We start from the raw sequence: 72089 nt of genomic DNA, 5'->3' as shown, positions 1-72089 counted from the left end.
GGCTGTGGTAGTAGAGCTTGACCGAAGCTCTGGCAAGAACCCTGGCCTATTTCGGTGACCGTGAACGCAGGAGGAAGAGTCACCGAAATAGGGGTACCCAGTGACTTGTCGGGTTAATTCAAAGAAAAACATGGCTAGATGGCTAGAAGAAGAAGAAGAAGAAGAGAGGAGTGGCTTGGGTCTTACTCAATCCGGCGAAGATCCGTTGGCGTTTCTGGTAAGGAATCAAAAGGAAAAAATCTCAAGTTCTAGGCGAACTCGAATTGCTCTCGAGGAGTCTCCCAAGCTACCGGGATCGGAGGAGGAAGAAGACTCCCATTGGAATCTACTTGGATCATGCCACTGTGCATGGTTGACTGGGCTTCGCTACTCCGGGCTGGTCCACGAGCCCCCCCAAAAAAATTCGGAATTATTACAAAAAATCAGTGTAGAATGGAAAAAATTATATAATTTAAATAAGCATCTGGTATAAAATTTTTAATCAAGACATATTAGATATAAATAAAAAATCAATCCAGCAGGTGGACCTCAATTACCACAAATCTCTATTACTGCATTGTATATAGATATAAAAGAGTTGCTTCCATTGTTCTGGCAGATGAGGCTGTAGCAGGCTTCCTCAATCCCTCTAAATCACCACAATCAAAACAAAGGAAGGGTTTTGTCCTATGTCTGTACTATACTTTGTCAGTACAGTATCCGGCACTTTCACAGTATTTGGAAGAAGAAGACAATAACTGCATCCCAGAAGTTGCGTGAGTATCTTAAAAGATTGAGGAAGCATTTCTTTTTCACTTGTCCTTTAGTTCTAAGCACCTCAGTGTTACTTTCTGGTACTTCACCATAGCACCAAAAATCATTCTCCAACACTTCACAAATTTTATTCTAATAGTTCATGAGTTTAAGTGGTTTCGAAAGTTGAATTTAGTTGCGACATATGTGACCTTCACCTTGGAAAAATTAACAAGTTAAATGCATGTAATATGTATAGTGCAACAGCCACGATTGATGTAACAAATGATCAACTAATTTGTAATCATCACATCCTTTAGATCAAAAGGTACATTAAAACCATTATAGTATTAAAAGGTACTTATTTTTACATAGGATTTCCAATACGATAGATATATAGAATGTAGAATTTCTATATTTTCTCGAAAGAATTTAGTCTCTTAATTAATTTTTTTTTTTTTGGCTGAAATAGAAGTATTATACATAACGTGCATGTACGGCTACAATTTACCCAAAGAATCTTAAATAATTAATGATCCAACAAATGTATTACTCCCAACAATTGAATCATTCTTTGCTGCTTATTTCCTTGCCCACCACCCCAAACAAAGATCAATGACATGCAAGATTCATTGACCAAAGTCCTTTCTGATGTTGAGCACTTACAGTTTTCCATCTTATGACAAGGAAAGAAGTGTTGGCTTGTTAAAGAGTCTAGTGCATGGAACTTTGTCTCTTTCCCTCAAGAACCGCGTAATCCGAAGATCTAAAGGGCCTTCTTGGCCCCCCACACACACGAATGCCAGTTCAACTTGAAGGAGCCATGCTGACAATTTCCACAAAGTACACAACATCAAACACTACAGTGTTTTTGGCTGGCAAAATCTCACCTCCAGTATTCTCCCACCTATCAGAGCGTGATGACCAGCCTTATCCTGCGTTGCAACTTGCAAAGTGGCAAAAAGTTTCTGATATATGTTTTTCACAAGGGTTGCCATGATAGCTGTACCCAATAAACCTTAGGAGGACTTGGGATCACACCTTGGAACGAGTCATGGATGATGTCGGTAGTCCTCATCGACGCGTATCCATTGACGACCGTGTCTTCCCTTCTCCCAAGTTCTACTCCCATCTTTTGAGACTCTTCTCTTGTAAAGAAATTGAGTGGGATCCAAATCGGATAAGAGAGAGATGGAGAGCGAGGGGAGACACGCGGTTCCTTTTGGAGAGCTACTGGAGCTAATTGTAGATGACGTTCAACAGTGAGTCCTGTCCGTCTTCCGTTAAGCAAGACTGAACGCAAGCTGGATGTGGTAGTCTGACCCAGTCTAATTGAGTTGAGTGGAGTTTAGCCTAAAAGCAGGTCTGATGTCAGTGATTATAAATGCCTGAGATTCGAGGTTACCTTCAAAAGAGATGTTAATTATGTATTCTTTGAATGGGTCCAAAGGTTGTTGCCGATGATTTTAATTAGTTGATGGTTGGTGATGTTTTGGAATATTGCTACACAGGAGGGGTTGATGGGCCCTCAGATTGGGGTTCGGGTTGTATCTATCGCTGTGGAAAAGAATTATTCTCATTCTTTTGTGACGTCAATTGTTGGATTGTGTAATAACCACTTTAAGGTCTATACAGACGTATGGTGAAAAAAGAATTTAGAGGCCACCAAGGTAGTAGCCTGGTGGTAAGGGGGCGATAATTCCGCCCAAGTTGCCCGGGTTCGAAACGCGCGGGCGTCGATTAAATTAGGGGACCGGATGCCCCACGCCCGGCTGGCTTGTTGGCGGTTATGCTTTCCTTCCACTTGTACCAAGGTGGCGCTGGGGTGACGTACCCACACGTGAGGCGGTGAACCCAGTGGGGTGAGCCCACGGGTTGGGGAAGGCACGCGAAACCTGCGACCTGTATCGAACATTCCCTAGTGGAAGGGGGGCCCAGTAATGGGGCTGCTACGCGGGTGGGCTGGTCCCTCCCCCTCCCCTCCTATTCTTCACCAAAAAAAAAAAAGAATTTAGAGTTCTTTGAGATCTATGCAAGATGCGATTCAATGGTCGATGTTGCGAAAGAAGATCAATTATTCTTTCGTACGAAAGATACATCCCGAACCTCTTAGATTGTGTCCATAAGGCTATACTAATGTGGGCACAGAGGATAAAGTTTAGGATTCGTTTGCTTGTTGCCATCATGTACATATAGGTCAATATCCATGGGTATAGCAAAGCTCAATGCCGTTTGCCTTCTGGGTACTCTGCATAAGTAGTTATCCTATCTTCAGGCTTAAAGAAACAGTTATTTTTGTTTTCTTTTACAGAATTGGACTATTTTTAAATCATTCTTACCGATTTGGTCCTGAATCGATATATTGTGATGCACAAATTCCAGAGGATTTATGAACATATTATGCAGTGCACACATGTAAACTAACTAGTGCATCTATTTAAACTTCAAATGTTCAGGGAGTTCTTCATATACCAATAAGAAATACATACAAATACAATCATCCAATACTAGATTTGCCATGGTATCAAGGTGTCAGAATCCTTCGAAACTCTGGTATTTCTATTCATCTTCTGTCTTCTCTAGAATGATCCGCTAATTTCCATTAAATTTACCTTCTTGGGACATCTAGCAATAATCATTACATCAAGCTCCATCTTATAGATGACATTGTATAGGACAAGTAATGGTTACTCATCCATATTTATTTTTAGGACACCATATTAGAGCTTTGGGTTGAGGTAGTAGGTTATCAAGATAATTGATTTAATTAGCAAACAAAGATTGCATGATTGTATTTTACAAGAATAAACAATCGTTGAGGATTGCACTTGGATTACCTACTAGATGCAACTCTTTGCCCATCTGGTAATCCCACCTCTCCTCAATTATATCAATATAGTCATTAGCATGTTTTAAATCTATATTTCCTAGCCTTGGTAATCATTATCATATGAAAGAAGAAGCTCATCTAAGAATATGTTTCACCATCCACAACTCTAAATATTCGAGATAAGGGTGCAATTGCCTTATATACTTTCTTAGTTTATTCTATAATTGTTGGTTTGTAACTAACCTTTCCACATGATTCCCTTTTGTGCTATCATGGATATATTTACTCTCTTGCCACTCTGTACTCACGAACATCCGGCGCAAGCTTACAGTGTTCTCAATAGGTCTATGGAGCATAATATTGTGCATGGCAAAATGGGTGATTACTAGCCTCAATATCTCACCTCTGGTGTACTTCCTCAACAAAGCCAATACCTATGTGGTTATATATGAATATACTGATAGCCTAAGAAGTCTCTTCCACCTACTTCACCTAGATCCGATCAATGTCCATCAGCATTAGATCTATACAATGGATAGCATATGAAGTCCAAAAAATGTGTGGCATCTTTATAATCTATATCAGTAACTTGCACAATATGATACTACCTTATCTGATCAATCCTTGCTCTATCAAACTCAGGATGTATAAGGCATCATGCATCTTGTCACAAACATCAATTAACTTATGAGAGAATATCTTCTTATCATAATATGCCAAAAAATTGATGATACTTCACCTGCTAGACCCTGACCAACCATCACACACCAATATCACACTATAAGTGTCCCACTTACTCTTATAGGAGCTATCCATCTCTTTAGCTCTTTCTCGTTATTATTATGTAGCTTATCATAAACATCCTTCAACCAAGAAGTATCGACATCTTGACTAGCTTTTTGGATAGAGCTGATAGCAGAATGATAGTAGGTATTGTTTGCAATATTTAGAGATTTATGGTTGTAGTAGAATCAAAAAATAGTAACTCTTCATATGTCCTTTCTCTTATTCTTGATGAGTACATGATCAATTATGTGTTGCTTTGAGTCTCTATTGAAGAAGAAATGTAAACATAAGTTATGAATGGGGGCCCTCGTTGGTATATCTCTGGATTTTTTTTTTCTTCTTGCATGTAAAGGCCCCAAATATAGATGTTATCTAGCTACTATCCTCAATAATAATGATGCCGCACAAATGCGGAAAAAGAGGAGAAGAAGGAAGAACAAGAGAGGAAGAAGGAAGAAGAGGTTCTAGAGACACAGGAAGAAGAGAAGGGGAGGAGGAGGAAGAATAAGATCTGGGAGGAAAAGAAATTTTTAATCATTCATTAAACCCTAATCATGAAAATAGTTCCCTATATATAGGGCCCAAATACACAACTTGCATAAACCCCCCTTACACAGAAATAAATCCTAATGAACCCACAAATAACACAAATAAGCCCTAAAATGCAAATAAGCCCAGAAATAAAATAAACCACAAATAAACCCTAGAATGCAAATAAGCCCAAAAATAAAATAATAAAATAAATATGCAAATAAACGAGTCTGGCTCAATCCGGGGGCTCAGGATCATCTGGATGAAGGGCTCTGATGTCCCCATCAACTCCTCCCGGGTGAGAAAAACTCGACCCCGTCGAGTACAGGTTTGGCCGGCTGTCGTACTGCTCCAGAAGATCGGGGTCAATGCGCTGCAACTGTGCTTTGGAAATCCACGTCACATCAGACTTTGGTCGACCTTTCCACCGAACAAGGTAACGTTGGTAACCACCGTTCCTGCTTGAAATAACCTGCTCATCCAATATATGTTCTATTTGTTCTCTGCGTGCATGAAATTTGGGAGGTGGTGGCTCAACAGCAGGTAATAGGGCAGGGTGTCCAACATGGGCAGGTATATCAATAAAGGGGTCAGAAGGCAGGAATATTATCTTTTTGTATGGGACTAAATCTTCAATATTAAATGTCGCACTAATCCCATAGTCATCAGGAAGATCCACAACATATGCATTCGAACTGGTTTTCTTTAAGATTTTGAACTGTTCTACACTACAAATTTGCAATTTCTTAAACGTTTCCGAAGAAAGTCGTTCAAACCTAATTCTTATCATGACGTAATCTCTTTCACTTAACTCATTATAACGTCTGGTTAAATCAGCAAGGGATTTATATTTTAAGTTATTAAAGTGACTGCAATTGCTGATTTCTTGATGCAATGAATGTGGATGTGATGCAATTGATTGTGCAGACTCAAAGACTCTATACTGATGAGACATGAAAAACAAGTCTATGGGTTGCCTAGGTTTGTAATCATGCACCACTTCGAATGGATTTATACCTATGGACTTATGAATCGAACTATGATATGTAAACTCAACTGTCGATAATATTAAATCCCAGGTCCTAGCGTATGCATTTGGGTTGAGCCTATGATGTGGAAGGTTGGGTAGAAATACTCCGGGAACTAGATCAATTGCATGTTGGATATCACGCATCGGAGAGAGTGCATCCGGAAGATCATCAGGGACTATAACATTAAACTCCTCTATAAGGGAAACTACTATAGAGGAATGTTCAAGATTGGATTCCACATGGGTATCTTTAGCTACAAGTGCCAATTCTGGTGACTGGCTCTCAATATCTGTCACTACCTCTTCCACAGTAGTGATGTGAAGTGGCTTGGTTGTACTTAGATTAATAATCTCCCTTTGGGAATCATTTTGAACAAAATCTAATTCTATAGGTTCATCTTCAAAGTCTTCTTCATAGTTTTCTATATTTGGTTCATAGACTTCTTCAACATATTCGACCTCTTGGCTCCTAACTTCTGGTTCAGTAATCAGGTAGGTCCTAATGGAACATTGGGATGCTATGTGGTCGAATTGTTGACACATTGAGCATTGGGTTTGGTGCCCAAGAGAATGGGGAAGGATTACAGGTGGTGCAACCAAACCGATTTTAGGTTGGGCTGCAACAGGGGTTGGCTGTGTAGGAGTCCTAGAATTTTGCCTGAGCTCACGGATCTCTTGTGTGAATTCCTTGTATCCAGCCCGTATGGCAACGATCTGTTCCTTGATAGACCTCAAAATGTCGGAATTCATGGTAGCTACAGGGGTTTTAGGTTGACTGAGATAGTACTCCATATCACTACAGGTTGGCATGCAATGATGACACTAGGTGATGATGTGAAATGCAGTGTCACTAATGAAACCTTAATAACTATAATGTAGGACCAAATTTGATGCAGGACAACCTACTAATGCAATCTATTATGATTTCAGAAATCAGCAAGTCTTCACAATAATAACTTAAAATTTAAATGTTGCTGATTTTTACTTCGGTTATTCAGAATTAAGGATTAAGATTATTCAATTTAAGAAGTTAGATTGCAATCAAGTAGTACAGTTGTTCTGATCCTAAATCAATATGATCGAAGAATGTTGAGAAGCATCCAGTTGTTAGGGTGTGCTAATTTAATATTTAGATTTTAACAAGGCAAATAGGATGGGTTTGAAAGTAGGGGTTCTATGTTCTGAATTTTGATAACAATATAAATTTTCAAGTATATGGCTATCATGCAAGAGAACTAGAACATAATTAAATGAACAAATCCAAGAAAAATGGAAACCTATCACCTGTGGCGGATGCAGACAACCAGAATGGTGCGTTCGAGGTCTGGGGCGACTATCAGAAGCGAAGTGCAGCTGATGGGCTTGAAAAGGGAGGAGGGAGGGGGTGGTGTGTCCCCCCTGGAGAAGAAAAGGCCCGTTGAAAGGGGCTCTGCAGTGGCTCGGCCTGCTGACTTGGGCTCGTGAGAGAGAGTCGGGGCAGGCTCCTGCTGCGTGGGCCTAGGGTCGGCCTGTGTTGACTTTAGAAGGAGGGTGGGAGGCGCGTGGGATCGGCCAGATAGGAAGGGGTTTGAGGGGAAGAGGGGCGGCGGAAGGTGACAGGGGTTCGAGATGGGGACGGCCGGCGGCGGAGCAGAGGAGGCGGCAGGCAGGTGGCGGCGGTCTGGTGCAGCGGCAAACGGAGGGCAAGCCGGAGGCGGCGAGGGGCTTTGGTGGAGGGGACGGCGATGGGAGTTCGGAAGGTGGCGGCGAGGCGGAGGCAGCAGTGGGCGGCGTGCGATTGGAGAAGAAGCGGTGGGGGTGGCGAAGGCGGCCAGGCGGAGCGGCGTGGTGGAAAAAAAACTCGGACCGGCGGTTGCGAGGGCGGCAAGACGAAGGCGGCGCTGCGGTGGAACGGCGACGGCGGTCGCGGCAAGGACGGGCGGCGCTGTGGACGGCCGCGGTGACGAAGGCGGACGAACGCGGTGGCAAGGCGGCGAGGCGGGCGGCGACGGCGGACGAAGGCGGTGGCGAGGGTGCTCACGGTGAGGAAGATGAACAGGTACCTTTTCTTTTTTTTTTCTTTTTTTTTCCTTTTTCCTTTTCTTTTTTTTTCTTTTTTTTTTTGCACGCACGTGCGGTCACGTGCGGAGCTGTTTTGGGGACCCGGGTTACCGGATTCGGGTTAACGGGTTTTGTGACTTACCCGTTAATCCTTTCTTCAACTTTCCGATGGTTTCGGGAGAGGGCTCCGATCTTCACGGCGATGGCGGTGGCCGGGGCTCTAGGATCTACGGCGATGGGCGGTGGCCGATCACGGGATCCGGCCGGTGGCGCCTTTTTGTGGCGCGATGCAGCAGCGGTGAAGCGTGGGAGTGGTGGCCGCAGGCTTGGCGGCTGGCGGGATGGGGTGGAGGTCGCGGCTGCGGCGGCGGAGCTTGCGGCGGCAAGAGGCGGCTGACCACGGCAGCCACGGGCGGCGTCAACAGGCACGGGAACCCGGGCGGCGACGTTTCTGTGGGGAAATGGCTCCTCCGACGGCGGGCTCGGGCCTTCACTGGGCAGCGGCGGCGGCGAGAACGTCCGACGGTGGCTCGGCGCTGCTGGCGGCGACTGGTGGCGGCGGTGGGCGTGGGTGTGACGACGGGTGGGGTGGACCTGGCGACGGGATCTTCCCCTGTTCCTTGTGTGAGAACCGAGAGAGGGAAGAAAGGATTTCTTTTTCTCTTTTTTTTTTTTGGCTCTCGGTTCGGAAGAAGTAGCCGGGAGAGAGAAGCTAGACCTCAGGGCTTTGGCAGATAACCTAGGTCGTGGCTTTGGCAGCAGGGGCAAAGCCGACGGCTCTGATACCAAGTTGATGCCGCACAAATGCGGAAAAAGAGGAGAAGAAGGAAGAACAAGAGAGGAAGAAGGAAGAAGAGGTTCTAGAGACACAGGAAGAAGAGAAGGGGAGGAGGAGGAGGAAGAATAAGATCTGGGAGGAAAAGAAATTCTTAATCATTCATTAAACCCTAATCATGAAAATAGTTCCCTATATATAGGGCCCAAATACACAACTTGCATAAACCCCCCTTACACAGAAATAAATCCTAATGAACCCACAAATAACACAAATAAGCCCAGAAATAAAATAAACCACAAATAAACCCTAGAATGCAAATAAGCCCAAAAATAAAATAATAAAATAAATATGCAAATAAACGAGTCTGGCTCAATCCGGGGGCTCAGGATCATCTGGATGAAGGGCTCTGATGTCCCCATCAAATAACCTCTTGTAGCCTAGATCTACATTAGCAAACTCGAAATAGAACCTTCTCATATTATGAGCAACTTTGCCATATGCCTCACAACCTCCTCCCTCTACTATGATCATTCATATTGTCCTATATAGTAGGCTGAATCTAGGCGTCCTTCATATCATCTAAATCTGATGCTTTATGGTTTTGTAGATCTATGGAGTGATATGATGGTGACTCATCTATTCAATAATGAATCTTTGCTTGCTTCTTAGAACCTTTTTCTTGTCCTCTCTAAAGTCATGAAAGTGCTTCATCATCAACTATTGGAACTCTTATAGATATTTCTTGTATGCAATTATATCGAGAGAACCACTACTTAGATGCTGACTCAATCTTGTCATCCATGGCCCCTCCCCCAATTTGTGTCGCACCACTCACACCTCTGATGGGGCTAATATGAAATCATTACATGCTCCCAATCTAAGTTGACATTCTTATTTTTTCTTCCTTTTTGAATCTATTTCCGCAAGTTTCATGAACAAATGTCATAAACTACCTCATTCATCACCATAATTATATAAAGTGGATCTACATTTTCAAAACATGATCAAAATTTTATATATCTTTGACAAATTAGTGATTTTTATTTAATTCACTTAATACATGTGATAATTCATAAAATTCTGTAAAACCTATGCATAGTTTACTACAAAATGTATCCCAATTACCAATACACATTGCCAAATTTTCATGAGTTTTGGTTGAATTAATAATTAATTAAGTTATTGAATACGTAAAAAATATATAATTTATATTTAATGCAAAAAATATCTACATTATTTTAAAGTATTTCTACATTTTCTGTACTGAATACAATTTTAATTTATAATTTTTCAAATATCTTTAAATGATTTTGAACAAAAAATAATATTTAATTATAAATATCAAAAATTAATTTTACCCCTAGTTTTAGAATTTATTTGAATCTAGCTTAGGTTCGGTTAGCCATAACTATGCTAAATTTAAATAAACTACTATAAGATAGCAAGTAACATGCATGCATCCAAATATGATATATTTTGAATTTTTAATATAATTTTATTTAATATTATTCTAACTAAAAATAATTATTTTGTTTTTAAATTCATACAATCAATAAAAAATCATGATTTTTTCTTCAATGCATAGATTACTCTTAGATCTATAATTTTCTTCAATATAATTTTCCATGGTTTTACTGTTTTTTTAGCCTATTTAGATATTGGGAAATGAAGAGAGGGAGAGAGGGAGAAAGAAATGAAGAGGTTGGAAGGAGATTGTACCTGATTTAGGTTGAATTTGGGCTCAAAATCATCAATTCTTTTCCTCAAGATTTGACTTGGATGGGTAATTTGGAAAAATTAAATCAGGTTAGTAAATCAAGCTACATTGGATGAACTTAGGTTAGCTTCTTTAAATTATTTGATGGGATTAGTAGAAATTTGGCTTAATCGAGGTTATAATTGATCAACTAAAGATGAAATTAGGTAGAGGGGAGAGAGAGAGAGAGAGAGAGAGAGAGAGAGAGAGAGAGAGAGAGAGAGAGAGAGAGAGAGAGAGAGTTGGGTAAAGAATGTCTTAGAAGAGGAGAAATTGAATCAAAATTGATAAATTAGGGGTTAAATTTGGGAAAATTGGTCAACTGATGCAACAGGGTGTGATTGAGATCAATTGAGGGTAAAAATTGCTCAATTGGAGATAGGATAAGGTGGATGTTGATCAATTTTAGTCTAAGGGAAAGAAGGTTAGTGAGATGAAGATTAACATAAACTAGGAATTTGATTTAAACTTAGGAGCATGATCCTCACCAATTTTAGGCCTAGAAGCTCAAGAATGGATGCCCAGAGGTATCTACAGAATCATGAGGGTGTGGTAAGACCTAAAGAAAAATTTAAAACATTATCAAGAAGCAAGTCTACACTATCAGATATAGAATGATAGCTCGATTGGTTGACAGTATTTTAAACAGATATATGATCAATCTGTCTAGAACTGTGCCACTGAGTTTCATAAGCAAGATATTTCTCTAGGGATCTCCATTGATGATTATGTAGAATTCATAAAGTATTTCAGAGATCTTCATGAGAGCATCCAAAAGGAACTGATGCTTTTCAAAGTTGAAAGCATTGATTAAGCCAACCTATATAAAGACCATGAGAATGGAAGAGAAAAATAGAGCAAGGAAAGGTAGGAAGGTAACAAGTCAAAGAACCTAGGTAGGCGTGCTACAAATTTGGATAGAAAAGAGAAGGGTATGAAGCAAGCCAAGAAGGTGTTAGCCTAGATGCACAAATATAATTAAATATTTCTAATATTCAAAAACAATAAATAAGAAGAATAAACTAGCAAATAACTAACTTGACAATATAATAATAAAATGAAGAAAGAGAGAGAAGATGGCCTGTGGATCGAAGCACGCTGATGCGCTGTCCCAGAAAAGTTTATGCCCCCCACGCACGGGTCTGCTGGCACAGATCTCCTAGAGATACGACGACCCAATACAGAACCACGTCTTCCCCGTCAGTGCGCCTCCAGGGAAGAAAGAAGAGCACGTTCACACTTGCAGATAGCTCAAAAGAAACTTAGAAAAATTATGAGGAGAAGAAAAATTTTCTTTATTTCTTTTCTCCCCAATGATCCCTAGAGCCTTTTTTATCTAGACTCTTGGAATAGGGAGAAGAGAAAATTTTGATTGTACTTTGAAATGATCCCTAGAGCCCTTTATATAGGCTCAGGCACGTCAAAAGAAGAAGATTTCCCTTCCGCGGATTGATGACGTGTCTTCTTGTGCTCCTTTGATTCTTCGGCTTATTGCATCTTAGCCGTTCATGCTTCCTTCCTTCTTCGAGGGGCCTTTCCATGTTTGCTCCTGCGCTGGATACATGACACTTGTCATGGTTTGCTTTCATTAGAAATTCTTCCATGTTTGCTTCCTTGCTTGTGCACGGATGCTTGCCACTTGGCCGTTAACCAATTTTGGTTTTCAAATTTTAAATTATTTGATTTAATTCAACAATCCCCCACATAAATTAAATATTTAAAAAATTTAAAATCAAAATAAACTTTTTTTTAAAAAAAATCAAAATAAAATGCTGAGTATCTTATATTATGTAATAGGTGTAGTTACCTTTCGGTTTGAACCTTCACTTAGTGACAATTGATTACCTCTGTGGAGCCAAGGTGGACTATGCCTTGAACCTTGGTCCATGGCTCAGATTTCATCAACAGCACACATAATATAGCGTGAACATGCTCAAAGCGGGTTTGCGCTTTACGGCCATGCGCAGGTATCTCTTCATGTGTGTTATGAGGGAACAGCCCACTTCCCACAGTCGCGGCCTCACGACTACACGCATATAGGTGAATCCTGAAAAAGGGTACGAGCAAGTAGGTACCCTGCCTCATGGGTCTCGGATTCATTAAGAGTAAAAACTCAACCTAACCCTTGCTTTTTATGAGCACTGTTGCCCTAGGGATGGGAAAAACAAATAGTGCTCCTCATTAGTCACCTATCTAGCTTGTTTCTACTCATTGAACCTTTTCAGGTTGAGTTACCACCGTGGTGACTTTACTTATGGGCTTAGCCCCATCTCCCTCGACAACTCTAGAACCACTGTTCTAGACAATCCTTTGGTAAGCTGATCAGCTAGATTCCTTTCGGATCTTACAAAATTTAGTGCAATCAAGTTATTCTTTAATTTGTATCTCAATGATTTATGGCGCACTTTCAAGTGCCTATTCATTTTCACATTTGCATTTTCTTGATTGCATTTATCTATAGCAGATCTGCAGTCACAATGAATAGATATAGAAGGTAATGGTGAAGTCTCAATAGGCAAATCTATCAGTAGATCTCTAAGCCACTCGGCTTCAATGCTAGTGGTATCTAGGGCAATCATTTCAGATTCCATGGTGCTCCTAGCCACTACAGTTTGTTTGGTAGACTTCCATGATACAGCTGCACCTCCTAAAAGAAAGACAAAACCAGTGGTGGATTTGGTGTCAACTGTATCACTGATCCAGTTGGCATCACTATAGCCTTCCAGAACAGCAGGATAACCACAATAGTGTAATCCTAGAAATATGGTACCCTTAAGGTACCTGAGAATTCTTTCTAGAGCAGTCTAATGATCATTATTAGGATTGTGAGTATATCTACTTAGTCGGTTCACAGAGTATGCAATATCAGGTCTGGTATAATTTGCAAGAAATCCTAAAGAACCAATGATCTGAGCATACAAGCTTTGATTGACTGGATCACCTAAGTTCTTCTTTAGATGAAGAGATGGATTATAGGGAGTAGATACAGGATGACAATCAGAGTAGTGAAACTTTTTAAGAATTTTCTCCACATAGTGGCTTTGGGACAAAGTTATTCCATTTTCATTCCTTATGATTTTAGTATTAAGAATTAGGTCTGCTTGTCCTAAATCTTTCATGTCAAATTTTAGAGATAAAAATTGTTTTACTTCATTAATAATTTCTAAGTCTGATCCAAAAATTAGGATATCATCTACATATAAACATAAAATTATAATTTTGTTATTCTTCTTTTTATAATATACACATTCATCTGTGTTATTAATTTTAAATCCATTAGTTAGAATTATTTCATCAAATTTAAGGTGCCATTGTTTGGGGGCTTGTTTTAGACCATAAAGAGATCTAATCAACCTACATACCTTTTTCTCTTGACCTGGGACAATGAAACCTTCGGGTTGGTTCATGTAGATCTCTTCATCTAGGTCCCCATTCAAGAAAGCAGTTTTAACATCCATTTGATGTATAACTAGCTTATGAATGGAAGCCAAGGCAACAAGAATCCTAATAGTAGTGATTCTAGCTACAGGGGCATAAACATCAAAGAAGTCAATCCCAGATTTTTGAGTAAAACCTTTGGCTACTAACCTAGCCTTATATTTGTCTACAGTTCCATCTGGCCTAAGTTTCTTCTTAAAGATCCATTTACACCCTATGGGTTTACTTCCTGGGGGTAGGTCTGCCAAATCCTAAGTATGGTTTTGGATTATAGATTGCATTTCATTATCTATTGCTTCTTTCCAGAAGGGGGCATCTAGAGATTTCAAGGCATCCTCTAAAGAAGTAGGAGAGTCTTCTATTAGGAATGTGTAATAGTCTTCTCCAAAGTTCTTTTCAACTCTAGTTCTTTTACTTCTTCTAGGTTCAGTTTCTTCTTCTTCTTCTCTAAATCTGGTTCTGCTAGAACTAGTCCCTAAGTTATTATTGGTATTTATTTGATCATTTATCCTTGTTTTAAAAGGAAATATACTTTCAAAGTAGATTGCATCTCTTGCTTCCATTATAGTGTTGTTATTAATTTCATTTATTTGAGAGTTAAACACTAAAAATCTATTAGCATTACTCTCAATTGCATATCCTATAAATATTGCATCTATTGTTTTGGGTCCAATTTTCTTTCTTTTATTTTCTGAAATTTTTACTTTAGCTAAGCACCCCCACACTTTTAAATATTTTAAGTTAGGTTTTCTATGTTTCCAGATTTCATATGGAGTTTTATCATTATGTTTGAATGGAATTCTATTCAAGATATAAGATGCAGTTACTAGTGCTTCCCCCCAAAGATTTTCTGGTGCACCTGAACTAATTAACATAGAGTTAACCATATCCATTAAGGTTCTATTCTTTCTCTCAGCTACTCCATTAGATTGGGGTGAATAAGGAGCTGTCACTTTATGAATTATCCCATGTTCTTCACAGAACTGGGTCAGCTCAAAAGAGGTATATTCACCTCCTCTATCAGACCTTAAGATTTTAATCTTTTTATCTAGTTGGTTTTCAGCCTCTGCTTTATAGACTTTGAATTTATTTAAGACCTCATTTTTAGCTTTGATAAGATAGAGATGACAGTATCTAGAAAGGTCATCTATGAAAGTTACAAAATATTTGTTTCCACCCATTGAGGTTCTCCCTGAATCACATACATCACTATGTATGAGTTCAAGGAGATCAGAATCTCTACTTACAGAGTGAAAGGGTTTTTTTAGGTAATTTGGCCTCTACACATATTTCACATTTATCATTATTCTTAATTTCTGATTTTGGGATTAAATTCAAGTGCATTAATCTTTTAATTGAACTATAGTTTACATGTCCCAGCCTACTATGCCAGACAACAGGAGAGTCAATATGAAGAATAATAGAATTTTCATTCATAGATGGAATAATTACATTGAGTTTAAACAATCCATCACAAAGAAAACCTTTTCCGATGAAAGAGACACCATGGGTTACAACAACTTTATTTGATTCAAAAACAATTCGGTATCCTTGCTGGACAAGCAAGGATCCACTAACTAGATTTCTACGGATGTATGGAACGTGGTGCACGCCTTGCAGAGTAAGGATCTTCCCAGAGGTAAGTGTCAGATCCACTCGTCCCGCTCCAAGCACGCGCGCCACAGCATATTACCCATGGTCACAGTTCCTCTACATGAGATCTGATAAGATGAAAACCAGAAGCGATCAGAACAAACATGTATACTAGCTCCGGTATCAATCCACCAGTCAAGTGCTAATTGTGTCATGTTAACTTCAGGTATGAAGGAAACAGACCTGATAGCAGTCTCAAAGGAGTTAGCCCTAAAGGAGTTCCTATGGTTGAATGATTTCTTCTTGAAGGACTTGTTGTGGTTGGGACGGAAAAAACAATTCTGATTTTTGGATTTGGGCTTGGATTCAACATTGTTGACTTTGGGCAAAGGATTGGAGGAGTGAGATTTTTCTCTAAGGCGATGCTGTTCTTCAATACTAATAGAATTTAGGACTTGGGTTAGAGACAGATCACCTTGGGTGTGGCTCAAAGTCTTGGCAAAGTCTGACCAGGTAGAGGGAAGTTTGTCTATAATACAGGCAACTTGGAAAGACTCATCTAAGTGGGTTCCATTTGCCTGGAGTTGAAGAATCAATGTTTCATATTCATGGATTTGATCATTCATAGATTTGGAATCAACAAATTTAAACTTGCCAAAGTCAGAAGCTTTGAATCTCTTTACCCCGGCATCATCAAGTCCATATTTATTTTCTAAGGTATCCCAGAGATCTTTGGCACTCTTAGCTATATAATAAATATCATAAAGCCTATCAGAAAGGGCTCCTAGAATTCTATGAAGACAGTGGTAGTTGGTTTCTTCTGGAGTCCTAGTGGAGGATGCATCATCAGAAGGAGCAAGGTTTGGGTTGTTGCGAGTAGAAGGTCGTGAAGCAGATGGGTTAGACCCACCAATGGCGGAGATCAAGCCTAAGGTGGTGAGCCAGAACCGCATTTGATTCTGCCACCTTCTAAAGTTTTGACCATCAAATTTTTCAGGTTTAGCACTAAGATTTTCAGATGCGTGGGAAGCCATTAGTTTGTAGCTTAACACAATTTTGACACCTGTGAAAATGAGAAGATTTATGTCAAATTATTGCACTGATATTTAAATTGAACTTTAGATGTCTAATTGAAAAATCCAAAGAATAACAGCCAGATCAGCTCCAGATCGGTGGTGGAGCACTTGGCTCACTTAAGTACCAGCCTTTCTTAGGCACGTATGCCTTTTTGACAAGCTTTTCTTAGACACCGTTATTCAATAGATAATTTCACTAGATATCGTTCAATTTTATCCTAAGTGCAATATTAAGCTAGCTCCTATGAATTAACCAATTTCCGAATTTCCATTTGAATGGAATCTGGAAATTACTCCGTAAGGAGTCCAAATGGAGGTATTAATAAACCTCTTGGAGGTTAAGCAATCTAATATTTTGCTTGAAAAATTAAGTATTAAAGTAAAGCTAGCATAAATGTGTAACAGCTAAAATAGAATAATTTATAATTATGCAGCAAAATATTTAATAAATATTGCAATCTAAAATCTAGTGCTAACCGTACATAAACTTTCCTGGATTGTTAGCCTAGATGCACAAATATAATTAAATATTTCTAATATTCAAAAACAATAAATAAGAAGAATAAACTAGCAAATAACTAACTTGACAATATAATAATAAAATGAAGAAAGAGAGAGAAGATGGCCTGTGGATCGAAGCACGCTGATGCGCTGTCCCAGGAAAGTTTATGCCCCCCACGCACGGGTCTGCTGGCACAGATCTCCTAGAGATACGACGACCCAATACAGAACCACGTCTTCCCCGTCAGTGCGTCTCCAGGGAAGAAAGAAGAGCATGTTCACGCTTGCAGATAGCTCAAAAGAAACTTAGAAAAATTATGAGGAGAAGAAAAATTTTCTTTATTTCTTTTCTCCCCAATGATCCCTAGAGCCTTTTTTATCTAGACTCTTGGAATAGGGAGAAGAGAAAATTTTGATTGTACTTTGAAATAATCCCTAGAGCCCTTTATATAGGCTCAGGCACGTCAAAAGAAGAAGATTCCCCTCCCACGGATTGATGACGTGTCTTCTTGTGCTTCTTTGATTCTTCGGCTTATTGCATCTTGGCCGTTCATGCTTCCTTCCTTCTTCGAGGGGCCTTTCCATGTTTGCTCCTGCGCTGGATACATGACACTTGTCATGGTTTGCTTTCATTAGAAATTCTTCCATGTTTGCTCCCTTGCTTGTGCACGGATGCTTGCCACTTGGCTGTTAACCAATTTTGGTTTTCAAATTTTAAATTATTTGATATAATTCAACAGAAGGTACATAAAAATTTCTAGGATCATTCTGAGATCAGTCGTCAAATAAAAGAAAAATATTGAAAGCTTCTTTCGGAGTTGAACTAGAAAGGGAAAAAAAATTAGGAGGATGCCAGCAAGCAAGGAAAGGTAATGATCAACATCTCTGAAGTTGAAATGTTGCTTGAGCTCGAGCAAGCAAATTCCAAACTAAGCTAGGAGAGTAATCTTAATACAGCCACTGGAGAAAATATAAAGGCACAAGAAGCACTCTTTTACGTGAAGATCCAAGAAGACCAGGATATCATCTAAGCTATTATAGATGTTAGAAGCCAAAAAAACCTCATCTCTAGAAGTATGATTCAGAAACTATAGCTAGTGACTACTTTTCATCCACGTCTCTAGAAGGATTTTGAGTGGAGCATGAAGTGCTTTACCTTTAATTTTGCCATAATAAACATACACATCAATAAGGTAACATATAATTAGTTCATCTAGGTGTATGCCAAGTCATCCTTGGGATCCACTACTTATGGGACCAAGATGCACCGTCTTCTGCTCGTGATAATGGAAGTACTATTTAGTGAAGGACTAGAAAGAAATTTTGATCAATTTTGGCAAAACACAAGGAAATGTTAACCCTGTGACTGTAATGTAAGTAAAAAGGCTAGTCAATGTCTGCAAATAATCTAATTTATTAATGTTAAAGAAAGTAGATACTTTACAATAAATCGATAAATGAGAGGTTCAAGAAGCTCAGCCATAAGAAGGAGAAGCAGACACTTCCTAACTCCAATTTTAATTTTCTCTCTCTCAAAAAGAAAAATCCAATTTTAATTTAGCATGGACCACTCCAAACAAGGGGAGATCTAATCTAGGAGGATCTAGATCCATAGTAGCAAAACCTTTCGGCAGTTTTTGGTCATGGAATAAAATTTGGAGGGGTAAGAGAGAGTTTTCTGAATAAATTTGGAGGATAAGACATTTTGTGAAATAGGAAATTTGAGTGTTTGGATATATGGGTAAGTGGGGAGGTTCTTCTGCCATGATGATGTTCATGGATAAGTTAGGAAAATGATTTTTTGATATTGCTGTTACTGTTATTTGGACAGAATTGCCATTACATCAACTGCTAAAAATTGGCTGAAGTATGGAAGGCTAGGGTTGTTGAAATACCAATAAACTCGCTACCTCCCTATCTTCCCCAATCCCCATTCCAGGTCCACATGCTTTGAGTAAAGTTTTACTCGAGTTAATCATGTTTAGGGATTTTGAGATGGAATCCAACCCCCAACACAGGATGAATATAGTTTGGACATAATATATTGTTAAAAAAAGAAAATTTAATTTCCATAAAAAATTTTACAGGCATATAATTGACATGATTGCAAATATAACATATGAATAATTGATTGCATATATATAACAACAGCTCAAGACACTGAACATTAAGAATAATGTGCAATTAATATGTTATAACACATCAACACAAATTATGACCCATACATACACCAACGTGGCTCACGACACTGAGATATCTCTTTCATGTGACCGGAAATTAGCCTAAAAAAGAATGAGCTAGGTTTATGTACTTAGAACTAACACATCAAACAACTCAATTCACATTTAGCAACAGAATCCCCGAACCATTGATTCAAGACTTGAGCCATGGAAAAGAATTCTCTTTGTATTTCACACCACTCATACCTATCGAGAAAGGGAATCGCTCAGCAGACTGGATGGCTGCAGCCGCAATAGAAGGAAATATCCAGCTTTCAGTGAACAGTAGGCTTCCTGTTGAGTTTTCAAAGCTTTTATTTGATGACTTTAATGGTGTAATAAAATACAGACCTTAGTTTTGGCATGGCGCTTATGCATTGTCCCTCCAAAAGAAAAAAAAAAAAAAAACAAACTCAATTTAGAAAACTTTTGGAAGCATTATCTTGATAAACTCCAACTCATCCTCCCCTGCCCACTGGGCTAGTCATGATGCATGACTAAAATAACATTCATGCTTGATGGTTGATGACTAAACTGACCTCCATGCTGAAGAAAATGTGATTATATACATCAATATCTAGTCATGTAGGAGGCTGCATGTGCATATTGCGCTGCATACCCTCATGCAGAGCATTTGATGTCAATATCTGCTCAATGCTGCATATGCATGCAGCTCGCAGTGGTTGTGACAGCATAAGTTGAGGGAAGGTGTTCTCATAGCATAAATAGATAAATAAATAAATAAATAATGTTAAAGAAGCGGCTGCGAGATAAGTTTTTGAGAAGATTGCAAAGCAGACATGCCACCCTAAATGGAAAATTTCAGCCACCAAGCATAAAGCATTAGGACCAAGAATCTAAATATAGATATTATGAACCCACGGGTAGTTTGCAGTTAAACCTCAAAGAAGTGCAGGAGTATGAACTGCACTTCTTTTGGGAATGCCAATTAGCTCAAAGATTGATTTTGCCACGTCGAGTTCATTAGAATTTTGATACATGAAATGGCTTCATGATCCTTGCCAAGAAAATGCTATATCAAGAACAAAAATTTTGACCCAAAAAAAAATCTCCAAATAGAGATTCAGTAATTTATTGTGCTTGACATTCAAGGACGAGCAAAAGAGGCTGAATGTGTCAACCCCGGTAAGAGGCTAAGAATAATGGTGTATCAATGATGAATGAGCAAAGTTACCAGAACACTGCTCCAGGCTCACATCTGTCACAAGGTTTTCTTGCAAAGATTCTTCATGAAATATTATAGTGTTTATACTACTGGACTTCTGTGATGTATGAAAGTATTTAAAAACATAAGCTAAAAAGTACCATGAAGTTTCGCATATCTCAAAACATATGATCCACTCAATGCCCACTTTGTGGCATGTAGAAGAAGAATAAGGATATTCAATGTTTAATCTCCTTGTTTATGTATATTCTACAGCCAGATCCTTAGGGTAGATTCAATGCTTCAGCTTAGTGGCACTCAGTATTCAAGAGGATTGGTGGCGTGGTTCAGTAACATTTCTGGTATTTAGAATTTTTAACTACACCTAATGTTATCACATTAAAGCTCAACATGTAGTTAAGACGACACTATGAAAACACCCAGCAATATGTGTAGCATTCTTACTTTCAAACAAAGTGCTAATAAACAACATGAATGGCTCCAATTTTGTTCTGATGCAGGAAAATGACTTGCATACAAGAACCATGATTGATCCAATTGATTTATGAGGCATGTGTAGGGCATTGTAATTGGTGGTGTAATTGGATGTTATTTGAAGCAAACAGGCAGTAGATATCAGTCCTAGCTTCAAATTAGTGAGATAATATCAACTTTACAACAGAATACTGGATACTGAATAGCACAAAATAGGAACAAAAACACCAAGCACGATGCTCAAGGTGAAGAAAGCTTAAGGAGACAACACTTGTAATAGTACCTGAGAAGTCGGGTCCCTCTAACTCTTTTGACCCACAATCATATGATCTGAACAAGTTACTGTACAACAATTTATTTGTCAATGAAAAGAATTGGTGTCTTCCTGCACATGACTTCCAAGGTAGGAAGCTAACATAGTTATCAATTAACAATGCTCCAAAAGAAGACATAAAACCAAAGGGTTTTTACCTTGTCCCACATCAAGAAATGAAGGAGCACCAGCATGAGTATTGTGATCCAGATGTTATGCATGTCTGGCATGATCTTACAAGGCACAATCATGTTCAGGATTCCACAACAAGAATGGCCTAAAACACAATTTGGTGTGATACAGCACAACCAGTTTGTACCAATACCAGCCCTAACTAATATTTTGACAAAGTCAACTTCTATAACATGGGTTTATGGTTTTGAACCTTCGACAGGTAAAATACTATCTAGCTCTAGTTGGTCATACTAATCTGCCTCCCAATCAGTAATGCACCTTTGCAACCTTATTGGACTTCTGACAAATACGAAAAATTGAATCAGTATTATATACATATATATATATACAAAATAAACCTCAAGTAAGGTTCTACACTTTTCTGCATTATTTTATCTTTTCTTGGAGAATCCTCGTACTTTACTATCTTTTACTATATTCAATTTGATAGGTATCTTTGAATCTAGTTAATGGCATCCCTAGCCTCAAGAGAGGGCAACTTCATCAAAGCATTAAAACAATATACCTTAGGCATGCCATAAAAGATGCATGCTTTCATGATTTTTATGTGTTGCATATGAATGCCTGACTGCAGATGTGTTATGCGCATGCACTCTTCACTGTGATGATTATGCATACATTTGTGAGACTGTTTATGAGTGTAGTTCAAGTTATCTAGGTGTTTTTATGTGTCTTTATGCATGTTTGGCTTGATTGTGCAATTTTATTAACAAATATATTAACATGATGAATTCATTATATGTATATGCATGGGCGCGTGCATGTGTATTTCACCTTATTTCACCAGGACATGCAATTTGCTTTGCACTTCACAACTAGTCTTGGGGAGATCTAGGCACCTCAACACACCTTGAGCATTCAATAACTTTGTCTAGAATGAGCAGTTCAACTCTTGACAACATTCATCAAATGCAATCTTGATGATAGTGAAAAGGGGAGAGTGGAACGGCTCAAATCCTGGTTGGAGGTTAGACGAGATAATCAAGGAAGTGATAAATTAATATTTAGTAACCCTTTGCACACTGTAGAACCTGACCTCGAACAAAAAATGGCACTACATGATCCATAAATCCAACATTTATACTTGATGGGATGAGGATAGTTTGTTGAGTTTCAGTTTAGAAGAAGCAATAAAGATCTCAAATAGAGTCATAACAAGTATCTAAGAATCACCATATTCATGAATCACTGAAAATAATTACTTTAGGTTTTCTTTCCAAATATATTTAGAACAGAAATGCCAAGAATCTCAGATTAATAAAACCTATGATTTCTACTCTTCTTAATTTTCACATAAACAGAAGTTCAGTGATCCAATTTTCCTAGCTTCTAATTGTCTATTGGTTGAAGATACATCAACATTAGATGTTAGATACAACAAGGCACCTTGCTAATTATTCCCTTCGGTTTGCTCTTCATCTTGCAATAAAAAGTAGTAGTTAAACCGCCAACTAATCACACTACATCTTGGATCAAAATATTAGATTTTTAATTTCAAGAAACCATATCAGAAAGGGTGAACAGACCATATCACTGCATTCTAGAACCAGAAAAGGATTCCTAGTTTCCTACCGACTGAGAGAGGCTAGAGTATGTTAAGGTTTCCAAAATGAAAAATTCTACCATTAAGGGGTAACTTATCTTCTATTTTCATGATTAAGTGTAAACTCTTATTACTTAATATCAAGGAGCTAAGTTGGTCCTCTAACCTCTAACCTGCATCTATGATACGCAGACTTGGTATGTGTGTGGTACTCAAGTGGCTGTCCAATTATGCACACGTTTTAGCATCTAAGAATACTTCATAAAGATTTATTGCCAAATGTCAAATCAATAATGACGTCTAAGTGCTGCGTGCAAATACTTAAGTCTAAATTATAGAGTTCAGGCAACATAGCATACAGTAATGTTATTCAACTCTTTTACACTTTACTGATGTTCTTTATAAATCATATTCGCTTTGGATAAGGACTACATATCATGGAGTGGGGACGAATTCAAAATTATATAGCTAAGAAGCTAGCCTTCATGTCATATAAAGAACCTATGTAGAAGGAACCAAAACTTTGTCTTAGAACTAAGCCACTTCATGCATGAAGTCATGCTAGTGGTAAACTGAGTTTAAAAAACAAAAAGGAAAGTAAGAAATGAATGAAATAAAATTGGTCTCTAAGCCCTATCCAGATCACATCACTCTCTTGAATTATTTTCAAATGTTATTACAGGTCAGAACTTGCACAAATGGAGCATTTAAATTACCAACTCATGGAGACACTTTTGTTCATCCACCTCAACCATGGTCTGATTTCATAAAACTTGGAAGTTTGGAAACAGTTCAACAAGCTTTACTTGCAAAATGAGAACTAAAGATTCAAATCTACTACAATCTGATTTGCAGAATAGTTGTTGTTGGTCCTAATCATAATTTCCAAAGTTTCCCAGCAAACAAACAAAAAGTCTATTAAAAAAAAATCAAATGATGCCAAAAAACACCTAATCAAAACAAATATCAATACGAAGCAAACAAAATGCGGACAGAAAGTGAAGGACAATCACACATTTACTTCCATTCAAAAACCAAGCATTATCTTTTCTCATTTCCTTTCAAAAATATACATCTCATCCACAATCAAAGGATCCAAAATTTCATAGATAACCAAGTTCTAGGTATCAATCAAGAAAACCTGTTTTCATAAAGCATTGCAGACTTGGCACAGATGAAATTTCTGATGCTAATATACCAGAGAATTTAAAGCTAAATTATCCACCCATATTACTTGACATATCTCAAGGATCTAATTTGGTCCAGTAATATGCTTTTGTGTTACATGGACTCTGGTACGTATCTGATGAACATAGATGACTACATGCCGTTTCCTTCCGATATCTATTATTTCTTCGCATAACATAAATCCTTCTCCAGGTGCCAAATCAGTAACCATATCTAAGCGCTGGGTGCAAATATTCAAGGTTTGATTAAGAGGTTCAGAAAACATCGAAAAAAAAGTTAGTTCTTTGACTATCTTTTGCAGATTTCCAAGTATTCTGTGGATCACATCCACTTTGAATAAGCAGTACAGATTAAAAGTTGGAAGTGATACAAGATTCTGTAGCTATGAGAGTAGCTTACACACTTATATAAGAGTCTAGCGGAAAGAATCAAACCAAGAACTGGTCTATAAACTGAGTCTGTTCATGAATTTAGTCATACAAGTGGTAAACTCAGCTTAAAACAATAATATAAAGTAACAAAAACAAGTATGAAATATGATTGGTTTTTAACCCCAATCCAAATCAAATCCATTCACCTAAATTTGTATCACCAAACTCTATGAGACAGGTGTTGCATAAATGAATCACTCTAGTTATCAATCTGCAGAAACATTTCGTTCACTTACCTCAACCATAGCATTTTTCACAAAAGAAGCAGGAATTCGAAAAGAACTGTACAAGCTTCTTACTCGCAAAACAACTTGAGATTTAAATCTACCACCATCTAATCTACAGAATTGTTTTTGTTGGTCTACTAAAACTCCAAAATTTTTCGTCAAACAACCCATATTTTTTTCCAAAAAAAGCTTAATTATAATACGGAGTTAGAGAATAAAATGCTAACTAAGAAAGGCAACACCCATTTATTTCCATTGAACAACCAAAAAATTCTCCTCTATTCTTTTTTCTTTCCAAAATCATAAATCCCATCCAAATCCAGAAGACCCAAAATATCATCAACACAAGAAAACAGTTCCAAGTATCAATCAAGAAAACCAGTTTTCCTCCACACAGCATTGCGAACCTGGCGCAGATCCCTCCCCTTGAGCGTCCTCCCGGCCCCTTCAAGCACCGAGAAGGTCGTCGTCGGCGAACCCCTCCTGGCTACGATCTCGTGAGGCGGAAGCAACTCATCGTCGTCCCCGTCCTCGTTGCCTCCGCCTCCCTCGAGCTCGTCGACGGCCTTCCTCAGCCTTCGGGGGACCACCGGGACATTGACCGGCGCCGACTGGTGGCGGATCTTCCCGGCCGGAACGGAGAGAGAGTACTCAGTCTTGGGCTTGGGGATCGCCGGGATCATCCGGGCGGCGGACGAAGAGGAGGCGGAGGAGGAGGAGGAGAGCGACGGTGTCCGCTGGAGGAACGGCGGGCCCCCGGTCGCCAGGGACGGATTCTTGTCCTCCTCCGGCAGGGCAGCAAGGATGCCGAAGCTCCGGTCCAGCGGGCGGCGGAGGGCGGCTCTAGAGGAGGAGGAGGAGAGGAGGCCGTGGCTAGGATTAGGGTTAGGGTTCGCGGCGCGGGGGGTGCGGGCCGGGTCGGGGTGGTCGGAGGCGGTCCAGAAGACCTCGTCCTCATGGAGCTCGACGCCAGCGGAGCCGTTGGAGTCGGGCGGGGTGAAGAGGCCGAGAAACCGCTCGGAGCCGGGGGACCGCTGGTGGCGGAAGCTCTCCATCGGGACCGGTTGGCGTCTCCGGCGAGAGTGAGGGAGGAGTGACCGAGTGAAGTATTAAATTGGGGTTAAGCAGGGGAACGAGAGTATTCAGGGAAGAGTCCTCATAAAAACATATGCGGAATATCTAGATCTGCCGTTCGTTTCTTTAATAAAAGATCTCGACCACTGGTTTCTGCCAGCCCGACCTCAATTAGGCAGTGGGCTGGATGACGTGGCTCAGAGGGGGAAGCACTCCACCGAATCCATCCAACCGATAATAAGTTAATAACACGCGCATAATTTAGCGTGAATTCGGTGACGTGCAGTCTTGCCATATGGGCTTGATGTGATAGCTGATTGTGAGGTTACCCTCTTTAATTCGCATTTGAAGAGAGCTCGTGAATCGGTGCGAGATCTTCTCCATCAAAGCACACCATCGTGTCAATCGTAAACCACTAATGATTGAAAAATAAATCTTCTCCAATCCAAGTCACAACGGGGGAGAATCCCCAATTTTCAAACAAAATACTCAAGTGAAACATATGACTCAAAATGGCACTCTCCCTAGGTAATGTTAGAGTGACATGCAAAAATAACATAGAAAAATAACACATCTACGTGTGTCCCTGATCCGGCAGCCAAGATGTATCAATTTTCTCTGATGGAGAGACAAAAAGAAAAATCATAGCTTTTCGCACCTCATATTAACCTCCAACGACCATCAGCAATTTTATAGGAGAATCAAATAGAAACGTAGAGCTTTATGCTAAGATGTATGCATCCGTCCAGATAAGCGATAGAAGAAAAAGACCGAAGCGACCAATTAGCCTCCAAGATATCTCTAATTGCTGGAGATTATATTATATGCCGAATAAATAGAGATGACCAATGCAAACATCTTGGATATGCCAAGATTGATAAAATGTAATTATTAGTTTGACAATTGGTGCAGAACAATTATGCTGACAAACATGGATTAATGAAAGGATAAATGGCGTTGGTTATCAGAATTGTCAGAAATGGATGCCAGATGTAGATAATAACAATCAGAGTATGCAGTTATTATTATATATTATAAATAAGTGAAATTATATATTGTCAGAACTTTTTGATAATTTAGGTCAATGCATATTTATCTTATCTTAGTTTACCATTAGCTTTCTTAAATCTCTACTATTATAGCCTAGGCTACACACCTCTATCCTTATCCATCTCTTTTAAATAATGGTATGATGGTGGTGAAAGTCCTTTAATGTCATGGCATCTGGATCTATGCTACTATATATTCTTCATTCGATCACCATCTTTTTAGCAACTCGAACGTCGATGACGCGGCCGTGTAGATAGCTATTCTTTGTCATCTAACTTGTGCCAATAAATTTTCTGGTATGCTCGGCACCTTAGATGGTGCACAAAAGCAACTCCATGGCAAAAAAGTTTTGTGGCACATCTAATAGAACACAGTGTAGCTACTATGATACGGTTGAGGAAATGATGAATGCTAATTGAAGAATGTTGACTCATTTATGAGTAGATCTTCTTGAGAAAGTGGTTATGCAATTTCTGTATTATCTGGAGAAATGTAGGCACAACCTGCATGAGATGTTTTCATGCCGAGCGACAACTGCAGTGAAGTCATTGGCAGCACGTAGTAGGGTAACTCTGAAGATAATAACAAAACAAGGGAAAAAGCTTGATTTCATTGTAAAAGATTTGAGCCCCCAAACCACAGGATGCTATTACACAGATTGTGGTCATCCCAACTGATTAGAAAATCAAAGAAGGTGAATCAACCTATCAGTCTTTGGAGCTAAATGTTGTGATCATTATACCTGATGACTTAATTTAGCTAGTCAAGGAAATGCGGCTGAAAACTATATGATGTTCTCAGTGATCTTTAGCCAAAACAAGAAAATCATATATAAAATGTGACGTCGGACCATGGTACACTCTTCAATAAGAATATCAGCCATCTCTTTATAGGTGGGTGGCAATGTGGTGGCCTTGTGGTCAAAAGGACTAGAGGGCAACCACGTCAAAGGGTGAAGCTACTCCTTGCACGGATATCGTGCAAATTAAAGTTTTATATCATGGGGCATTATTATTTTAGTTACGCATAGAGATCCTACAAGATTTGGAGTCTGGTCATTCGAATGATCAAAGATCCTATGTAGATTATGGGTGGCATAGATCTAAGGCTGCAAATGGGCAGGATTGACCCATGACCCAACCTGATCCGCCCTGCTTAGACCCGACCCGATCCATTTTGGAGGACCCATAAGGCCGGGTTGGGTTCTAAAATTGGACTCGTTATATTTTTTGGGTTGGGTCTGAGTTTACTAAATTCAAACCTGACCCAATGCATTTGAAGTTTGGTTGTTAATAACTTATTGCTGTATGTTAACAATCTCAATGTGATATCATTCCGCCGCCACTTGCACCAAAGAGTCGTGAGGTATGAGCAATGAATAGATGTGCGCAACTATATCATTTTGCTTTTGTCCCTGCCCGAATTTTATCAAGAATAGAACCCATTAATACATTGCAGATTAATAGTTTAAAAAATGTACAATAAATAGGTTCAAATGTAGCTAGTTTTGGAATAGTTGCATACAATAATTGGATACGGCAGGAATGGGTTTATCTTTAAGGAACATCTTCACTTTGTTGGATAATATTGGCTTTCCAAAGAGAAAACTAGGAGAGGTGTTCTAACTCTGCCATAATAGAGTTTGATCCCTCTAAGACTACATTTATGGTGGTCCGTGGCCTGAAATTTGAGAGGAGGGCAACTAGTTGAGTTTGTTCTATTAAGCTTGGAATATCGCTAGTCTCCCGAGTTTGAACTACCAACTTTCCATGCCAACATTGTATAGTCAACGCTTGAAGAACTAGGACATACAGAACATCAGAGCTATAGGTTCTAAAAAAAAAATGATTTGGACTGTGATGATTTGTTTATTCTATTTTATTTTGTTTATTTTTCTATTTTATAATTTTTGCAGTGGCTTCCAATGTTTTGATCCAAACTGGATCTGAACCGGACCCAACCCAAATCCAAATTTTTTGGGTTGGGACTGAATTATATGTAGACCCGACCCGACCCGAATGGCCCGTTAGATCAGAAATTTTAGCAATGGATCCAACCCGACCCAAATTTTAGCAATGGATCCAACCCGACCCAACCCGATCCTCTATTGGATTGGGCCTGGTTCCAATATTAGGATCTAAACAAGAACCGTATTAGGTCAAGGTTACTTGTGACCCGGTCTGACCCGACCCATTTGCACTCCTATATGAATCTTAGTGCAACACAAAAAGCTACTGGAAGATTGAAGAAGTAATAATTCAGTCTAAAAGTAGAAAGAATAAGTATATTATATATATTATATTATAAAAGGACATTCCACTAAGTTTCGGGCAAGAGACCAATAAAAATAATAATACTCTATTTTGATCTAAAGATCTCTTATAATTTTTATAAGTCTCTCCCACTTCTTCTAGAGAGCCTAGGACATTATCTCAGAGGCAACCATCTTGTCAAAGAGATCTGAAAGTTGAGATTTGCAGGCTTTTAGTTGTTCTCGGATTGCATCCAAAACTAAATGTTTTCTTGTTGTTGTGCTCTAACACTACCTGTTCTTCTTTCAGGAGTTGTATCTCTAATTTTTAGTTGTTCTCGGATTGCATCCAAGACCAATATTTTTTTTGTTCCTGTGCTCTAACTCTGCTGATTCTTCTTTCAGGAGTGGTATCTCTATGCAAACATTGGTCAATTGTGCCCTAAGAGATACAAGTTGATCCTTCCATGTGCGTAGTTTATCTTGGACCGATGCATATGCATCTAGGGCAGGCTTAATTTCTTCTTCAAAGAAAGAAATATTGATTTCTAGCCATCAATGTGGGCGGTTATGGCATCTACTTTCTCAGTCAAGTTGGCAAATAAATAATGAATATCAAAAAGGTTAGCCAACCTATGACAAAGATCATCAGCTTGAGTTACCAAGAGGAAGGTCGAATGCTGAAGGGTTGAGATTGCATTTGCATCTGAAAGTTCAGTCATACTCTCTGGAGAAACTAGTTTATTGATCGATGTGGTGAGAATGTGTTGTAGCAACTTCTAAGCCATCCTCACTGCTGCAACATGTCAACTGATGAGTGATTGATTCTAGCATTAGTTGCTTGGGCTAATAACCTAGCTCTAGCACTAGCCATAGATTGGAAAATAGAAAGACTATTGAGACCCTGGGAGAAAGATTAAGGTCAGTAACTAAAGGAAATTAAGTAATACCTCATTGCTGGTAGTCGAAGAGCTAGATCATGGTGCTCTCGAACATATGGATAGAGATGGGGTAATAAGAGGTTCAGATTCATCAAGCTAAGGAGTGCTAGCTACATTAGTTATGAGGACCAAAGGTTGTTTCAGTACTTGAGGCTGGATGGGATGTGGAGACTAAGAAAAAGGAGTTAACTTGGTCGAGGTAGCTAGATCTCCTGAAGGTTCGACCTCTAGTAAGTCCATCGGATTAGCAACAAATTGAATAATTCTTCTTCTAAGTCTTCGACAATGTCTAACATCATAGTGGACTTAGAAAGTGTAGCCCTACTTGCCATTGTGGGGGGCGTTTGGTATGGGGTGATCGGCCCAGAATCAAGGGTGATAGGGGTGGAGATGATGAGATCACCACGTTTGGTTGCACCACGGTGATCCTACATGGCGGTGATCCTAAATCACCTCCACTCCTCAAATCACCCCCCAACCCGGTGATGGGATACCCATCCTTGAGGTCGGAAATCCAAGATCACCCCATGACAGTGATCCTAAGTTAAAAATATAGACCAAAATACCCCTCAACCATTTTTTATCTTGAGTCGTTACCTCTTCCTATCTTTGCTCCGATCTCTCTGCTCTCCTTTCCAACGAGCACAAAAGGAGTCTGAAGGCATTCGACGGCCACTTTCGATGGAGATCCGAGAAGCCTCAAAGATTCAGGCATGTACTCTCTGCTCTCCATCGCGTTCTTGTTTTTTTTTTTTGACTGAATTGATCTGTAAAAAAGAAAGAAAGCTCCCCCTTGATGGAAGAGAGATGGAGAGTTTTCTGGCCTGCAGAGGAGAAAGAGGAGGAGAGGGAGGCTCCTTGCCTGACCAAAAGGAAGCAAAGGCCCCATATAAAACGGGAACAGGAGCTGGCTACGAGTCTTCCCCCTTGATGGAAGGGAGGTGGAGAGTTTCCTGGCCTGCAGAGGGGAGGGGAGGAGGAGAGGGAATAACCTTGCCTGACCAAAAGGAAGCAAAGGCCCCCTATAAAACGGGAACAGTAGCTGGCTACAAGTCTTCCCCCTTGATGGAAAGGAGGTGCAGAGTTTCCTAGCCTGTAGAGGAGAGGGGGAGGGGGGCGGAGGAGAGGGAATAACCTTGCATGACCAAAAGGAAGCAAAGGCCCTATATAAAACGGGAATAGGAGCTGGCTACGAGTCTTCCCCCTTGATGGAAGGGAGGTGGAGAGTTTCCTGGCCTGCAGAGGGGAGGGGGGGCTCCTTGCCTGAATGTAGAGGAAGCAAAGGCCCCATATAAAACGAGAATAGGAGCTGGCTACAAGTCTTCCCCCTTGATGGAAGGGAGGTGGAGAGCTTCATGGCCTGCAGAGGGGTTGAATGTGGCTGTGCTGTGATGTTGCAGTTGCTGCTTGGGTACTCGAAGGAGGTTTAGTGGGATGAGATTTTTATTAGTTAGATGGAGTGAATTTCTCATAATGCCCTTGCCAGTAAATTTGTCCCTTTCTAGATGAATTCTTTCCTTCACCTTGACCATGAAGTGCCATGGGAAAACCTATTCCTATTCTGGTCTTGCTTGACATGGTAAAGATAAGTTCATAGATAAATTTCTTATGTGATTTTTTTTTGAGGCTTGGGCTTGTGAACCACTATCTTTATACTCTTCGAGTAAGGACCTCCATCTTTGATACTGGCCGAACTAGAGGAGTTGGAGCTATAAGAATAAGGATCGGTCAAAAATAATTATAGATGTATCACTAAATAGAGTAATTTAATTTGGTTGGAAGGGTACACATACCTTTGTCCTTAATCGAAGCTGGAATCTCACCTGCAGGTGCTTGGGACTTGCCATCAATCAATTATGAACTAAAGTACATATCAGGTTTTGAATCAAGAGAGCCTATATCCATGTGCCTCAGAATGGTGGTGGCATGCTCTTTCGAATGTTGGCTATATGAGCATCCCACAAACCTAAAAATTCTCTCATTATGCTAGGTCGAAGATCAAAGGAGATAAAGTGATAGTCTAGATACAACTTTTCATAAGGGAAGTATGATAATCCAATTTGATATGGCTCAGTAATGAGAAGCCAATCAACAAGTGAGGTGTTCAGAGAATATAGGGGCAGATAGGGGATGCTCTGGACTAGATTGAACTAGGGATTAATGCTCAGCAGAGCATTTATTGTTGACTCACGTATCAATAATTGAGCAGAACCCTGATAAAAGAATCGAAAATATTTTGAGAATAAAAGGACTGGGTCTCCAAGTGAACATATTGATGACCAAAAGGAATAGTATTTGTCTCATCAGGTATGGATGGATACAATTTTAGGAAATAGGCATATAGCCAAATTTGGAGCATCCAAAGAGGACCTCTATATCCCTAATGCTCGAGGGTAATTTTTGTAAGGTTTTGGAAAAAAATAGGTTAGCACTAAAGAACCCAAGATAATGGGATGGTCTTTAGCAAGGTTGCAGCCAACTGAATGTGTGCTTTGACCATTTAGACCGATTGAGAAAAAAAGAAGGTATATGTAGATCCAAACTAGGAAAAAAGCAACATACTCTTGGTGTGAGATTGACCCAATGTGATGGCAATAATCCTGCAATAATATTTTTTTAGAGGTAGGCCGAAATCGTCATTGGAAATATTGATAGGAGTACTATCATTAAAGGGCCCACCAATTGATCTAAGGTTGAAAAGAATACCTAAATTCGAAAGACTCAGGCTGGTCATGCCATGGTTGAAATGAAAAATGTTGGCTGAACCAAACCAAAAACATAAAACAATAAGAAGCAATGGTTGGTTGGCTCCAAAAGGAGAATGAGAAAAGGCCAAGATGTTAAAGATACCATTTTTTTCTCAAATAGATGCTTTCTGCTGGGAGACACAATCAAACCATTGATTCCAAAAGTCACACCAGAGAGGCTATGGCTGATGATGATTGGGGTTTTTCCAGATTGAGGTTTCATAAAAAAATGTTTCCTTTCGATGATGCGAAAAAATAGAAGAAATAGATGGAGGAATTCGAAATCAAAAAATAGGACCTAAAAGATAAAGGCCAGAGGGTTTTTGGATTAATACTTGAGGAGCTACTGATTGCAACATTCTGGAGTGTTCTAGTTTTTCTCACTTCTCATGGGCAAGAGTATGAAAGGAGGAAGGATCTTAGCTCATCTTGTTGCAGAGAAGAAAACTTGAGGAAGACAAAGGGAACAGGAGCTGATGGAAGTGGCAATGGAAAATGTACCCCTTAGACTCTTTGAAAAGGTTCCAGCGCCATACGACATCATGCTCTAAAAAGATTTTAATTGATTACGATGCTTTGGGAAATGGTCTACTTTAGGCGTGAGCTATCTCATTAAGCCATGTAGATAATCCTTAAAAGAGAAAGGGCACCATATCGATAGGAGTTATAATAAAAGCATAGGAATCTCAAAAAGCATGAGGTATTTCAGATTCCTAAAAGTCATAGTTATGGTAGCAGATGCAGTGTCTGATTCATCCTATTATCTATCTGATCGATGGCTAATAGGATATGGGAGGCATTATCTACACCATATTTTAACATCTAAGGACCACCGTATATATGGCAATTTTGAATAACAGTCAAATAGGGATCCTAGAGCTTTATACCAAGATGTATGCATTCACTCAGAAGGCCGATAGAAAAAATAGACCAAAGTGAATGAATTAGTCTCCAAGATATCCTTAAGTACCGAAGATTGTCGTATAGACCAAAAAGAGAGAGACGACCAATACAAGCATGTTGGATAAGCCAAGATCTATAAGATATGATTATCAGTCTGACAATTGATGCAAAGAGATAGTGATGATGAACATGAAGTAGTGGAAGGATAACTAATATTAATTATGAAAACCATCAAAAGTGGATGCCAGAAGTAGGTAGTAACCATCAAAATGGGTAATTATTATTATATAGTATAAATAAGTAGAATTGTACTCAATGAGGATCTTTTAATAATCCAAATTAATGCATCTTTATCTTATCTTAGTTTACCATTAGCTTTTCTAGGAGTACTGTTAACTTAGATCTTTACTATCGTAGCCCAGGCTATACCCCTATCCCTATCCATCTTCTTCGAATGATGGTGGGACAGTGGCAAAAATTCTTCGAAGTCAAGACATCCGGACCCATGCTACTCTCATATCCTTTTTTTTATCATCATCTTTCTGAGTGTTCAGATGGTGGTAGCATGCTCACACACACATTTACCCTTTGCGATCTGTCTTGTGCCAATAAGTTCTCTAGCATGTCCGTCATCTTAGACAGTATGCAAGACCAACTCTACAACAAACAATACCTCCATCTTAGCCTAGGCTTTTTTCGACAAACCCATACCTCCATCTTTCACTACTCCTTGCTCAGCCATCGTAACTCCCAATTTAGCCACCACCATTGATCCTTGCCTACTTTTGTCCATCTCACAATTGTTGATAGACTCCTCATACTCCTATTACTTGTACCACCTCAACCTCTGCTTAAAGAAGCAGTCGACTAGACCTTCAAGTTGGCCTATGATGATGATGCCACTTGGGTCATTGTCTAGTATGCCTCCCCAACTTTTCGCATCAATGTTTGGGTCACCAATTACAAAACCTCCATCACCTTTGCTACATTAGCCCTCTATAGCCTTCTTATTCACCTTGACAATAGACTCAAGATCACCAACGACTGTAGACTCTATCCATTGGCTTTTCAAAAAACTCGCCCTATCTCTGTCGTCCACGTCATTGATTCTAGTAGCTTCTTACTTTCCTGCACAACGATGCCTCCTAGAGCTTCTGTTAAAATAGGGATACCTTAAAAGCCATTTGCATGCAAATGTAAAAATTATTTCATGGAATTTTTTTTCTCCTTATGATCACTTTCATCCATCATCATTAAAGATAGAAAAGAATCCATGAGCACTTAGCAAAATTATCTAAGTGCTTGAGATATTTACCATAGGAAGGATTAGATATAAGTGCTCAAAAAATGTTCATAACTAATGATGAGGTTAGGCATCATACTTGTAAAGCTGCTAAGTGTATGGTGACTACAAGGAGTTTCTCCTCCCCCAAGGTGGTGACCTAGTATGATGACCTAGCACTGATACTCAAGGTTGCTATCACATTGATGTCAATAGACGTAATCCACTTCAAAAATTATCATTAAAGGTTCTGGTGTGAATCGAGATATATAGCTTGCAATTGGTCCATTGACTCAAAGGACAAGACACTATGTTTTATTCTAAACAGTAAATTTGAAGAACAAGACATACTAATACCATCAGGCATAACAAATAGCTCAAAGGCTCTCAACAATAACTAAATGAATCGAGGACCTAAAAGGGATGAAGACAAAAAGAGAATTTGTTTAGATCAAGAAGAGATCACAACAAAGGAGGTGGGGTAGTGAAGGTGGTGGTGGTGGTGGTGTTGATGGTGAAGGTGCTAGTAGTGACAATGATGATTATTATGGATATGTGGGTTGCCGAAGGAGGAGATAGGAAAATCAAAGTCTCCAGAGAGGAATACAAGGGTAAGAGTTAGTTGGAGACGTTGGAGGGGGTTAGGTCGGAATACGAGATTTAGATTCTTTTTCTTTTTTTCCTCTTCAATTAAGCATGGATAAGGATACAATGGAAATTTCAAAATATTTTAAGACTCGCATTTTGGCCACTTGAGTTTCACATTCTGGTCACATAAGTCTTCTACTGGATGGATAAAAGGGCCACTTTGATATTAGAATATGATTTAGAGGTTCACTTCAAAAATTTTTAAAGATGGGAGGGTCATTGTATCACAAGGGTAACCTTCGAGGGATAAAGATAGGAATATAATTTGTTGTAGTTGATAATGTTTGTATAAAATTATATTACTATTTGACATGTGTAATGCATTTAATTAGTTTATCAAAATAGAAAATATATAGATGAACATTATTTCAGCAATCAAGATTGTTGGAAGTGAACATGCTAACTAAGAGTGAAAAAAATTGCCATGCTAAGAGTAGTTTAGCTTGCACATTGCGAAACAAACAATTTCATTACCTACAAGATCGAAATATGAAGACTTCTCTGTTGCTGCTAGAGTCCGAGGTAAAGGTTGAGGTTGGTAGGAAACCGAGGTAAAGATAAGGTCGGTTTTGCTTCGAGCTAAAATAATTTGGGTTGAAGAATGGAATGTTGGATGCTGGCAAGAGGGATGTTGGTGATGTAGCTGACCAATCTCCCAAGATGCTAAACTAACCTGAAAATAAAATCCTCTTATTGGAGTTTTTCCAGCGAAGGACCCTCCGATGCTCAAGTTAGTCGAACTCTAAAAAAATAGTGAGTTGGAGAGAGCAAGAGAGAATTTCTAGAGGTAGTAAATTAAAAAGAATAACTTACTTGAAGGTCCTCTGATCCCCCTATATAAAGATGGGGTTGGTATCTATTACCAAGATTAACGGAACATGCAAAAAATATACGATAACGGTTCACTACGGTTCACTACGACGCTCAATAACTACACGGTAACAACTTTTCACATCACGCATGATAACTGTTTTAGTCGTACAATTATGACCATCATTGAGATTGTGGCGACATTCTTGATGGGCATTAACTATCCTTAAATGATCTTCAAGGAGATACTAGGTACTTCTCTATTGCTTGACCAAACTAAAATGACACTTTGGTTAACATTAAGGGGAGAGGAATATCATTCCCAGCAGCAAGGGGAGAGGAATCCTCCTTTAAAGTTCCATCAATCAGGACCATCGGATATTGAGCTCTCTAATCAGACGTTGGATGATGGACTTCCCAACTCCTATCAAGAGCGACGTGGCAAAATCTCACGACTTTCCCGGTCCTAGAGATCCAGTGGACTAATTCGTCACGCACGGCCCAAAGCTGCTGCTTATTTTTTCGTTTTCGCGAAGTCCACCTCCCCTCCCCTCCTCCACCACCTCGCCGCTGGGAAAAGAGGAAAAAGGCCATGATCTCGCCGGTAATAACAAGAAATACCCCCTACTTCGCTCTTGCCGGCGTCTAGGATTCGAGGTCTTAACTGGAATTCGGTTTTTTTAATTATTATTTTTTTTTTCTGGCAGCAGGGGAGTCCGCCGGGTTCTTCGTCCCAGAGCCCTAGATCTCCGTCGGCCCCGCTGTTCCTCTCCGTCACCGTCACCGACCCCGTCAAATTGGGCAATGGCGTCCAGGCCTACATCTCCTACCGGGTCATCACCAAGGTAATTCCCCAAGATTTCGATCTCTCTTGGTCGTCGTCCTCGTAGATTCGTGATCCGGGATAGGGGTTTTACGAATTTACATGAATGATTTAATAAGTTTAGGTTGAATATTTTCCTTCCATTGGAAATTCCTATTTTTTTCCTCGTGATGTTTTTGGTTATCTTTTCCGTTGAATGGTCTTTAAATCAAATCAAAAATTCAGTTTTCATCTTTTTGCTTAATTTTTGATAATCTCATTTGAGTGATAGAAATTTATTTTTCGATGAATTAGAACCTTAGGGTCATGTAGATTATAAATTTGGCATACGATGCAAAGACTAACCATGCAATTGTTTTAGAGCTGGTAATATTTTTGGTATACAAATGGCTAATATTGGTATCCGAAGCTGATTAGATGTATTTGATATCTCGATGCTCATGGTTACTGGCTCTTTTTGATGTATTGAAAACTTCAAGCCTTAAAGGCCAAATGGTTATTTGTATGGTTTGTTATTCACTTTCTTGCTTTGCAGCATGCGGAGCATTGTCTTATACCATTTAGATTGGCTTTACATTGAGTAAATTACTCACTCGATTCATTTTTCCTGTCATCGTCCCCTGCTCTTTCATCTGCATCTCGTTCAATATCTGTGAGTATAGATGTCTTCAATTTGTCTCATTAGGTCACTAGTAGGTGCTTCCAGGAGTTGAATGTACCTACAACCAGAACTGAATTGTTGTCGCGTAGAAAATTTTCATCATCTAATAAACAGTTATACCAGGCAAATTGGGAAAGCTGCAGCAGATAGGTATCCTCAGGTCTAATGTGTTCTCCTGGTTGTGAGGCTAGATTGTCACGCTTCTGAGAGCATTGTTGTTTCCTTGTTTGTATTGAGTTACAGATTACCAGTGCTTGTACTGAGTTACAGATTACCAGTCATTTTGTCTTTTCTGTGCCAACTATAGTTTTTTCTTCATTGTTATTAAGTATAACTTATTTTAGGAGATTTCTTTGGAAACATGAGTATGACTCTGTGAGTGTGTTTGGCATGATCGTTTATTTAATTTAGAAAAGGGTTTATTAATGGAGAAAGGTGGTTTTACAGCCAGCAATTCTCAGAATAATGAATATTGACTAGCAAAAGTTGTCTCAAGCTGATGTTTATTGAGAAGGAATATGATGCTTAATCTAGTCTTTTATGCTGTGACAGCTGACTTCTCAGGCTTAGTGATGTCTCAAGATTGTGGAGTGACTTTTAGAGGGGTGGTTTTCTTTTGTGGAAAATGCTTTAGGGCGCTTGGTTCGTGCATATACAAAGTTCTCTAGTCCCACGAAAGCTGGTGTGGCAAATCAGCATGCAACTAAATGTACTACTTATGCCCTTGCTACAAGTAGGAAGAAAAGTTATTTGGATCATGTCTTCGAAATGAACCTTTATCCTATTGAATGCTTAATTTTTTATGGATTCTTTTGATTCAGCTAAGTGGTTGCATATTGGATACTAGAAATGATGTCGAGATGATACAATGATAGGCATGAGAGGAGGGGGGAACAACAGAGAGTTGTAACCAAGTCCATAAATAACAATAGGATCAATATCTTGATGCTAACTAAAAAAGGTTTGATCAGTGAGATTGTGACGCTTGTTTAATGGTAATGACCATCAAATTAGTTTATCAGTGCATGAAAGTTTACTTGGAAATTGGAGTCCAAAGGAAAACCCAATATTACCATACACTTGCAAGATATAAAATTAGACGGAAATCCAATGTATGGGTTCCTATCTCACTTATAGGATGTTTGGCAACATCATGTTAGGTTTGGCAAGATCGATGGGGAAGAAAACACAAGAGAGGAGAGTGGGAGGGAGTTGGAGTGGGAGAAGGAGAGGGCAGGTGGTGTGGGCCTGATCCATGCTATATTAAAAAAAAGGGATCTTCGGACGTCTATCTTCAATCCTGTCAGGATCAAGCCATGAACCCTTGTGATCTTCCCTTCCTTTCTCCTGCTCCCTCACTCTCTCTCCGCCTATCCCGCTGAATCCAACAAGATGTTGCCAAACATGCCCTTATAAGGAAATTTATCATTTATGAGACTTGGGTTGAAACCATTCTTAGTGGCTTAGAGCAACATTGCCGGGACTAGGGTTGGATTGGATTAGACTATCAATCGGCTGGTCTTTGATGTATATTGGCGGATAATAAAATGCCGTATATATTAGGAGTATAGTTTCCACCATTATAAGCCTATAGAGAATTTCTGATGAAAACAAACACCATCTCCAGTTATTCAAAGTATTCATATACTACCTATTGTTTCAATTATTCTTGTAGGTACACAAGGATAAGGTTTTAACATATTACTGTACAAATATGGAAATAAGCGCCATATAATGGGCTTGCTAATTTTACTGCTCAGGACTTGTTAATGGCAAGTAATATTAAAAGCCATATGGTCAAATAAATGTACAGAATAAAATTCAACAAGATCTAATATGCTCGATGTTATGATCCAAAGGACTGTATAATTCATAATACAGATCCAAGTCTTATGGTCCTAATTGGTTTTGATTCAAAACTGAGATCCCAATTGTTTTAGGCCATTTTGACCTGGACCATAAAATTTGGATGTGTTGAATCATCACATTTTAATATAAATGGCTCAAGATTGACCTATCAACCCTCAAAAGCGAGAAGGATTTCTTTGTTTATCACTCTTTATTGGTTGATGCTGATCTGGCGACCATACAAATCTGGAGACCTTGGATGATATTGAATTTTGTGAAGTGATTTGGAGATATTTCAAAGGAAAGTTTGCTTTCCCTGAGATGCTTTTCTCCCATTGACTTGTATATTGATTTGAAGCAATTTCTTAAGTTTTAGCTGAGGGAATCAACTATTTTAGCTCATGTAAATTACCTTGAAGCTTCACTAGGAATCTTTTTCATCATGCCTTTTTCTTTCCTGCAATCTATATTCTTTAATTTGGCTGTTCAGATAGCATGACGAAACACCACTTACCCTATTTTGATCACTGGCCCTCTAAGAGATGTCAGATCTTTTAAAATATGAAATCAAGTAAACAAGTTTCTTAATTTCTTGTGTATATGTTTTTTCTTTAATTTCTTTTCTTGTTGTTCTTCAATTTGTTTTGGTGTTCTTCTAGTCAGTCGTTGTTTCATTGTGAAAAAAAAAATTACATAATGCTAAGGATCATCCTTGTACCTTTTGGATTTTGTGGTCTTGGGCTTTGATATTGTTCACTGTCTTGTGGTGCTTTAAAATGAGCTAAACTTGTGCATGCAAAAAAAAAAGGAAAAAAAACTACTTGTCATATCCATCAATTGCTTTATTTCTGAGATGAGATGACTTCACTAACTATTCTCAAAAGAGAGCTTTTATTTATTCTTGATTAGGTATATCACCAATTAGTTAGTTCCATTCCTCACCTATGTGCAATTACATATTTTGGAAAAACTAAAAGAAGTTTCTTTGTGTGCCTATATTCCCTCCAGATTATGATTTTATTGCTTTTATATTGTCACTAAACATATAATTTAGTTTATACCTCTGCAAATTGCTTTTCTTGTAGTTATACCCTATTGACAATGTCTGTTCAGCAATGTCGGGCTAACTACTGTTTGACTGGACTGAAACAAAATCCAGCCTGCAATAGTGCCGCTGCATTTCTCTGAGTTCGGCAATTGTGAAGTTTGCAAGGGCATTTGTGCTATTTTAGAAGGCTATTTTTAGGCCTTTTGCATCTAAGCAATCGCTTATCTAACATTTATAAACAACAACTAAGGAGTAGGGGCAAAGCTGCAAAAGCAATTTACAAAGATATACAAACAAGTCATAATTTTATGAGGTTATACATGCAAAAACATATTTCAGAGGGTATATATAATCAAATTTTCAAAATTCCAACAATAATATTCTGTTCTTGTTATATACTCTTGCCATAAAATTGTTGCCAAGATTCCCCCCCCCCCCCCAAAAAAAAAAAAATATTAGTTGATTTATGATTTGTTTTTGAGTTTTTTTACTCAAACAAAATCACGGTCCCTAAGTTTTACATCTTAGATCCAAGAATGATTTCTGGACCCATGGTTTTGTTATTGTTTAATCAGAGTATCTCTTCTGGAGTTACATGAACATGAACAACAGTCTCAGATGGTGGCATGGCTTATTGCAAAACATTTTAATATTTCCCATAACTTCTGCTGTTCTAGAAACATAGGGGAAACTGGATCGTGCCTATAAGGACAGTAATTTGTATGCACTGTGCAATATAATCTACATTATGGGGCAATGATCATGAGCAGTCTCTGAGTTTTGTCTGAAACTAAGGGTTGTTGAAGTTATCTTCTTATATATTTTTTAGATATCTATTTATTATTTTGTGGCAATAGATAGCTGCCATACCTCAATTTTGACCTGAAATAAGTAGGTTCCGTATATTGGCACCTTTCTTGACTTGCACTACAGATTCTTACCTCTCTTCGCTTGCCTTTTGGTTGCAAGTTGGAAAAAAAATGGATGTAGCAGTAAGAGGCAAATAACATAAAATTCTCAGTTGCAACACTTCAAACTGCAAGATTGTGTTCTTCACTATTTTCACCTGGAAAACTGTTGATTTAACAGTTTCCTTTTATCAATGTATCAGTCTCATAAAGAGTTCTACTGCTTGCATATATGTAATAGCATTATTCAGAGGTTTTCCCTCTTTCCAATATTACCAGTCACATCTTGCACCTAAGCATAGAGCAGAACCCTTTATGCTCATTTGCCATTCTAATCTTTTCACTTGTTTATAATCAGACAAATTTACCTGAATATCAAGGGCCAGAGAAAATTGTCATTCGCCGTTACAGTGACTTTGTGTGGTTGCATGATAGGCTTGCTGAGAAGTACAAAGGGATTTTTATTCCTCCTCTTCCAGAGAAGAGTGCTGTAGGTAATACATAAAGGCCTTTTTTAAGTTATTGCTTCTCACAGGACATGATATATATGATGGACAATGCACATATATGGCTTCATTATCTATAAGCTGGGTCCTTCTGTGTGGTTTTGACTTTATGGATCATTTTATTTGCTTGTGCAGAATAAACAATTGGTTTATTTACTTATATTGTTAAAACTTCATCTTAATTACTGATTTGAAGCATTTTTTTCTACGAAATACTCAGAGAAATTCCGCTTCAGTGCCGAGTTTATTGAGATGAGACGTCAGGCATTGGACATATTCATAAATCGAATAGCTTCTCACCCTCAACTTAAGCAAAGTGAGGATTTGAGGACCTTTTTACAGGAGGACGAAGAGGTAGTATCTTTATGTGGACCCATCAATTATCTATATATTTGCATTTCTGAAGATAGGTGTTAATTAATTTATTTATTTATAAGAACATCTGACAGTCCATATTCCATTTTCATAAACATTGTGTGTTGCCTGGTGAGATCTTATCCAAGGCCATCTATAATATTAGTATGATCATATCCGATCCATTTTTTGCACTTCTGTAAATAGCTTGGATCTTCTTTTCTAGCACTCAAACCTGCTCCGTAGAGGGACATTACAAATTCACAATTACGAATTATATGTTTCCCTGTCAATATTTGCTATTTGTGACTTACTTTGAGGCTTACTTTGAAAAACACTATTTTCAAAGAGTGGATGAGGTATTGGTCTATCATTACTAACAATGCGTGGCACTGCCTGATAATACCCCCATTCAAGTGGCATGCCCCAACCTCCTGTACTTTTAAAACTCATGCATGTATCAGGTGTTGAGTCTCTCACTGCAGATTTTTGGCTGTGGGATCTGAGCGTCTGATTCATTCACCTTATATAATGCTGACTCTTTGTATATTTATCTTTTGACTCAGATCACATATGCTGCTAACATACATCTCCAGAGGGTTCTTACTCCTCTTGGTCCTTTCTGATCTAATTATATTTAGATGATCACTGTTGTTAGAAAAACATATTAAATAAATATTATATATTTTAGAATTTTCTTTGACATACATCATGTTTAATGTAACCAGATATGCCTACTTCTGCTTGCTGAAAATGCATAAGCATCATTGCTTCTTCTGATTAGTCAGGATCCCATAATTTTTGAAGAATTAACTTACCGATTTTGATTTGAGATTATCATGATACTGCTGCAGACAATGGAGAGAGCAAGGTCTCAAGAGACTGGTATTTTCAAGAAGAAGCCTACGGATTTGATGCAAATATTTAAGGTATCTTTGCTCAAGACTTACATAAGTTGAAAAGATAGTCACTTGTGTACCTGAGGTGGTTTTTGAGATAAATGTGAAAAGGCACTTCTGTTTCCACATGTAGCCTCCTTGTCAGTGTAGTCAAAAACAGTCTCATTGATGCTTTATTCCAGAAATTTATTGTAAAAGCCCTGGCCATGCAATTAAAGTTAATATGCACCATTAATTCAAAATAATGTAAGCACTGATACGACCTAAAGTATTGTTGGTATATTGTTCACTGACAATTTTCTTTGTCTCAACTGTTTCATGAAGTTGTTTTTCATACATTTTTTTCTTTAAAGAGATAATTTTAGCTATTTCTCTTGACTATGAGAGGCACATAATGACATAAATATTTGCTTACTGTAGGATGTACAGTCAATGGTTAGTGATGTTGTTCTTGGAAAGGAGAAGCCTGTGGAAGAGTCTAATCCTGAATATGAGAAACTGAAACATTATATATTTGAGCTTGAGGACCACCTAGCAGAGGCACAGAAGCAGGCTTATCGTCTAGTGAAAAGACACAGAGGTAGTAGATGTAACATTATATTTGTTATACACTATATTTTGTTTCTTTTCCCATCAATTTCTCGTTGAGTTTTGCTTCCTTTTTAAAAGAAGCTGTCCATTCAATCCTGTCCAATGGTAAATATACATCTTTTATAGTAGTTACTAGTAAAATCCCATCATGAAGTCACCCCTGGTACTGGTAAGTGTATGCTGTAATTATCATTGAAAGAATGGGTACAAGATATCGAGCACAAGGGTCAAATCACAGTGATATCGCAACATAGATAACTTGGGTGGGTTTGTTCTTTCTTCTCTCGCATATCCAGGTCATGCATGCACTATTTCAACAGCCATTCCAACCCTATTTTTCTTATTCAGCCTCTCTCTCTCTCTCTCTCTCCAGGTCATGTGCGCTTCTGGACTAAACTCATCCAGCAGCCATCTTTACTCTTTAGGCTGGCGCATCCCTCTCCCTCTCACTTATGCGCACACATACTCACACACACACACATACATGCTGAGTTTTTGTCTTATCGCTCCAGCAAACACCTTGTCTTAGTCTATACCAGATTTCTGGATTTGGGGTGAAGGAGGGAAGAGAGGTGGGGGCACATGGTGGTTGGTCATGACCAAGGATGGGGTGAGGCATCAAGGACTCCATGCACAATGGATAGTGGAGATTTTACGGGTAGTGTTCTTCTCTCTCTGTTTTTTCGATTTGCGGTGGGGGAAGGGGGGGGGGGGGGGGGAGTGGGTTTGTGGAGGTTGGCCGATGCTCCATAGGGCAGATTAGAGCTAATAATGGAAGGTAATCAATGCTGAGCTGCTGGTTCCCCTTCTATTTTGGTTGCAATGAGTAGCAAACTCTAATATGGAAGAAGCCCTTGTGAAGTGCAACTAGTTGGACTGGGTCACAAGTAAATCAGTGGTCAGTTTAAACATATTAATTAATGCCAAAAATTTAGGGAAGACAGAAATGCTTTCTTTATTTGATTCTTTGTCAGGCTGAGCTAAACTGATTGTGATTTTGGGCATCATTTTATTAGAGCTGGGACAGTCATTGGCAGACTTTGGAAAGGCAATCAAGCTTTTGGGTGCTTGTGAAGGAGATTCTCTTGGGAAGGTGTTCTCTGATCTTGGATCGAAATCAGAGCTGTTATCAATCAAGCTACAGAAGGAGGTTGTTTTCCATAAGTTGTCTTACAGGTACCATGAGTGTCTTTTCTTGATATGTTTTATATAATGATAGAAACTGGCTTGTGATGCAGGCTCACAATCTTTTAATGAATTTTGAAGAACCTTTGAAGGACTATGTTCGTGCAGTGCAGTCTATCAAGGTTGGTTTGATTCAGTTTCTGCTAACTGGACATCTTGAAATATGATTCCTATTTGGGCATTTAAATCCTGTATTAGAACGATAACTAAAACATGTAACTTTCTGCAAAATGTTGCAAAATCTGGGGGGAAAATCCATCACTCCTGGCCTTCCGTCATTGAATGGAGGCTTTAATTGTCCTCTCTAGATCAGCATGCTTGCTAATCCTTTTGCTCATGTTTGTAAACAGGCCACTATGACAGATAGAGCCAATGCTTTCAGACAGCAATGCGAGTTGGCTGAGACAACAAAGTTAAAGGAAATTAATCTGTATGATTCAAGATTTTATTACCCATTCTTCTGCATTCTGTTTTCTACCTTAATGTCCTTAATATGGTTCATTGGGTATGCACTTGCATGACGGAACTTCCTCTTGTAAACATAAATGTCATTCCCCAAACAATGAGAGTTCATATCTCTGCCCCATAAAGAGAATACAACACACACACACACACACACACACACACACAAAGACACACACAGAGCCACAATTAATAGGCCTGTGTTGTCACAGATATGTTAATTTCCGCTTCAAACTTCTATACTTGGAAATGAATTCGATGTTTTTTCTTAAAATAAAAAGATTGTTCATCACTGTCGTTTGGTTATTGCAGTGATAAACTGATGCTTATGCGATCTGAGAAGGCTGTGGAAGCAGAAATTGAATACAAAGAGGTTAGCACATTTTTCATGCTGTTGCCCCATTATGATTGAAACATGCATCCCCTTTTGGCTGATTGTTCTTATGGGTACAATGCAGTTGAAGGCAGAGAGTGAGGAGGCAACTAGAAGATTCGAGACAATTGTCAAGTTGATGAGTGAAGAAATGATGCGGTTCCAGGAACAAAAGACTGCAGATCTGGGGCTTGCCTTCCATGAATTTGCTAGGGGGCAGGCGAAACTTGCTAATGAGATTGCAGATGCATGGCGCAGCCTTGTACCTAAGCTTGATGCTTGTTCTCCTTCCATGTGTAGTTAAATTACTCAAAACATTGTGCGTCAGGGTGGTTTTGTTTAATTGCTAGATAGGAGAGGCTTTCATTAAATTGTGAAAACTGTGGTTCGATTTTCTTGACTACTATCTGATTTATACATGGAGTCGGTTGCTTTGTAACAAATAGCAGAAATATGAGGGCTAACCATGAAGAGAAATGCCTCAGAGAGATGTTTTTTTTTATCCATCTTTTATTAATATGGATCTAAACACATTGATGCAATTACCTTTTGTGGTGGGTGGAAAGCTGAAGAGTTGAGGCCCCAAGAAGTGGAGTCTCACAATATGTGTCACGCCCCGGACCCGGATCCGTGACACGGCCGTGCTATTGCCGACTATCGCCCATAGTAGCACGCAGCCTCATACAGGGGTAACAGGTAGCCAAAAGCATTCAAACTTATATATATATATATTAAAAGTTTTGCAGTACAACCTTCAAGTTTGAAACCAAAAATACAGAACTTCTATGCTATTCAAATGTACAAAAGTATATAAGCTTCTCCAAAAATACGAAGCTCTGTAACAAAATAAAAACATATCTGGTGGCGATCACTGATGAGGATCTGAAAGAAAACGAAGCATAAACAGATGTGAGCTACACAGCTCAGTAAGTAATCCTGCATAATCCTACTGGATCAACCAGTAGGCTAAACATGTAAATCAGGGTTTGAGAAGCTGACATGCATGTTTATCTAATAATCATCATGGCATAATATGTATGCAATTTAAACAAGGTAGTAGTGCAAATCACAAAATTTTCATAATATATGCATATGAAACCGTGCCCCCGGCATGCCGTTGGTCCATTCTCTCGGATGCTACTGCGAAGTCAGACTCGACCACTGGCGGGGCCAGCTCAGTTACTATTCAGCCACTGGCGGGGCAGGCTCAGTTACTATTCAACCACTGGCGGGGCAAGCTCAGTTACTATTCAGCCACTGGCGGGGCAGGCCCAATTACTATTCAGCCACTGGCGGGGCAGGCTCAGTTACTATTCAGCCACTGGCGGGGCAAGCTCAGTTACTATTCAGCCACTGGCGGCTCAATCATTCTCAGTAGCATCTTTGAGCCCATTATAGTGCCTCTGGGCTAGCTAAGACTTTATAAACTTACATGCATGATTAAAATATCAGTATCATCATGTCGCATACATAGCCATAGCTTCTGGGATCATGCAAGTTACTTATGCATTGTAACATATCATGCATGAAATATATATTCTTAAAATAAATGCTTAGGAAACATTAATAACATGACATGATCCCTAACAGGATTAGGACAGGTTACTTACATTCTTCACTAATCATGCATACAATTCAATTTGTATAAAAAAACACTGGTTCATCTTATAAAACGTAATACAAGATCTACGATAGGATTAAGACAGATTACTTACCATAAGTTGTTGTCAATTCTTGAGTCCAGACGGCGGGTCTTTAATTCCTAGAACCATATAAGACCTGCATTATCCTCTATTTATCCTAAATTTTAGCTCAATTTAAGTAAATTTGAGTCTACCAGGCCTGATTGGGCCTCTAAGGGAAAGGTTGGGCCTGATTTGTGGTTAAGTCCACTTTTTCCTAGCCAATTTGGCCTTCTGCCAATTTAATTGGGCCTGGTCTGGGCCTGTTTTAGGGCTAATTGGGCCTGCTGGGGTCAACCTGTTATGAACATGGTTCGGACTCAGCTGAATTGAGTTTAATTGGGTTCACATTTAGCCCAATTGCTTACTTTGGGTTCATTCAGGCTTGGTCGGGTTCAGACCCAACATCAATCAGGCTTAGTCGACCCGTTTAATTCGATTGGGCTTGGATCATTGGGCTCACCCAAACCTATTTGCATTTATTTGGGCCTAACGGGTTTCGGATCCGAACTTGGATCCGACCCGCTAGGCAGCCAGCGGGGGAGACGAAGAGACAGGAGGAAGGGGAAGATGGAGAGACACGGGCGAAGAAGGGGGCCTCCTCCGCCTCCGGTTCCCTCCTGTTCCGGCCGAAGCCCCTTCCCGGCCGCCTTCCCTCCTTCGCAGTCGACCGGGGAGATGCTGCGCCCCCCGATCCATCGGCCGAAAGGGTTCTCCTCCCTCGGGCAACAACGGCGGGAGGCCGACCCCTTCTTCCCTTCTCCGAAGTGATGCCGGAGAAGAGGGGGAGGGCCGGGAGGCGAGGTCGAGGCCGGACCTCCTCCGGGGGTCTTCACCGGCTCCGACCACGACGAGGTAAGGCCGTGGTCCGAGGTAAGTTCTCTCTTTTTTTCTTTCTTTTTTTTTTTTTCTCCCGTGCCGGTCTCCTCTTCTCTGTGCCAGTCTCCTCCCCTCTGTTTCATCAGTGAAACAGAGGGGAGAATACCCCACAGAGGGGTACCTCCACTCTGTCCTTGCCTAGAGACCTACTTACAGAGCCTCACCTTGATTCGGTTGACTGGAGTTGGGCAGTATCTCCTTCTCGGCAACTCCCTCCTTCCTCTCCTAGGGCTGCAGGGTCCCTTCCGCCTCCAGCTCCAAGGCTTGGCTCTCTGGTGCAGTAGATCCAGAGGGTTAGAGGTTTAGGGAGGGTACATTCAATTCGGGGTTAGCAAATCTTAGGGGTTTTAAATACAGAGCTTATGACTTGACCCCAAAGGAGAGGTGGCGTTCTCTCCTTCCTCACTGCTCCGGGAGCCACCAGCTGCCCCTCCTCCTCAGGCCAGCTCACAGCTCATTTGCCGAGGGGGAGGAGGTGGCGGGCTCCTGTTTTGCATGCCGGTGGGGGTTTCTCCGTTGGCCATCTGGTGGTCTTGTCTTTTCAGCCCTCAGGCGGGAGATTATGGCCTATTCTTTCTGGGCCTGCTAACCCTGCATCCTGGCCCAATACCCTCAAACTGGGCCCTACAGTATTGGGCCTAGTCTGTATTGGGCCCGGACATTACAATATGTTAGGAAGCATGCATTAGCAAATTAGTTAGCGACGATTTTCGACCCAACCTAAACTGATAATTTCTTGGACCATTTCATCTAATATCAGAGATATATTCTGATATTCATTTTGGTTATCTTGGCAATCCTGATATTTTCTGAGTTTTTTCTGTAGATATTAAAACCAGGGAAATGTTGGGCAAGTATACTAATATTTTACTATTATGAGCAATGTCCGCCGCACCGGTACCGGTCGGCGTACCGGTGGCATCCCGGATCGGTCCCGTACCGGTCCCGTACCGGTTCCGTACCGCTTCTTCAACAATAAATTACTGATACCGGATTTCACGCTGATCCGGTATCGGTCTCAGGCCGGACCGGTATGTACCGGTTCTAGGCCAGACCGAATCGGTACGGCAGACCATGATTAGGAGGATAAAAATCTAATTGAACCCAACATATTATTTTAGTCATTTCGCCTTATTACCATGATATTTTGATGATGAATGGTGTGCATATTATATTTTGTGTGTGTATATTTGTTCCATTTCAGTAAAATGTATATTTGTTTTGGGAATTTCTCATGTAAAATCCCCAGGTGCGAATTGTTACCATGTAACAATTAGCTGAAGCTCACAACCCAAGTCATTCCCACCTTATCCATTCCCACCTTATATGTGAGGCTAAAGCATGCACGTAGCAAAAGCCTATCCAAGCCATATATCACTGAAATCACAACGGTTACTCTTCTCCACAATACGCACCATGGCAGCTGCACGGCAGCTCCTACACCTCCACTCTGCATGCTGCTGCCACAGATCACAACAACAATCCTCCATTTTTTCGCGAAGTCGGAGCTCCACCGGTGCTTTTTCTCTCAGTAAGACTGGACCAACGAGACTGGTTTGGCGAGCTTCCTTGCGCACTGCCCCTCCGAAGGCCTTGCCGGTGACGGATGGCACGGGCCAGGCCGCCGATGATGATGATGATGGAGTTTCTTTGGGGACCATGAAGCTGCCTCCAAACACCGATATTGCCCGGTTTGAGACCCTACTCTTTCAGGTACTGCATTCAGTTTTCGTTCAGCTAATGAGAGGTTCATATGCAGAGAATTAAGCTAAGCCTTTTGTGATGATGTATTTTTTGTGACAGTGGGCTAATAGTCTGTGCCAAGGAGCCAATCTACCACTTCCAGTCCCTCTCAAGGTTAGCCTTCATTTCATTATAAACCAAAAATTCTCCTTTCCACCTTCTCGTTGGAAATTTTGGCAAGGCCAATTGTAGGTTTCCTACCTGAACTAGCATCAGGTTAACAGATATTAAAAATTATGGACCTGCTTGGTATTGTTTTTGTTTTCAAAAATCCATATAGAAAATTAAACTAGAGTTTATAATATCTTTATAAAGCCCTTTGATTTTTAAAAATTATTGGTAAAACTTTTAGAGCTTTGGCGGAAAAGATTTATTGCATTAAGAAAGAAAAAATAGAAGCAAGAAAAGAGGGAAGTTCTATGCAAATGCTATCTCCGACATCAATCCCCACAGTGGTATCTCCGACAACGATACCAAAGAAAACTTAAAAATCTTTGCTTGTTTTATTAAAACTATTGTGATTTTGTATATTCGGTTGTTGCGACTTTTGATTGGGGTTTTACGACCCGATGGTCCTACCCTTCTACTTTGCAACTAGAGGTTCTAGGTTTACTCTACAATAAATTAAAACTGTTTCTTGCATTATTTTGACTTGTCATCCATATTACATTTGATGACTAAAGGAAAAAACAATGATCCAGTTAATCCTTTTATGTTTCACAAATAGATACTGGATTATTTTTCAAGCAAAAAAAAAAAAAAGAAACTGAATTAGGATTGCATTACCTATGATATTGTTTATTTATTGATTGATATATGATACTGATCCATTAAATCCCTTTAGGCACAAGGGTAATCACACATTAATAATAATAAAAAGCTGTCTCACCAGGTGGACAAAGTGGAAGGAGGAGCCAGATTGGGATTCATAAATGTTGATGATGGAAAGACCGAAGTTTGCGTGTACATAGACTGCCTGGTTTTTCCAGCAACAGATGACTCCGGTCCACTCTTTCGAGCCAGCAGGAATGGGCCAATGAAAGATCGAGCACCTCCAGGGGAGCAAAGAATCATGAGAAGCCTTCTCCAAGCCCTCCAAAAATCAGTTCAGATTGCAAGTATTTAAGAATATGAAGGTCTCCCCCTTGGAAAATTGTTCTCCCTCTACAATGTTGAAGATTTATATGTATATATTTTACTTGTTGTTTCTTGATGGGTAATTTGTTCAAGTTACATTTGTACCTGATTTATTAGCAAGGATCTTCCAAACTATTGCATACACAAGTTTGGTGGCATTTATAGACACCAAAAGGAAAAAGGCAGCTAGGGGCAGGGATTCAAAATTCAGAAGAACTGTGGGGGTAATCATTTAAATTCAGAAAAATCTCAAATATTTGGAAGTCAGGCTTTTTTTTTTTTTCTTTTTTTTAGTACAACGGCAGATCACATCCGGTGGGTATAAATGCGGTCAACAAAATCAAAAAATAAAAGACTACAAAGTGGCTCTGGTGCAGACATGTGGTCCACCCAGATAAAACCCTTCGAGTGATGAGCAGCAAAAGAGGCAACTCAATCAGCAGCATAGTTTGCCTCCCGATAAACATGTGTAGCCACAAACCTTTTTTTTTAAAAAAAAAGAGTAAACCTAGTGATGTGTAATTGTTTATGCACAATCAGGCAATAATAAGTAATAAAAATAAATAATAGTAAAAATAAAGCCACTAACAAAAATAGAGACCACTATATGTTAACAACAATTCTCAAATAAATCATGAAATAATTTGTGAATGGATAGTGAAATTAATAAATCAGTGAATAAAGGAGGAAGGAGAATAAATTGAGTATCCAATGATAGTTTGGAAGTTATCCAGGCAGCGAAAATAAACCAAGAGCTAACAAATAATAATGAGATTTGGACCACCTAAATCCATATTTGATTTATCAGGAACTGATCTATTTCTTTCTTCTTTTTCCTTTTTTTGTTTTGTGAAGATCTACTTAAATTCATACCCACAACCCACATACAAACCACCGAGAAAGATCAAGATAAATCCAAGTTGAAAGGTCAGGCTAACAAGCAGTTTCTCAAGATAAATAAATCGATCCTTTCGATGTCATGTAGGATTTTGAATCCAATGCAAATTTGTTGAACTTTGAGCTACTCTCAATATGTCTCAGTAGAAAAATCATGATGCAGATATGGATTGAGATAATTAATTTGTTGTCATAAGTCGGGAAGAAGAAAAGAATAAACAACGTATAGAACATGAGCACTATGCATGCATAATAATGTACGTAACAAGGAACGAAATGGACAATTGTGACCTCAATATCTATCCTGCATTTATCGTAAATATACTCTATCCCTCGACTTTTACACTTCTCTTCATCTTTTATAAGAGAAGAGAGTATCACTAGGATGAGTGCATTTAATTAGGGGTATATGTTTATGTGAATACCTTATAAACAGTAGGTTAAGGTCTGATATCAATGTGCCATGAACATCTTATCCATATTCTGATTTACAATACTAAACATGTATTTGGATTGTTTAGATAGAGAAAAAGATTCCACATCATTCCCCGAAAACAAAAAGAAGAAGAAGAGGAAGAAGCAGCAAGTAACAATTAGTTGATTATCTATTTCCTCTAATATTCTTTCATTTTTGTTTTCTTTTCAAATTCTCATTGTGTATACTATGATTTTTTAATTTTTTATCTTTCAAAATTGCCAGTGATCAGTACTCATGCAAAATAACCTGTCATTCAATAGTTGATTTCAACCAAAAACATTCTGTTAGTTTTAAGAATAGAAATTATCCTGTTTTCTTTGTTTGGAGGTGCACTACTTTGTCAACTTCATTTGCATGCGATTTTTCTGTTTTTAACTTCTCTTTACGACAGGAAAATTCCAAAAGGGTGTTGGAAGCCCCTCCTCAAAAAGATGAACTCCAGACTTGCTACATAAAAAGAAAAACTTCTCTCCTGGGAAAGAAGATTAACACTTGTTAATGCAGTCCTTCATACTTGATGTCCATCTATAAGCTACCGAATTGAAATGGGTTGTATGTTAACAAGATTGATCAGATGAGACGGATATTTCTATGGGTAGGGAAAGAGAGCACTTTCGCTGTCTTCGAACTCCGACCGCGATTGTCGATCCAAGGAAGAGGGAGCTCTTGGCATTAGATATATCAAGGATATGAATTGCACCCTTTTAGCAAAATGGATTTGGGAACTCAAAGCCAGGTCTGAAGCATCTTGATGTAAATTATTCAGAAGCTCCTATTACTCCAGAAGAAAGCTTGGCATAAGAGTTAGAAGAAGCTTGGTTTCCCACTCCCCCATTTGAAGAGACAAATAAAAGGAACAGTCTGCCTTTTGGAATTGCACAAGATTCTCCCCTAGGAATGGAATCAATATTTAGATTTTGGGAAGATGCATGGCTTGGAATATCAGCTCTCAGTTTTTCCTTCCCCTCTTTCTCCCTTTTCTCTCTTTCCTTCTTTCCCCTTTCTTCCTCTCTATCCTCTCTCCTCTCTTCTTCCCCTATTTTCCCTTCTTTTCTTTCCTTGTTCTACTCTTCCCTCTTTCTATCCTTCTATCCTTTTCTACAGGGCAAGGATTAGTTTGAATGATGAAAATTGTTTTAGTTTGCATATGATGTTTCCTAAGAGATTGAGAAAAAAAAAACATGATGAGTCACGCATCAAAATGATGCAGTGCAATTGGATTCAACTCCATACATATGATAGACGAGATGGGCTGAATCTTTTTCTTTTTAATCAAACATAACAAGAGAAAATAAAAGAGAGAGCTTTGAGGACCCGTGCGGGCGTATATTTAGTCCCATATTGATTATTTGCTAGGTGGATCATGTGTACTTATACAGAATTAAGGAACTCAAATAATATCTTCTAGCTAGCCTTTTTGGGTGAGGTCTTGGGTTATTACAAGAACCACATCATCACAACTAATCTGCTACCCGAATCTAAAGAATTTAACAAGAGTAGTTTCTATGAACTCATTTGTCTCATGCAAGGCTAAAGAACTCTCCACCAAAACAAAACCTGAGCCTCAAGTGTTCCATCAACTAGAACAAGGATCCGACCATTCTTTGAAAAAACTAACAACCAATTCCATTCACTGAATCCCTTGGAGGAACTGGAAGCAGCAAATTATCATGTTTAGATCCTTTCCTTACTCTAATTAAATCACCTAGTGAATATACTTTGAAGTTTCCTTCCTTGTCTTCTATCTACCTTCACAACTAAGCTACTTTGTGCAAAACTTACCTTGTTCATCTTTCCTACTTGCCATGAACCTCTCCTTAGACATGATAGAATACTTGGTATAAAATGCATCATGGTTTTTTATTTTCTGTTGTTGAAATGTAGTTTTAACAATATTAATTTACAGATTTTTCTAATACTGTAATCGATGATTTTTTTTTGTGTAGAGTGGAGTGCTTCCAACAGCTTACCCTTATTTGTTGTTTAAGTATATTACAACCTAAGGGTGCCCCACTGGTTATTGATAAGAAAAAAATCCCACCTCATAAGGAAGACCAGCTGCAATAAGGAAATAATCCCACCTCATAAGGAAGACTAGCTGTACAACGACTCAATACCTAAAATCTCTCATAAGATTTAGTCAATCACTCTCTATATGGGAGACTTCCCAACAGCTCTATTCTTCCCTATTTTTGATCCATCAATCTCTCTCCAATTCCATGTATAGAATATTAGTGTGATATTGTCTATTTAAGCCAATCAAATGAATGCTCATCTCATTAAGACAGAAAGCAATTCAAATATTGTTCGTATGCAATGTTCTTTATAGTATCAGAGCTGTACGGCTCACGCCCCTCTCCTTTTTGAAAAGATCCATACTCTAGCTTCTGCAAACACCTTTCTTCTCTCTTGATTCAACTATGGCCACCATCATAGTGAACGTGGCCAACTTTGTAACGTTGCACTTTAAGCATGACAACTATCCGCTCTGGCGCGAGTAGATACCGAGCTTGGCCGAGAGCCATGACCTCCTTCAGTACCTCACCGGTGAAGCAGCAAAACCATCCCAGTTTCTTCCAGAAGCCGCTAGTTCGACTACTGCATCCAAATCAGTGAATCCAGCATTCACTACCTGGAAAAAACACAATGTCCTCCTTCGTGAATGGATTATTGGCATGCTTACAGAAGAAGCAATTGGCCTCGTAATTGGCCTTGAAACATCCGCTCAAGTCTGGCTTTCCTTAAAGGATGCTTATGTGCAGACTTCACAGAAACGTGACTTCCATCCGAGTGTCATAAAGAAGGAAGACTCTACTTCCCTCAATGACTATCTCAGACACTTCAAAAGCATTTGTGACAGTCTAGCTGCCATCAGAAAACTTGTGCCTGATCGAAACAAGGCATTCTCGTTGCTGAATGGTTTGGGTGATAAATATGACAACTTTGTCACATCAATGCTGAAGCCTCCAACTCCTTCGTTTCCTGAGCTTGTTCCACTTCTCCAAGGCTACGAGACTCGGTTGTTCTCTCGGCATCGTGATGCTGCTACCCCGTTGCTTTTCTTGGCCAGAAAAATAAAAATAACAATGGCAAGGGCAGAGGGAAAAACACAAACTTCAACTTACAAAGTAAAGGTTTTCCTTAGCATAATCAGAAATCCAAATCTAATCCTACTGCAGGTCAATCATCATGTGACAATAAGCAAATCTGTGAGAAAAAGAGTAATGTCCAATGCCAACTCTGTGATCGTATGAGCCATGATGTATGGGATTGCTGGTTCCGCTTCAATTGCGACTTCATGCAAAAAGATGTCAGTGAAGCTCTCTCTGTCATAACGCTAGAAACAGATGTTGAAGAATACGACTGAACAACGGATACTAGTGCGTCCACTCACATGACCTCCAATGAAGCTATGCTTACTAATCTAAAACCATACACGGGTAATGACAATATTATGGTTGGCAATGGTACATTGTTACATATCACACATACTGGCACTGCCACTCTAGGTAAGGGTAAGACATGTTTGCACTTAAATGAAGTTCTTTTAATCTCCGACTTGGAATGCAATTTGCTCTCTGTTGGTAGACTTACATCCAATAATTTTGTCGCTTGTGAATTCACTCGTGTGGGCTTTTGTATCAAGGACAAGTCCACCAACCAAATAATAATGCAAGGAACTAGAAGGGGCAACCTCTACTCTATCGGTGCCAATCACAAAGCCTTCTTTTCCAACCGTTTTCAATCAGCAAATAAGGACTAGTGGCATGCACGCTTGGGCCACCCACATGATCGGGTCTTTCATAATTTAAAGTGTCTTGGACTTATCTCTATTTTTGGTACCTCCATGAAAGCTTTGTGTGAGAGCTGCCAGTTAGGAAAAATGAACCGATTACCCTTTTTACCCGTTCTGGACAAGGCACTTGGTTTATTTGAAAAATTTTATGTTGATCTTTGGGGCCTTGCGCTCATGAATTCTGTTAATGGGTTCAAATTTGATGTTTCAATGGTTGATGACTTTAGTCGGTATATTTGGCTTGTGCCTCTTAGACACAAGTCTAAGTTCTGCGATGTCTTCACTATCTTTCATAAATATGTTGCCACACAATTTGACAAAAAAATCAAAATCCTTCAAACGGATGGAGGTGAGTTTGTTAATGCTTCACTAACGAAATTCTTACAGGATGAAGGCATCAAGGATCAGATCTCTTGTCCACATACATCCCAACAAAATGGGGTCGTGGAGCACCGACATCGCAATATTCGTGAACTTGAGATAACTATATTATTCCATGCAGGCATGCCTAAGCAATTTTGGGTTGAAGCTTTCCAAACTGTAGTCTATTTAATAAATCGACTTCCTTCTCCGACACTTGATAATCAATCTTCATTTTATCGCTTACATAGTACATACCCTGATTATCATACTTTGCGTGTATTTGGTTCAAAATATTATCCTTTAGTTTGGGATAATACTTCAAACAAATTTGACTAGAAGTTGTTGCCCTGTGTGTTCATGGGTTACAGTGAAAAACATGAAGGTTATAAGTGTTTCTATCCTCCTACGCGTTGCACTTATATTTCACGACATGTTGCGTTTGATGAAGGTATCTTTCCCTTCAAATATCTAGGATTGCTACATGTTGTCTGTGTGCCTCTAGTAATCTCGGATTATCGTTGCTGGCTCTCTCCCTTGGGCTCAGATAAATCATCTATCACGCCTATTAACTATTGCACTAATTTGCCTAACCCCTCGCAGATTCTCCCATGGTGCATGCTGAGTACTCGAAGTCAGACGCAATGCCATTTGATTGTCCAGCACCTTCAGCTACTTATGCTCTCACTGAGCAGCCTATGACTACTCGATCTAAATTGGGCATCCGCAAGCCCAATCCCAGGTATGCCAATCTTCACCTGGTCTCAGATCTTCCACAACCTAATCCATTAAATTCGCATTACGTCATGAAGGGTGGAAACAAATCATGTTTGATGAGCTTCGTGCACTTCAAAAAAACAAGACATGGACTTTGGTTCTAAAAGCACCCTCCATGCATGTAATCGGAAATAAGTGGGTTTTTAAACCCAAATTAAATTCAGATAGTTCTCTGGAATGTTTGAAGTATAGGTTGGTTGCTAAGAAATTTTACCAAGTTGATGGCGTTGATTTCTCAGAAACTTTCTCTCGTCATTAAACCTGGAACCATTAGGATTGTTCTTACGATTGCACTATTTAAGAACTAGCCTATTCGTCAATTAGACATTAAAAATGCTTTTTTACATGGCAATTTGACTAAATCTATTTTCATGGTTCAACCACCTGGATTTGTCAATCTCCAGTTTCCTAATCATGTTTGCAAACTCTCTAAAGCCCTCTATGGCCTCAAACAGGCTTCAAGGGCATGGTTTGACAAATTTAGCAATTTTTTGCTCGCTCATGGCTTCTTTTGTAGCCGATAGGACCCCTTCTTATTTATTTGTCACCAACACAATGCAACCCTTGTTTTACTACTTTATATTGACGACATCATATTCACTAGTTCCAACATTTTCTTACTTAATCATTATATTGCTCTTCTCAATTTCGAGTTTGAAATGAAGGACCTTGGTCCCTTACAATATTTCTTGGGGATCCAAGTGACCCCTGTTACTAATGGTCTTCTTCTGTCCCAAGCTAAATATGCTATGAAAATTCTACAGCGAGCTAACATGGCAAATTGCAAGTCTACAGTCACTCCTATGCATCCAAAGGACAAACCAAATAGAGATGAACCTCTCCTCAAAGATCCCTCCATTTACCACGGCATTGTTGGAGCATTGTAATATCTCACTGTCACGAGATCGGACATCACTTTTAGAGTGAATTTTGCATCTTAATACATTATTTCTTAGGGATCCAAGTGACCCCTGTTACTAATGGTCTTCTTTTGTCTCAAGCTAAATATGCTATGGAAATCCTACAGCGAGCTAACATGGCAGATTGGAAGCCAACAGTCACTTCTATGCATCCAAAGGACAAACCAAATGGGGATGAATCTCTCCTCAAAGATCCCTCCATGTACCGCAGCATTGTGAGGGCATTGTAATATCTCACTGTCACAAGACCGGACATCGCTTTTAGTGTGAATTTTGTATCACAATTCATGCAACAGCCTTCGGAGGCTCATCTACGCCTTGTCAAGCGCATCTTGCATTATGTCTATGGCACAATTCATCATTGGCTCATTCTTCAACAGACCACTTCTCTCAACCTTTATGCCTTCTCCGACGCTGAATGAGCAGGGTGTAAGGAAATATGGCGGTCCACCACCAGTTATTGTACCTTTCTTGGGCCAAACTGCATTACTTAATGTGCCAAGAAATAAGCAACAGTTTCTCGCTCCAACACTACAGCAAAATACCGTGCCCTTGCTCATACAGTTGCAGAACTTACTTGGCTCACATACATTCTCCAAGAACTCCATATTTCCCTACGACACCCACCGATGATTTTTTTGTGCAATCTAAGTGCCTTGTACATGACTGTCAACCCAGTTTTTTATGGACATAGCAAACACATTGCTATAGATTACCACTATGTTTGCGAACAGATTGCTATGGGTCGATTGCGAACTCGGCATGTCCCTTCCAACTAGCAAGTTGCGGATCTATTCACAAAACCCTTGTCTCGGGCTCCTCCCCAGCGGCTTCTCATCACCTCCACAACCAGCTTAGTTTGAGGGGGTATGATAAGAAAAGAATCCCACCTCATAAGAAAGACTAGCTGCAATAAGGAAAGAATCCTACCTCATAAGGAACACCAGCTGCAAGATAAGGAAGACTAGCTGCAACGACTCAATACCTAAAATCTCTCACAAGACTTAGTCAGTCACTCTCTATATGGGAAACTTCTCAACGGCTCTATTCTTTTCTGTTTTAGATCCATCAATCTCTCTCTAATTCCATGTACAGAATATTACAACGTATAATATTGTCTATTTAAGCCAATCAAATGAATGCTCATCTCATCAAGAGAGAAAGCACTTCAAATATTGTTTGTCTGCAACATTCTTTAGTTATTGGTTCTTTCATGGATTAATTGATAAGTTGAAGCAATTGATGGATTTGAAGTCTAGCCAGGTTGTGGTGCTCAATGAAATGGGATACAATGCATCCAATAGAAGAATTGTATTAGATATAGAAACAAAAAAGATACGCACCAATCCTCATCTCCCTAGAAAAATTCAACCACTTGAAAATCTTACAAAGAGACTACGAGGAATTCTTTTCATGTCAAGGTATCGGAGTACTTCAGTCCACCTCCTAGGAGGACACAATGCAGCATCAAATCCTTCACAAGGCGTTTGCAACACCAAAGGTCGAGTTTTTGACCCAAATTTGATCAAGTTGCAGTGCATGAAGGCCTCTACATATGTGATGCTTCTCTAATTCCATGTTTAGTTGGTATAAAATCCACGTCTTACTATTTCTATAGCTGCAGAGCATGTTAGCCGGCATTTAATGCAAGATGTCCTAAAATTCAAAGCCACAACTCAGCAAGATCAACTTATGGGGATTGACTTAAAAGCCTACAATCACAAACAAGGCATAGAGTATGTTGACAAAATTGTTGATTCAAAACCAACCATGAGGACTACCGAGAAGGTCATGATTAAAAAAAACATGAGAGGCTTTATAGGGGGAATGCCCTGCACAGTTCATTTAGTGATGAAAATGGATTCAGGTAAAGATTCTGATGAAAAACCTTTGGCTAATGGAGAGCCGCATCAACTTCTCAAAGGAAGGGTTGGAGGGTATGCCATCTCCCCAACTGTGAACAAGGATAAACTCTACATTGTTGATGGGAAAGAAGATATGTGCAGGATAGATCATAGAACACTATACATGCAATCCATGTATTATTGATTATTCCTCACCTCAAATTGTGGTTCAAGTCAATGGCAAAAGAGTTACATTACTTACCTTGCGAATGCAATCTAACTAATATATCCAATTAATCTTGAAAATTCTTCTTAGAGCCTAATATTCCAAAATTATACTTTTCATTAGAATTTCATCAAATTAATTTAAAAATAAAAATTCTAAATTCTAACATCCTCACAGGGCTGACCAAGTAGGAGTGCCAGATATCTCAGTCGGTCCGATCAAGTGAAATTCATCGAATCCTGCTTAGACTAGGGCATAGATGATTCAACAAAGATCGGAGTGATCAAATCTAGTGTTTGGCGGGCACCAGGGTAGGGGCTGACATGCCATCCGACGATCCTAGATCAGGACCTTTCACCGGGATTGACCCAAAATCACGAAGAGAAGTATCTTACTGGTCTATCATCTCTAAAGAGAGTAGAAAGAAAGTCTAAATAGAGAGAAAAACTTCATAGAGAGGCTCTCGGTCCGGGTCCAATCAAAGGTCTGAGTTTGGTTGTCAATAGCAACCTAGATCAATCGACATATCTGGCCATGAATCAAGAGATAGAAACTTTATAAAGAGAGAAAAAGTGGGGAAGAGAGAGAAAGGAGAGAGGAAGAGAGAACATGATCTCTTTCTCTAGCCAAGGGAAGAAGAAAGGAGAGGCAGAGGGTCGATGCGGTGGTGCCTTGAGTCAAGAGACTCACAGCCGCCCACTGTGGGTAGCGCCCGACGGCAGCCGACAGCAACAAGCAGTGACGACTAGTGGCATCAGATCAAAAATAGGAGTTCCAACCCTCTTAAATCGTAGAACCGAAGCATCTCGGCGACCAAAACTCTAGTGGCCATAAGCCACTGCGGGGAGCGGGAGGGACAAGTGCGGATGACGAAACAAGCTAGAATCAAGACGAAAAACGATCGATCCACCAAAATAGGAGAAATAGGACATCATCCTTTTCTACCAAAAATTCGGCAATCACTGACCTAATCGGGGCTCTCGACGACCCCAAAAAAAGGAGAGAAAGAGTAGCTCAAGGGAGGCTGGGTCCTTACCTAGTTTCCGACGACGGTTGGCCATGGCAATGGCATTGACACAATCGACGGCTGCAGAAGAAATCGAAGAGGAATCCGCGATGACTGGGTTCTCCGGTGAAGTGGAAGAGGGATGATGGGGGAGCTCTAAATAGAGCTCGGTTGCAACCAAAATTCACCCAAAGTCGGATTCCATCCGACCAACTTGGGGAGGAAGAAGACTCCATCGGGAGTCCTCTTCTTCCCAAGTACATGCTGATTTTTTTTTTTGGGGCCAACTCCTTTGAGCTAATTACTCTGGGCCGGTCAAATGAATTGGGCCCAGATACTGGGTATCACATTAACATACTAGAAAAAAATAAAACCTACAAGTGAATTCGTGAATAGCCTCAGCTTAAGAAAATCTTTAGCACTGCCTCACCACATTAGATAGAAAATTTTCCAATATGTTCCACCATAGATACTCCATCATCACTGAAAACCAAGTGAATTCAGGCACTTTATATCCTTTGGAAAACTCATAGACTTGGGCATACGATTCTAGAAATGGCTTTCTATAAATTGGCCTATTAACTGGTCGATACAGGAAGTCGAGTTGCTCTCTAACCAAATCTGCCAACTGGGCTAAATTTGATGGTGATTGATTTCGATCGTCCTAATTTTGGTGCATTATGCATTGATGTGGGGGTGCGTATATTTACAGCTAAAACAAAAGATTCCAATATATTACAAAAGGGTCGACATCAGTTACATTAAAATTCTTTTTCTATATTTAAGAAACAAGCGTGGAACCAGATAGGTACATCCCTTGAGGCAGTACATTATCAATCAGTGGATACCCCAATTGGCCCTAAATATTGATAGCTGAGTTTGATAGAGGTATCAAACTTATCGCTAGACTTGCTTGCTACAATAGATAACTAGATCCACCAACATTAGCATACGGTACTGCGTTATCCACCGAAGCACATTACCCCTCCAGGACTAACATTAATTGAAGGGTTGGGTAAAACTCCTTGCCCCATAGCATTCGTAACTGCATCTATTCCATATGATGGGTTTGATTCCTTCCAACACTAACCACAACTTCAACCGCAAGCTTACTTCCATTCCCGTACTAGCCAATAAGATCTCTACTGGTAGTTACGCTCGGCTTATACCTCATTGAGGTAGTTGCTTACAACAGGACCTTGCAGCCTAATAGGAACATCGATATTCTATATGTAGGAGTCCATCCTAATGATTCTCCCACATAATACTCGGCCTTTCTTTTATCATACAACATAAGTTTTTGCAAGTGAGGCCATCCTAAATTTTTTATGATTCCATATTGCAAGTCTTGGACAGGTGACCGACGTGTAAATTGGGGAGTGCCTTCAAAAATCTGCAAATGTAGGGATGTGTTGCAAGACATCTGTTAAGATCAATTCTTAACTAAAATGGCAATCAACCTATCAATTTGCTTGGATATTTGCATAGAAAAATTCTCCCATTGACTAACTAACGGTCTTAGAACCGTTGCAAATTGGCTTATCAATGCTTCCAAGAGATCCTTCTGACTTTCGTCCAAATAATATTTGAACTATGTGATGGTGTCGCACATCTACCCCACTACCCATCAGAATGATCCTATAATTGGAAGCTGGCCTTCGTGCCGGCCAAAATTATGTTTGGGAAATACCCCTCATTGGGTTTCACTACTAAAAGCACAAGGTTGCCATGATGGTGGGGAATTTTCCATCTATACCATCCTAAAAACCTATTGCTCCTCCGTAATAAAGGAATCTTCAATAGGATTTTCTGGTTGCAACATAATGGAAGCTTGAATATCAGTCTTCTTCTTTAGCGGTATTCTGCGTAGTGTCCCATCAAGTATGCCAAAAACTTGTTTCTCTTAATTTCAAGCCAAAACTGGGATACCAAGCAAATGACAAAGTGAGGAGCTTTGCGCAACGTGCCCCTGGCCTATGACCGAAACTTGAAGAAGATGAGATCGGATTTGAATGCCTTGAAAATTCAAGGACTATCAAGGATAACAGAATGCTTCCTACAACTATTGTAAATCTACTATAAAAACTAAAGCAAAGTAAAGAAGATAACATAAAAGAGATTTCATTATTTTGGAAAAGGGTCTCCTGTTCTAGTTATAAACTTTCTTTCATACCCTCCCATCTTCTTATATAGTTACATGTAGTGGTTAGTTATTCCCTTCTAACTGTTTACATTTTCAAAATTGAGATAAGTGGATCTCTCCCACCTAGAACTGGCATTGAACCTTGATAATATCCAATCTATTTGTTGGGTGCACTCATCATATGATTAACTTGATTCAGTTGGCCCACTGGCCCATATATGTGTGTAGATATATGGTGCAAACAACTCTTTAATAGAAAGAAAAATATGTGGCTCTTTTTCATTAGGCTCTGCAATCCCTCGAGTGATTTATTTCTCTTGGAAACCATCGCCCCATTGTTTTCTCAAAATCAATTTCAATGGTAGTGTCTAGAATAGAGGTATTTATGGTGGTTGGGGTTTTATTAATAGAAATTCCACAGGTGTTCTCATTGCTGTAGGTGCTGCAGGGTTTTGATACTACAGTTCCTATGGCTAAACTTCATATAACATGGAAAGGTTTGACACATGCTATCAAAACTTTGGAAGCCTCGCAAATTATCTTGGAGGGAAATTTTTTGACAGTTATTAGGTGGTTATCAGCCTCCACACCTCCAGATATTCAGTCTCATCCTTTAGTGCAGGACTATTAGCAAATGATTACTTCTCTTCATTCTTTTGAGATGACTCATGTCCATCAAGAAGTAAATAGTGTGGCTTATTGGGTTGTAGTTTATGTGGCTAATCATACTGACTATTTGGGCTATTGTTTGCTCTAATTTTTGGGTCGTAGTCCGTGTCCCATCCTGAACTGTGACATTTGGTCTGACTTGCTGCACTCTTTTACTTGAAATCGAGGTTCTAAACCCAAATCCATGAGATCTTTCTTTCCAATCTTTTATAAATATTCTGAGTGTGATGATCAATGCTACTTTACCCTACCATAGGCTCTCATTGTTCACACTTGAACTAGGACCATATTATGGAACTCTACAATGGCTCCTTCCCAGCTCTTAAATCTCTTATATGCTGATTATAATGGTTGTATCTATTCAAGAAATAGACAATGTATTCCATTTTTTTTAAAAAAAGTGCGGTTGAAAATTTAAACCAATTGCACCATGCCCTGTATAGGCCTAACCATGATCTCATGCCAATCCATGGTAGTTGTGGATAAGAGTTGACATTAATATAGCCAACTGAGTCATTGATAACTCTCCAAGTGCACCTTGTCATAGCATATTTAAGCGAGAGATGTTGGATCTTGATTGGTGGTCACACCCTAGCAAGATAAGGTGTGACATGTGGAGCGTAGCCCTAGTGGCATCCTACAACAACTATTAAAAAGAGGAACAAAAATCCTCTAGTGCATGTACCAAAGAAGATCATATGGGGCAGTGTTCCTTTTTTGCCATGCATCCTATCGCATCCATGTTAAAGTAGAAACCGAAGAGTTAAAGCAGGACGAGACTCCTTCTACTAACAAAGTCCGTCCATCTCGTGACTTAAAATAAAGAAATATGTGAAGTGTCGTCCATGAGGCTATCTACCGGCATCCTTCTCTTCTTCCTCTTCAAGCCATCCTTCCTTCTCCTTTCATCTGTGATACTTTTCTTCTCCCCCTCGAATCCGTATCTCCTTCTCCAAAATACAATCCCTTTCTCCCCATAGCCATGGATTGTGTTCACCAGTATATATATAGACCTCTATGCAAATTAATACATAGTTCAGAACATCATGTTTGCTAATACATAATACATACCCAAGTAATATACATTGGGATTTTTGATACATTATTTAAGCTTCTTTGATATATACCTAGTAGCGATCCAATATAAACCTCCAGACATGAATTCCAAAATATTTTGTTCACTAGTACATAGACATGTCCAGGTGATACATACTCGATGGATTTTGATCTATATATTGTAAGCTTTTCGGGTACATACCTAACACCAATCCAATATATCTTCAAGCAAACTAATATACAATTTTCAGAATATTATATTTACCAATATACAATATATATATGTGTCTAAGTGATACACACTCAGTAGTTTTTGATACATACTTTAAGCTTCCTTAATACATCCCAACAACAACCCAACTTATACCTCTAGGCAAATTGATACAATAGTTTTCAAAACATACACAATCCATGGCCATATGATATACACTTAGGATGGATGCCTTCAAGACTAAGATTCAAAGGAACTCCGGGAAGAGGAGGAAGGCATCATGGACGAGTGGAGAGGGAAGGATGACTTGATGAGGAAGAAGAGAGAGATATAGGTGGAGCCTCATACCACTTATTGAGTAACCAAACAAGCTTGGTGTGCATCCCAAATAAACCTGATGTGTCCAAAGTTGGCAGATTGATAATTCTAAACCAATTTTCATCAAGACCTGTTGTTGCTAGGCCCATAACTTAACCCCAGTGGGTTTGTTTGGGTTGTGTTTTGGGCCTCATTCGGTTTATGGTGTGGTCCCTCGACCGGGCGGTCTAGACCGGGAAGCTCAAAGAGCTAAACAGGGGCAATCTCGTCATTACATCGCCACAAAATGAAACCCTAGATTGGCGAAGTGGACTACGCCTATAAAACTGAACCGCCGTGGCTCTCATTCCTGGGTTTAGAAGTGAAGAGGCTCGAGGGCGCGAGAGGTCTCTGGAACGATGCAGATCTTTGTGAAAACCCTAACGGGGAAGACCATAACTCTCGAGGTCGAGAGTAGTGATACCATCGACAACGTCAAGGCCAAGATCCAAGACAAGGAAGGTCTCTTTCTCCTCCTCCCTCCCTCCCCCTTTGCTTCGTTCCAGTTCATTTTTTACGAATTTTGTCTTATTTTCTGGAAATTTTAACGATTCTGTTTGATCTTCAAATTTTTAATTTATTTTTTAATGATCGTTTTGTCCAAATGTTAGGCATTCCGCCGGACCAGCAGCGTCTGATCTTCGCCGGGAAACAGCTTGAGGATGGACGAACCCTCGCCGACTACAACATCCAGAAAGGTTTTAATTTTTTGTCCCCAATTTCTCTCTCGTATGTGCTGGTTCCAGATCTGTAGGGTTTTCTCTCTGACGAGTATTTTGGCTGATTTGGTGATGTAGAGTCGACGCTGCATCTGGTGCTGAGGCTAAGGGGAGGGATCATAGAGCCCTCTCTCATGGCTCTGGCCAGGAAGTACAACCAGGACAAAATGATCTGCCGAAAGTATGCCATCTTAATCTCTCTCTCTCTCTCTCACCCCTCTTTCTGGACCAAAGTTTTCACCTTTGAACTTATTTTTGTTTTGGCCAGCTAAAATGAAGTGTTTGCCATGTTTTTATATGTCTATATTGAATTCTTTCGTTTTCTATACTAAAAAAGATCTATGGATTTGTTGGCATGTTTGTTAGCATATGATGTTCCTTGTTGAAAAGAAAAAGTCGAACGTGCTATTGGAACTATGGGATATAGCCTGCATGCTTTACATGTGCTGTGAAGGTCACCATAGGTCCGAATATCTAGGCTTGCCTAAACTTTGTCACCTGCTTTGGGTTTAATGGCAGTTGATTTTCACGGGCGAAACATGCGGCCAGTTTGTACATTAAACCCAGGAGGATCCAAATATGATTGAAATGTTTTGTGACTGTTTTGATGCTTATAAAACTTAGTATCAAGCCTTTTAAATGTATAGTTACTGTTATTTATGGACTTTTGCTTTCTCAATATTGTTGTATATTTGTTGCTTCAAGCTGTTTTATGTTATATATTTGGGATCATTCATGTTACTACTCTAGTTATGTAAATGAAACACTGCTTCTTGTTGTCCTCAATTAAAATGTTAGTTGTCTGAGACTTTGAATGCAAAATTTGGTCAGATAATGCATATTAAGGTAGTGAAATCAAATTTGAAACTTGAATGTCCTGTTATTGGTACATTTACCTTTATTTGGCTGCCATTCATCTCACTAGTCATACTTTCTTCTTTTTCTACAGGTTTGCCAATGGATTTCAGTTTTGCTACTTATTTTTTTTTATGCTCGGATAAAATTTTCAGTCTGCTTTTCTTTCTCATAATTTCGTTTAGTTTTCTGCTCTTCTCTAGAAGAATGTATATTATGAGCAGGGTATGGTATTTTTGATTTTCTACCAGGTCTCCCATGGGGACCTGGCAAGTATGGTGGATCCACAGTGTCTTGGCTCTGGCCTTTATTTTGTCAGTGCACAGGATTATATGTGGTGGTGATACCAGCATTAGTGCATTTATGATAGCATGATGGTGATTCTGATTGTTTGCTTTTAGGCAATTTAGCGTGGCCCTTAAGATCGCCTTCCTTTATGTATGCCATGTGGAAGCGTTTCGAGTCATAGCCACGCAACATTGATGCCCAGGTTCCAAAGAGTCCTTGTTTGGTACCTTTCTCTTTTCATTTTGTTTGGGAGGTTTCAATTTGACATTTGGGGTTTACCCTTAAAGTAAAACCCAAAGATGAGCTTGTAGCTTTCTGCTGCCCATCTTTGGTGTTTTTATTTGGTAACCTGCTGGTCAGTTTATTTATTGGATCTCCCATTAGATGGAATGGAGAAATATTTTCATTTTTTGTGTTTCCATTGTTTCAATGAACATCTTTATTCTGGTTAGTTCTATTTTAAGTGCTTTGAAATCTTCTGATGCATTCATGGATAACCAACATGCCCTTTTGGCAACCATTAATACAAGGAAATATTTGGCAGGGATGATGAATCAATTAGATGTGCGAAGTTTTCTTATGAGCTGAACTTTTGAGGCTTATTGATATTCTGACCTGTCAATTCTATAACATCTGTACGTTTTGTTGACGAATATTTTTAGCTTATGATTCAAGTGCCCTAAACATTATTTCATTTCTAATTATTAAATAATTGATTCTACATAGTCTAATCCATCAAAAGGACAATTTATGTATCTTGTAACAGTCAAGCACATAAGAAAATATATGGCAGGTGTGGTATCAATTAGATGTGTGAAGTGTACTTATGAACTCAATTTAGAGGCTAATTGATATTCTGACCTGCTAATTGTATGTCAATGCAGACTGATTGTATAATAATTTAAATTGCAATATTTTGAATTATGAACATCTGATTATGCCAGAGCTCTCTACCATCCAGTTGATTTCACTTTTTTTAAATGATAATCAATCTATTTTTCAGCAACCAAATATGTAAGATAACTTGTGGCAGGAGTGATGAATCAATTAGATGTGCGAAGTTCTCTTGTGAGCTTAATTATGATGCTTATTGATATTCTGACTGCCAATCACACATCAGAAGTAGATTTTTAAACTCAATTAGGTTTATGTTGTTAAAGTTGTAGATTCACTAGTTCATTTTGGCCTTTTCTGCAATTGCTGATTGGGTAGTGCCTAAGTGGCTTAGCTGCAATGTTTGTCAATTTGCAAAGGATTTGTCAAGTTCTGGCTACCTTTATTAGGAATAGTTTGCAGATGCATGTTATAATGATGTATGTCAGGAGTATACATAGACCTTGAAATTATGTATTGTACAAACCCCTTTCTACAGTTATATATGAGATGAAACAACTGATCTCTATCCCTATTTGCAGACCTGGTTATTTTGGTCTTTGCTAATCAGATCTCAAAATTTATTTCGAGTGCTTGACACCGGCCAATCCAACCCTAAAGGGATATACTTTTTAGATGTGTTTTGTGCATCCACTCATCCAGTGTGGTAGATTTCAAATGTTGCTTTCTCAACATTATAATTTGGTGGTCTTCCCCAAACGAATACTCAATTTATTTTTGTCGTCATTTAATCTTTTATTGTTTTTGAAAGACATTTTGGATTAATTGCTCTGGTTTAAATTGTAGCAATGATGAACAAGTTATTCTTCTTCTATCTTATTAGAGTCAACTCCGGCATGCATTTCTATCCAGGATCACAATCTTTGTTAAGCCAACTCAATTGTTTCTTGACCATTTTCATAGGGCTACCTTCATTTTGCACTAGACACATAAATCTCACTTTATGTTGTTGCCCGAATTCTTGATCAAGGAAATGTAATCCAGCTAAAACAATTTCTTGAACTCTTTATCATGCTTCTTCCCATTCTTGGCCTGCTGCAACCTATGCTTCCCAGTAATCTGACCTACTTCACCTATATTTATGAACAGGAGAACATGAATTTTTGAACCCAATTTTCTTATTTGTGCTTTCCTGTTATTAATCTTCAGAGACATGTCAAAAATAGAAAAATAAAATTCACTTAAATAAGCTGAATCTGACATTTTCTAATTGTGTAGGTGCTATGCAAGGTTGCATCCAAGGGCTGTGAACTGCCGGAAGAAGAAGTGTGGCCACAGCAACCAGGTAACCTCCTCGCTGTTCTTTTATCCTGCAATATATCGAAGTTGATTTCATGTATGAACTGGATGGCTCTGTTCCTGTTTTGGTTGTCAGTTAGTATTAATGTAGATAATATTTCATTTTAATCTTGGGCCCTCAATTTAATGTCTGTAGTCAACATTATTTCTGTAGCATGCATCTGCTTTGGTTCTGCTGGCAAATACGATAGGTTTTATTGGAAATCATGTTATCTGTTTTTTCATAGAGGTTTTGTGAGCTGTCAAAATTTTCAAAATAGTATTTATAAAAACCATCCAAGGAAGCATTTCGGGAATTTGCCTGTTCTGTTTGTTTGTTTTTGCTCTGCAAATTAGTAAAATACCAGAGATTGACATTAAAGATAGCATTTGCACAAAACTTAAGCAATTTCTTGCTTTTATTTTCACTCTTTTTCAAAAGCACTAAATTCTGACTACCTAAAAATTTAAATATTTTTACAAACGATTTCAGAAAAACAAAAGGGTTTTGTCAAATGTTGCTCCGTCTAGTTAATTTTTCTTGATATAGCTTTTGGAACAAAAATAGAAAACAAGAGCAATACTGAAGAGGCCCTCATTTCTTTTGGGTTTTGTCAAATGTTGCTCCGTCTAGTTAATTTTTCTTGATATAGCTTTTGAAAACAAAAAATAGAAAACAAGAGCAATACTGAAGAGGCCCTCATTTGTTTTGGTTTTTGTTTTAATCTGTTTTTCTTAAACCTGACAAACATAACAGCCCTTTGAATCAGTCTTACAATGAATTTTACTCTTTTGCAGCTGAGGCCTAAGAAGAAGATCAAGTAAATGCTTGCGTGGAAGAAGTTTATTTTGTCCTGGAAAATCAGACCATTTTACAGATTAGCTTGGAATCTAGGCTTCTCTTTTCCTAGTTATATCCATGTTAGACTACCTCGAGCTTGTGTTTTGAACTATTCGGTTGTTTAACTGATAAAAATAAAAATTTGAATTTCAAGTAGCCTTTTGCTTTATTTTACTTTTAGTGATCGTTATTTCAGAATGCTTAATCAACAATATGAACTGGTATGCCTGAAAGAAAGTGAAAGCAATTCACCTTCCTTGTCGACTGGTTGTTATGGACGTTTCAGACATCAGTGGTGCCTTTTGCTACTGTTTTCCAGAGAATATTCCTGTCTGAAGCTCCTTCTAAAACTCTTTGTTCGGAAGTTGGATATGTAAATTCCAAGTCTCGGTACACGCAATGCGCGTGTAGCGAAAACAAAAAAAAAAAAAAAATTGTAGAACAAAAACAATAAAATCAACATAAAGTATTATATATATAATCTTAAATTTTGTTTAAGTGAATGTGCAAACAATAAAATGAAAGGATAAATTGAAAATGAAAAATTAAATAAAAATGATAACAAATTAAAATAAAATAAAAATGATATCATTTTTGTAGCATGGAACAAAAATAAGATGAATAATATTTAAGTAGTAGCCAAAAACTTATCATGAGGGTATATAATGAAATAAATTTGTTTCTCTATTCTTTTGAAATGGGATGGAGAGGAAGTGAAGTTTATGATCAGACTGGATTACTTTATGGGCATGCCATGGAATTAAAAAGAAAGACTTGAGGATTTTTAGCTACTGGAATGTTA

At 39.1% G+C, this 72089-nt stretch overlaps 4 protein-coding genes and 3 non-coding genes across 8 annotated transcripts; 6 read left to right on the top strand and 1 right to left on the bottom strand.

The window, feature by feature from the left end:
* Positions 1-19209: 19209 nt before the first annotated feature.
* Positions 19210-25981, bottom strand: LOC103718881. Its single transcript, XM_008807881.4, has one exon. The coding sequence runs from the start codon at positions 25920-25922 to the stop codon at positions 25233-25235; it is 690 nt and encodes a 229-aa protein (XP_008806103.2). The 5' UTR covers positions 25923-25981; the 3' UTR covers positions 19210-25232.
* Positions 25982-37048: 11067 nt separating this feature from the next.
* On the top strand, positions 37049-46754 carry LOC103718879 (sorting nexin 1). Of its 2 annotated transcripts, none has more exons than XM_008807880.4 (11): positions 37049-37177; positions 37284-37418; positions 42220-42355; positions 42588-42721; positions 43576-43650; positions 44041-44200; positions 45228-45361; positions 45450-45518; positions 45747-45826; positions 46171-46231; positions 46317-46754. In XM_008807880.4, the coding sequence occupies exons 1-11, from the start codon at positions 37166-37168 to the stop codon at positions 46533-46535; spliced, it is 1215 nt and encodes a 404-aa protein (XP_008806102.1). In that variant the 5' UTR covers positions 37049-37165; the 3' UTR covers positions 46536-46754. The 2 variants fall into 2 exon arrangements, with proteins under 2 accessions (XP_008806102.1, XP_008806101.1); XM_008807879.4 differs by having other exon boundaries at positions 37054-37177; positions 37281-37418.
* Positions 46755-50150: 3396 nt separating this feature from the next.
* On the top strand, positions 50151-51816 carry LOC103718878. The gene is made up of 3 exons (XM_008807878.4): positions 50151-50505; positions 50596-50649; positions 51428-51816. Exons 1-3 carry the CDS (start codon positions 50209-50211, stop codon positions 51659-51661), a joined length of 585 nt encoding a protein of 194 aa, XP_008806100.3. The 5' UTR covers positions 50151-50208; the 3' UTR covers positions 51662-51816.
* Positions 51817-66703: 14887 nt separating this feature from the next.
* LOC103718877 (ubiquitin-60S ribosomal protein L40) lies at positions 66704-71461 on the top strand. Its single transcript, XM_008807877.4, has 5 exons — positions 66704-66874; positions 67024-67110; positions 67210-67312; positions 70387-70453; positions 71245-71461. Exons 1-5 carry the CDS (start codon positions 66772-66774, stop codon positions 71269-71271), a joined length of 387 nt encoding a protein of 128 aa, XP_008806099.1. The 5' UTR covers positions 66704-66771; the 3' UTR covers positions 71272-71461.
* On the top strand, positions 68810-68898 carry LOC113463512. Its single transcript, XR_003387854.1, has one exon. It is a non-coding gene; the product is annotated as a small nucleolar RNA Z266 (small nucleolar RNA).
* Positions 69059-69144, top strand: LOC113463513. Its single transcript, XR_003387855.1, has one exon. It is a non-coding gene; the product is annotated as a small nucleolar RNA Z266 (small nucleolar RNA).
* Positions 69299-69385, top strand: LOC113463514. The gene has a single exon (XR_003387856.1). It is a non-coding gene; the product is annotated as a small nucleolar RNA Z266 (small nucleolar RNA).
* Positions 71462-72089: the final 628 nt, after the last annotated feature.

This window comes from Phoenix dactylifera, unplaced genomic scaffold (assembly GCF_009389715.1).
Source record: "Phoenix dactylifera cultivar Barhee BC4 unplaced genomic scaffold, palm_55x_up_171113_PBpolish2nd_filt_p 000112F, whole genome shotgun sequence".
NCBI lineage: Eukaryota > Viridiplantae > Streptophyta > Magnoliopsida > Arecales > Arecaceae > Phoenix > Phoenix dactylifera.
Note: the sequence above shows the minus strand (reverse complement) of the source record. Positions and strands in the feature narration are given on the sequence as shown.

What these genes read in the sequence shown, in the direction of transcription:
- LOC103718877 (XM_008807877.4), top strand. Translation starts at nt 66,772, where the DNA reads ATGCAGATCTTTGTGAAAACCCTAACGGGGAAGACCATAACTCTCGAG. An exon ending in CAAGATCCAAGACAAGGAAG is followed by an intron (nt 66,875 to 67,023) that starts GTCTCTTTCTCC and finishes TCCAAATGTTAG; the next exon opens with GCATTCCGCCGGACCAGCAG. An exon ending in AGTGTGGCCACAGCAACCAG is followed by an intron (nt 70,454 to 71,244) that starts GTAACCTCCTCG and finishes ACTCTTTTGCAG; the next exon opens with CTGAGGCCTAAGAAGAAGAT.
- LOC103718878 (XM_008807878.4), top strand. Translation starts at nt 50,209, where the DNA reads ATGGCAGCTGCACGGCAGCTCCTACACCTCCACTCTGCATGCTGCTGC. An exon ending in TTGAGACCCTACTCTTTCAG is followed by an intron (nt 50,506 to 50,595) that starts GTACTGCATTCA and finishes TTTTTGTGACAG; the next exon opens with TGGGCTAATAGTCTGTGCCA. An exon ending in CACTTCCAGTCCCTCTCAAG is followed by an intron (nt 50,650 to 51,427) that starts GTTAGCCTTCAT and finishes CTGTCTCACCAG; the next exon opens with GTGGACAAAGTGGAAGGAGG.
- LOC103718879 (XM_008807879.4), top strand. An exon ending in TCTAGTGAAAAGACACAGAG is followed by an intron (nt 44,201 to 45,227) that starts GTAGTAGATGTA and finishes TCATTTTATTAG; the next exon opens with AGCTGGGACAGTCATTGGCA. An exon ending in AAGTTAAAGGAAATTAATCT is followed by an intron (nt 45,827 to 46,170) that starts GTATGATTCAAG and finishes TGGTTATTGCAG; the next exon opens with TGATAAACTGATGCTTATGC.
- LOC103718881 (XM_008807881.4), bottom strand. Translation starts at nt 25,922, where the DNA reads ATGGAGAGCTTCCGCCACCAGCGGTCCCCCGGCTCCGAGCGGTTTCTC.